Source organism: Triticum aestivum, chromosome 6D, assembly GCF_018294505.1.
Source record: "Triticum aestivum cultivar Chinese Spring chromosome 6D, IWGSC CS RefSeq v2.1, whole genome shotgun sequence".
Lineage (NCBI taxonomy): Eukaryota > Viridiplantae > Streptophyta > Magnoliopsida > Poales > Poaceae > Triticum > Triticum aestivum.
In genome coordinates this window covers 142,870,024-142,942,112 of record NC_057811.1, presented here as the reverse complement: position 1 = coordinate 142,942,112, position 72,089 = coordinate 142,870,024, and the positions used below count along the sequence as shown (strand labels likewise).

General features: G+C 45.2%; 1 protein-coding gene and 1 pseudogene across 1 annotated transcript; both read left to right on the top strand.

The window, feature by feature from the left end:
* The first annotated feature begins 30,640 nt into the window (after nt 1–30,640).
* Nucleotides 30,641–35,776, top strand: LOC123141360 (putative UPF0481 protein At3g02645). The gene is made up of 2 exons (XM_044560532.1): nt 30,641–31,282; nt 34,363–35,776. Exons 1-2 carry the CDS (start codon nt 30,894–30,896, stop codon nt 35,669–35,671), a joined length of 1,698 nt encoding a protein of 565 aa, XP_044416467.1. The 5' UTR covers nt 30,641–30,893; the 3' UTR covers nt 35,672–35,776.
* A 16,944-nt stretch (nt 35,777–52,720) lies between these two features.
* On the top strand, nt 52,721–55,023 carry LOC123141359 (protein trichome birefringence-like 19; annotated as a pseudogene).
* The last annotated feature ends 17,066 nt before the right edge of the window (nt 55,024–72,089 follow it).

The window sequence follows — 72,089 nt, the reverse complement described above, 5'->3', positions numbered from 1 at the left end:
CGTGTGCCACGCATGTTGTAGAGCTATCATATGTCTCCCGTCATTTATTTCTCACCGACCTGCTATCTGCTACCTTTACACTATACTACTTGTGCACACACTTCACCCATACTCACACTATTGTTTTTTATGCATGGGTATTCAGACTCTGACGCAGTGTTGATGAATACAAAAAAGAAAAGACAGAAGTCGCTCCAGTGTAATTCGAAGATAAGCACTAAGCTTCTCAGCGTTCTAAAGGGTGCAGTGCCAGCAGATGGAGACAGTAAACGTAGCTATGTTGTTGATGATCTCAATTTCCACACACAACCATCCCATGTGCTTGCTTTAACTTTGCGTTGTCAAATGTGGTTGCATGTTGCATATGGTGTCTAGCTTGTATTGCTTCCAATTTGGTTAAATTGCATCAACTTACTTTACACATTATACCTTTGATAATGACATGCCTTCCTGTTTTTGATACATACTACATATGTCTATTAACCATGTTCGTACATCAAACTAATGCTCTTTTGTATCCCTCATCAATCACTTATGATGAGACAGTCACCCGAGTGGGTTACAGTGAGACGCGCTACTCGTTTAAAGAGTGCAGTGTCATCCTCCCCACATGATTCTTAAGAAACAGCAAGGCTAAATGAAGATAGTCAACGTAGCTCTCTAGTTGATGACCGCAATTCCCCCACACCACCATCGCAGGTGCTTGCTCTTACTTGGCAGTGTGATATGTGGTTGCATGTTGCATATGGTGTCTACCTTGTAATGCTTCTAATTAGGATAATTGCATCTGCTTAGTTAACACATTATACCTGTGAATATGACATGTGTTCCTGTTTTTGGTACATATTACGTCTTTGTATTAACCATGTTCTTAATCAAACTACTTTTCTTGTGTATCCCTCATCAATCACTTCTGACGAGACACCTTCAAGTTGACAATGTAATATTGGTTGCATCTTGCATATCATTTCAAACATGTATTGCCTCTAATTTGTTGAAGTGCCACTTATAATGAGACACATCTAACTTGGTAGAGTGATTTTGGTTGGATCTTTCATATGGTGTCTAGATTGCATTGCTTCCAATTTGTTGAAATGCCTTCTGCTTAGCGTTTTTCGTACATATTCCATCCTCCTACAATGTGGTTGCCATACATAAAAGTTGTGTTCGTCAGTATCATGCATCAACGAATTTGGAAGTGCGAATTTCATTCCTTTTCTTGTGTGTTTACTTGACAAGGCAAAATCTAATAGGACGAAGGCACGGAATGATGGTGGTCCTCTGAAGCAACCGAAACAGATGATCTCTGCAGATTCTCCTGCTACTCCTACTGCAGTGCAAGTTCCAAATCTCATCTCCCCTACTCCACAACCCTAGGTGCTTGCTCTAACATGGCAGTGTGATATCTGGTTGCATGTTGCATATGGTGCCTAGCTTGTATTGCTCCTAATTTGTTAAATTGCATCTCCTTAGCTTACACATTATACATGTGAATATGACACGCCTTCCTGTTTTTGGTACATACTACATCTGCCTATCACACCATGTTCTTACATCAAACTAGTGTTCTTGTGTATCCTGCATCTATCGCTTATGATGAGACAGTCACGCCCATGGGTTAGTATGAGACGCGCTTCTCTTATAAAGAGTGCAGTTTCATCCTCTCCACATGATTCTCAAGAAACAGCAAGCCTAGTTGAAGATATTGAACGTAGCTCTGTACTTGAGGACCGCACTTCCCCTACACCACCATCGCAGGTGCTTGCTCTAACTTCGCTGTGTGATATGTGGTTGCATGTTGCATACGGTGTCTAGCTTGTAATGCTTCTAATTAGGGTAAATGCATCTGCTTAGTTTACACATTATACCTGTGAATATGACATGCCTTCCTATTTTTGGTACACACTACATCTATATGTTAACCATGTTCTTACATGAAACTACCTCTCTTCTGTATCCTCCATCAATCACTTACGATGAGACACCTTTATTCGTTGCATATTGCATATTATTTCTAGCCTGTTGTGATGTATTGCTTCTAATTTGGTCAAATACATTTGTTAGGCCACCCTTTTAATTTGGCAGAGTGATATTGGTTTCATCTTTCATATGGTTTCTAGCTTGCATTGCTTCTAACTAGTTCAAACACCTTGTGCTTAGTTTACACTTTATACATCATACATGTCAATATGTCATGCCGTCCTGTTTTTCATACATATTCCATCCTCCCATCATGCGGCTGTCTTACATGAAAGTAGTGCTCGTCAGTATCATGCATCAATGAGTTCTGAAGAGCAAATTTTATTCCTTTTTCTTGTGGGTTTGACTTGACAAGGCAAAATCAAAAAAAGAGGAAGGAAAAGAGTAAGAAAGGCGATGATGGTGGTCCTCTGCAACAACGTAAACGGAGCATATGTACGGATTCTCCTTGTACTGCTAGTGCATTACAAGTTCCAAGTCTCCGCTCCCCTACTCCACCATACAAGGTGTTTGCTCTAACTTGGCAGTGTGATATATGGTTGCATGTTGCATATGGTGTCTAGCTTGTATTGCTCCTAATTAGTGTAAACTGCATCTGCTTAGCTTACACATGATACGTGTGAATATGACACACTTTCCTGTTTTTGGTACATACTATATCTGTCTATCACACTATGTTCTTACATTAAACTACTCTTCTTGTGTATCCTGCGTCAGTCACATATGATGGGACACCTTTAAGTTGGCAGTGTGATATTGGTTTGCGTCTTGAATATTGGTTTGCGTAGTGTGATATTGGTTTGCGTCTTGAATATGATTTCTAGCATGTAGTGCTTCTAGTTTGATGAACGCCACCTATGACGAGATAGTTTTAACTTGGTAGAGTGATATTGATTGCACCTTCCATATGGTGTCTAGCTTGCAGTGCTTCTAATTTGTTGAAGTGCCTTCTGCTTAGTTACCACATCATAGGTGTGAATATGTCAAGCCGTCCAGTTTTTCGTACATATTCCATCCTCATATCATGACTTTGCCTTTCATCAGAGTAGTGTTCGTCAGTATCATGCATGAATGAGTTCTGAAGAGCGAATTTTATTCCTTTTTCTTGTCGGTTTGACCTCACAATGCAAAATCAATAAAGCGGAAGGAAATTGGTAAGGCATTGGATGATGGTGGTCCTTCCGAGCAACTGAAACGGAGGGTCTCTACAGATTCTACTCCGCCATCCTCCCAACAAGATTCGCAAGACAGCGCAAGGCTAGACAGTCAACGTAGCTATGTAGATGATGAGCACATCTCCACTACTCCACCATCACAAGTGCTTGCTCTAACTTGGCACTATTATATGTGGTTGCATGTTGCGTATGATGTCTAGCTTGTATTGCTTCTAACTTTGTTGAATTGCATCTGCTTACTTTACACATAATGCCTGTGAATATGACACATGTTCCTGTTTCTAGAACATGCGTGTAGATGATGAGCACATCTCCCCTACTCCACCATCACAGGTGCTTGCTCTAACTTGGCACTATTATATGTGGTTGCATGTTGCGTATGATGTCTATCTTGTATTGCTTCTAACTTTGTTGAATTGCATCTGCTTACTTTACACATAATGCCTGTGAATATGACACATGTTCCTGTTTCTAGAACATACGTGTAGATGATGAGCACATCTCCCCTACTCCACCATCACAGGTGCTTGCTCTAACTTGGAACTGTTATATGTGGTTGCGTGTTCCATATGATGTCTAGTTTGTATTGCTTCTGATTTTGTTGAATTGCATCTACGTAGCTTACAACTTATACCTGCAACGATCACTTACCCATAAGACACATTTAACTTGGGAGTGTGATGTAGGTTGCATCTTGCATTATCTTCTAGCTTGTACTGCTTCTAATTTCTTGAAATGGCACTTACGACGAGACACTTTTTACCTTATAGAGTGATATTGGTTGCATGTTCATATGGTGCCTAGCTTTCATTTCTTCTAATTTTGTTGAAATGCCTTCTGCTTACTGTTTTTCATACATATTCCATCCTCCTATCGTACGTCTGAATATGCAATGCTGTCTTCTTTTTGTATATATTCCATCCTCCTATCCCGCCCTTGCCTTACATCAAAGTAGTGTTCGTTTGTATCATGCATCAACCAGTTATGCAGAGCTAATTTTATTCATCTTCTTTTGGTTTTGACTTCATAAGGCAATATCAGAAAATAGGAAGGAAAAGAGTAAGTTAGGGGATGTTGGTGGTCCTCCGAACCGACACAAACAGAGACTCTCTAGATTTGCCACTGCTACTGATAATGAAGTTGAAGTCCCAAGTCTACATGATGAGTTCATCTCCCATACTCCACCATCGCAGGTGCTTGCTCTAAGTTGACAGTGTGATAATTGGTTTCATGTTGCATATGTTGTCTAGCCTGTATTTATTCTATTTTGATTAAATTGCACCTTCTGAGTTTATACGTTATACATGTGCATATGACATGCCTTTCTGTGTCTAGAATACACTGCATCTATCAATCATACCATGTTCTTACATCAAAATACTGCTGTTGTGTATCCCGCATCAGTCACTCATGATTGGACGCTTTTAACATGGCAGTTTGATAGTGGTTGCATCTTGCATTGATTTCTATGTTGTACTACTTCTAATTTTTCGAAATGCCACTTATGACAACACACTTTTAACTAGGCAGAGTGATATTGGTTGCATCTTTCATATGGTGTCTAGCTTGCATTACTTCTATTTTTTTGAAAATCCTTCTGCTTAGTTTACACATCATAGCTGTGAATATGTCACGCCGTCCTGTTTTTCTTACATATTCCATCCGCATACGGTTGTCTTACATCAAAGTATTGCTTGTCTGTATCATGCATCAATGAGTTCTGAAGAGCGATTTTATTCTTTTGTGTTGTGGGTATGCCTTGACATGGCAAAGTCAAAAAAGAGCAAGGAAAAGAATATAGCAGGGAATGGTGTTACTCGTCGGGTGAAACGGAAAAGGATCCGCCCTCGAGATTCTGCTGGTACTTATAGTGCAGTAGAAGGTCTAAGTCCACCGGCTAAATCTACAACCACAGTATCACCTGCTCCACCAGCTGCAGCATCCGCTTCAACTGTACCAGCATGCAATGAGTTACTCGTTCGTTTGCTCCAGAACTGGCCAGTTCCCAAGCTGCATTCACACTAACACTACTTCCAAAGCACTGCTGACACAACAGGACTTGGCAAGATCAGATGAACCTCATGAGAATCAACACCAAGACGGTACCTGACCGAGTCAAGTTGCAGTTGCATGCTCCTTTATATGTACTCTCACAGTTTGATGTGCACTAACACTTTCCATATTTGTTGTTGAACTAGCACCACGGCGCAAGCGGAAACAGACATCAGGTATAATGCTTGACAGATTAACAAAATCTAAAGGAGGAAGAATGGAGATCCATTTTGAGGCAGGTTTAAAAAGGCCACGTGATGCCACAGAGTCAGCCAAGTTAGTATCGGAGGCAGCCATTGCCGTTAGGTGTCATGCACGTATCCTCCCAGCGTGAATCAAGTACAGGAATGAGAAAGACAATACCCAGTTAACACCTTCCTTGACCATTTATCCGTAAGTAATGTTATTCATCGCAATTTGTAATATTGTCTTGCTCTGTGCCATACTTTCTAGCTTCCTCCTAATAAGACTCACATTCTTTTTTCAACAGATGAGGTTCAAGTTGGATCCGAAAGATGATGCAACTAAACAAGCATGCAATCATGTTTTTCAGTCTGCTCTGCGACAGTATCGGTACCACCTTAGAAAATCTCACTTTGAAGGCAAGGCTAAAAATGAAATCGCCCAAACATCTCCAGTGGAATATATTACAGATGAAGACTGGACAGCCCTTGTTAAACACTGGTCTGATCCAAAGTATCAGGTAGGGTATATGTATTTGATCAGACCACATATTGAACTTGTATTTATGTATGTGCCTTACAAGTGTATCTTCTTCTAGGCTAACTGTTTGAAGAACAAGACCAACCGTTCTAAAGTAAAATTCCAACAAACAACAGGATCTCGTAGCTATATTGCACACTGCGAGGCTCTTGTAAATAGCTGCTACTTCCTTCTTTTTTTCTGTGCCATATTATCATATCTATATTGACTTGTTCCAAATACAGAGGAAAACCCGTGCGGACCAAAAAGAACCTGAACCGAATGCAGTGCAAATCTTCAAGGATTGCCACACCGGCAAGATGAAGGGCATGAGCACACCAGTTCAGACCGCTGTTGTAAGTCCTTACTCCTCCTGCCTTTGAACTGATTGGTACTGTGATGTGTTCATTTAACTGCTTGGTTTGCAGCCAATGTCAGTTAATCTGTTCACTTTTATACACAGTTGTCTTAACGTATCATTTCACCTTACATGGTTTAAAAGAGACGAAGGATATTCTTTTGGTCTTGATCTGTAATCTAGTTGTAATGTTCACGTGCACACACAATGATAGAATAGCCTGTTTGTTTTATATCTGTTTGCCCATGATATGAATGATGTCATACTATGTTCATCCTACTTTAAACCATGTCTCTTTATCCTTAGATGTCAACGAATGTGAGGAAATAGACAATACAGTAGGCATGCTACATGGATATATGTTCCGAAAGTGATTTTATTATATAGTTGGCACTACAATACATACTAATGTATTACAGTAGTTCACCAAAATAAGTTATGTATAAATGTGAAACCTACTTTGTTTGTTTTTGTCTCATTAGTAACTTATCTGGTACTAATCTACAAGTTCAGACTTTCAGCAAGCTATGGAACAAATGATTGAACAGCCACAACCACCTGAAGGTGACGAGGCTACCACAGGCACAATGTCACCTCTTGCTGCAGTGCGTCAGTATCTCTCCACTAACAGTGCAAAAAGCACCTTCCTGCTTAATTCTGGGTTGGTTGTCAAGGTAACCTCGTCCAAATCGCCTACTGAACAAAATCTTCCGGCTAAACAGAGTGATATATCTGTGCTCCTGACACAAGTCCAATCCCTAATGGACGTTGTGTCGGAAACAAAAATAGTGGTTGACAAATGTCGTGAAGATATGAATGGTTTTGAAACCAGACTATCGGACATTTGCTTCGTTGTTCAAGACCAATGGCGGAAAAAGGGGAAGATCGTGCTGCTCCATTAGATTCTACAGCCTGAAACATAAGCACGCAGGTCAAATGATCTGTGCTTATATACATCTGATGGTGCTTTTATCTGCAAGGACTATAAACTTTATGCCAACAGGCCTTTTGTTGTATGGTTGGAATTTATTTTGCTGTGATACAGCATTTATGATGCTGCCAAAGGCTGCAGTAATTACGACGCTATTTATGTATAGTGTAGGTTTATCTTGGTAATGTATTCGGCCGAAAGCTTCGTAGGAGCCCAACATGCCAACATTCGTCGGGCCCATTCCAATTGGGCTAAAAACGATTCTGGGCCGAAATTTGCATGTAGCCCACTAAAAATATCTGGGCCTAAATCAGCATAAGCTTTCATATTTTTCTGGTAGGCATGTACCCATAGTGGGCCTTTAACAGGCCTAAATATAATTTGGGCCCTCGGTAATAATAGGCCATTTACATGTGTAAATATCTCGAGCCCATAAAAAACATGGGCCTTTAATAAGCCAAAAGTAAGATTGGGCCCTGATTGGGCCAAATAACCCACTGGTCGGCCCATTTACAATGCGGATCGTCCACAGGCCGAAATTCAGACGGGTCGTAAATGCGCCGACCTACTACACCGGCCTTTAACAGGCCGAAAGTTCGGTCGGGCTTGATTAGTGTCATTTTTATATGGGCTGTTAGTGGGCCCGATGTGGCGTTGGGCCACATATGGCCCATGGATTTCGTCCAACGTTAACAGCCCGAAAATCACAACAGGCTGAAAGTGGCCCAAATCTGTAGTGGGCCTCTAACAGGCCGAATGTCAGACATGGCCGAATATGACCCATATCCTTCACGGTCGTTTATGGACCGAAAGTTTCAATGGCCTATAAATGGGCCCAAATGAAGCAGGACCTTTAACAGGCCGGAAACACACCGGGCCGTAATTCGGCCCAAATTCTTAGCGGACTGTTAACGGGCCAGAAGTGACAATGGGCCGCGATGATGACAAGTTTAGGACGGGCCATTGACGGGCTGATTTGACACTAGTCGTACGGGCCTTAACTGAGAATGTTGGGCCTTTAGCTGGGCCGGCCCATTATGGTCTGCAAAATCTTGTGGGCCTTTAGCTGGGTCGGCCCATTATGGCCCGCTAAATCTTGTGGGCCTTTAGTTGGGCCGACCCATTATGGCCCGCTAAATCTTGTGGCCTTTAGTTGGACCGGCTCATTTAATCTTTATGGGCCACTTTTGGGCCTGTCCACGTGTCAACGTATCATAGGCGCATCTCGCCCATTGGATGAGTGACACCTGTCCCAACGGTGAGCAAACACGTGTTTCCTCCGGCCAATGAGTATTTTACACGTGGAAATCCCCATTGGTCCGGGCTGTTAACGGGTTATTGGGTCCAAAACCGGACCCGGTAGCTTAACGACGTTCCGTTACGGTGGATGCCATGTGTCGGTCAACCTTGACGAAAGCACTTCTATGACGCGCGATTTATCGTCATGGAAGTGGACACTTCCGTGATGATAATTTTGTAATGTCATGGAACATTTCTACGACAGCACAGGTATGATTATCTTGATTCTGTCATAAATTTGTCATGGATGTACATGCATGACAGAAAACGTGACCTACTGTGACAAACACGTATCATCACGGAAGTATATTTTTTTGTAGTGCTAACAGAGCTCGAGATGATACCGGACAGAAAATCACGCCCCAAGGACCTGCATGTAATGTCCAGGGACCTGCATGTGAATCCCAGGGACCTGCATGTGACTAGAGGTAGCCGCGTGGTTTCGACACCGACCGAGTGGCTTCCGCCTGAGCATCACGATGTCAAGATGAATGTTGACGGAGGCTTTTCGAAGATCGGAGACCAGGCAGCTTCAGCAGTGATATGCAGGGATAAAAGAGGCAACTATTTGGGTGCCTCGGCTATCATTCATGAAGGTCGACTTGATCCAACAATACTTGAAGTGCAGGCATGCAGCGAGGCCCTCTCACTTGCCTCTGATCTGCAGGTTCAATCTATGTGTGTGGCCTCAGATTGTTTGGAAGTAGTGACAAACATACAAGACGAAGTTCCCTGCCGATATTATTCCATCCTGCAAGATATCAAGTACCAGAGGAGACGATTCCAGGATATCAAGTTTCTTCACGAAAATAGGAAGCATAATGGAGAGGCCCATGCCTTAGCAAATGCAGCTGCTTCTCTTAGCCCCGGGCGCCATGTGTGGCTTAGTGTTTTGCCCGACATCATCTGTATCCCCATATGTTTGAACGTTTAATAAAGGATGCAGTTGCTCAAAAAAATTACACGAACTTAAAGCAAAAATTAATGGCCCAAAAATTAACTAACCTAAAATTAATTTTGAGGCAAGTTACGTATAGCTAAAGTGTTCACTTAATGCGCTGCTTGTTGGCTTCTCACGGCTTCGGGTACATGCATGCACATCACCTCTCACCATCTTACGTACCTGAACAAAATGGGCATTGCTAGATGACAGTCGTCTGAAAAATTTCTGGGGTCAGTCGATTTGGATGAAAAATGGACGGCCAAATCACCTTCTCCAACCTCTCCAGCTCCTCCTCTTCTTTTTTCGAACCGACGCCGGCCTAGCCGCCTGCTTTCGTCGCCCGCGACCGGCAGCGCTCCCACACAACGTCGCCGCACCGCCCTCCTTCCAACCACAACCCATCGCCGTGTTGCCCCCTCCCTCCTCGGCCACCCCACTAGCCCCTAAGCCGAGCAGATTTTCTCCGCCGAAGTTGCACCACTGCCCCCACCACCACCGATCTTCCGCCCCCACCCCCACCCGATAGATGATGGGGTAGCCGTCCGGCGAACTCCTTCCTTCCCTCCGGCCTCCTTCCAGCGAAGTTCAAAATCGATTGACCCAAAACTCGAAGTCAGTTGACTGACATCTAGCTATTGTGGAACAAAATAGCTCATGCACTAGCATTCATATGCATGCAAAAACTAATTAACCAAGAGCTATGCTCATGCTACACAAGTATCTTGGCTTGCAACGGCACCAACTCAGCGTCCAACGGGTCCTTATTTTCAGTAAAATTCCACTATTTACCCCATGTCTCGTGTTTGTGACAATATTACACCATTTAGCAAAAAGTATCAATTTATATCCTATTTAAGCCAACCTGTGCCATATTTTAACACATTTAGTTTTGGCGCCATATAGACGTCAGCCAGCTAATCTTAGGAAAATATCAACGGCCTGGTCAGCTGTTGATTTGCACCGATACAATCTGCTTTGGCCACTAGATCCCTGGATGAACCATGCCATCGTTCTATCTCGACATGCACAAGTCTCCCTGGATGAACCATGCCACTGGGTGTACTGCAACGCTGCATCCCTGCTTCCCAGGCCGTGTACATGCTTGCACTAGCCAAAACCTTGAGGTCGCAGCAACGGTGTCGCCGGTCAGCTCACATACACCACACACTGGCCACGGCTGCAACCTGCAGCGTCGGCAAGCTCTGAGTTGCAGCAAACCCTTGAAGCATCGACGATGCTCCAATGTTGCACCATTGATGCTCCATTGCAGCTCGCCGACACTCTTGTAGCACCGCACGACGCTCGTGCAGCAACCCCGCATGCCCCTTGTAGCCTGCAGCACGACTGTGGTCGGAAAGCATGCCATGCTCCATCACAGCATCAACGGCCGCACGCGATGCTCCATCGCGACACGGGTGGCTGCGCAACTTCACCGGAGCTGTAGCGCCATCGTCCACCAAATCCCAGTCGCCGTTGTAACATGAGTCGTCGCACATGTAGTGATGCTCCATCGCAACACCGGTGGCTGTGCAACATCACTGTAGTTGCAGCGCCATCGGCCGTCCCATCATGGTCCTCGTAGCAGAGCCCCTTTCTTGCTCGCTTCAGCAGTTGCTTTACACCACACTCATGGCATCTGCCGTCGTGACAACGTCTGCAGCGTCGTAGCGACTTTCACAGCATGGCCTCGCGGTAGTAGCTATGCCCTCTCCCCTCATAGCATCACCTCAGCACATCGCTTGGCCGCGTCGGCGGTGGCTGTCGGAATCGTATGCGACATCCCTTCTTTTACATGTAATAAACGGAGAGAGAAATTCTCAGAAAATTATCAGACAACAAGAAAACGGGGGTGAAACAAAAAGGGAAACGTTTTCCGCCGGACGACCGGCTAACTCTTGCGCCGGTCGCACCGTGCGCTGGCATATCCCCACGCATCCACGTACACAGCTATAGCCCACCTCACCGCCCCGCTCTTATCCTGCAGGCGTTTTCCTTCACAACCTCATCTTCCACCTCCCGCAGGCCCAATTCACTCTTTTCTCTCCCTTCAGCCCTCATCCCTACACGAGAGGGCCCCATATTTTTGCTGCCGCGCGCATCTCGTCCCAGATTGGCGGCAAGGTCGTCGGCATCGCGCTCCTTTCCTGCAGCGCAGCTGGACGTCCGCGCGCGACGAGCTTTTCCATGGCGAACGAGAGCTTCGTCCAAAGATTTCTGCGATGACAGCGTCCGAAGGATGCTGGAACCGCCCAGTCCCGGGCCTGCGACCGGCGAGCACCGGTGCTGCAACCGGCGGCGTCAGGCGCTAGACCCGGCAAGGGGTTGTGCTGGGTCTGCCCCTTTTTTGAGCACATGCAGCACCAATGTTACCACCGGTGATTTGTTTTGCTGGCACCAGCGGCAATTTTTGCTGGAATCGGTGACTTTTTTTGGTGGGATCTGTAATTTTGTGTGGTTTTTGCTGCATCCGGCATTCGATTTTGCTACGATCGGCGTTGAATTTTGTTGGAATCAGCGAGTGTTTCTTTGCTCGGATGTGCAAATGTGATGTTTTTTTCTGGTCGAGTTTTTTGCTACAACCATGTTTTGATTTTGCTGGAACCGGAGACAAATTTTGCTACATCCATGTTTTAATTTTGCATATTTTGCTGGAACCGATGCATATTTGCTGGAAACCTCTGCATTTTTTTGCTGGAACTGAGATTAATTTTTGCTTCATCGACTTTTTGAGTTCTCAGATACTCAAGTCATTTTTGCTGGAACCGAATTTTGTTTTTGCTGGAACGGGCTTTTGTTTTTGCTTCAACGGACAAGCGGGAGTTCTTAGGTGCGGGATTTGTGTGTGTTTTCACCAGATCACAGTGTGCAGGTCAGCGATGGAGGCGAGCAGAGGCGGCGAGCAGTGCTACGATAGCCGGTGTAAGTTTGCTGCTGAGCTGGATTCGGCTATGAGTGGAGCAACATCCAACAGGTGGTGGTGCTGAAACGACAGCGACATGGGCAGGGCGTGTTACAACATCGACGACGAGCTGCAGATTTTTTTTTGAGGGGTACGAGCTGCAGATAGAGAGGTGGCGAGCTGCAATCCACGGTCATGGCGGCGGCCGTGGAGGACGCGGGGGCCCAGGGGACAGCGACCACGCGTGCGGGTGTGTGAGCGGTGTTTTGCACTTACATCACTAGTCATTTAGGGGGGAATTAAGTACTAATCCCACGGCTGTCAGCTCCCAGATCCGACGGACGCGCGGTGACCGGCCGAATTTGGGCCGGTCGACCGGCGCCTATCGCTGCCCAAACAAAAAAGAAGAAGAGAGTAATTTTCTGGAGATCTAAAAGGACTGGGAGTTTTACTGAATTATTTTCGGAAGAGAAGAAGGCATATGCCAGAAGTTGGGCCAGAGGGAGCCCACAAGGACCCCACGCGCCCCTGGCCGAGTGGCCATGTGTGCACTGCCCTCTCGACGCCCTTTTCTCATAATCCCTTCTGACCTTAACTTCACATGAACTAATCTGGGATTTTTCCGCCATTGAAGTGAGGCAGAACCGGGATGGAGCGCTTTTGCCGTCAACGGGCTGATTCTACCGGAAATCGACATGGCAAACCTGGCGAACTCGTGGCATCTGTTGGAGACGTTGTCACGACGGCAGATGCCACAAGTTCGACAGGCTGATTATACCGGAAATCGACATCGCCTGGCCACTCAGTGCTTGTTGTTGTATGTGTTCTTTTCTTATGGTGCTGAGTGCGGAGGGTTTCGTCATCTTCAAGTTGATCGAGTTAATGGCTTATAAGATAAACCAATTTGAATTCTCCTTTTTTTCACGGGAAAACATCCGATCTATTCATCTTCAATCATGGCAGTACAACAAACACTAGAAATAATAAAAAATTATATACAGATCCGTAGACCACCTAACGACGATTACAATCACTGAAATGAGCCGAAGGCGCGCCACCGTCATCGCCCCTCCCTCACTGGAGCCGGGCAAAACTTGTTGTAGTAGACAGTTAGGAAGTTGTCGTGCTAAGGCCCCATAGGATCAGCGCACCAGAACGGCAACCACCGCCGATGAAGAGTAGCGTAGATCGAAAGGATCCAACCTAAAGGCAAACTGTGACGCCCCCGATTTGACCGTACACTAATCATGCACGCAAAGGTGTACGATCAAGATCAGGGACTCACGGGAAGATATCACAACACAACTCTAAAACATAAATAAGTCATACAAGCATCATAATACAAGCCAGGGGCCTCGAGGGCTCGAATACAAGTGCTCGATCATAGACGAGTCAGCGGAAGCAACAATATCTGAGTACAGACATAAGTTAAACAAGTCTGCCTTAAGAAGGCTAGCACAAAAGTAGCAACGATCGAAAAGGCAAGGCCTCCTGCCTGGGACCTCCTAACTACTCCTCGAAGCCGAACTCCACGTAGAATCATCCTCCGGGATCTGTAGCTCCTGGACTCCAGCATCTGGTTGCGACAATCAGGTATAGAAAGGGGAAAAGAGGGAGAAAAGCAACCGTGAGTACTCATCCAAAGTACTCGCAAGCAAGAAGCTACACTACATATGCATGGGTATATGTGTAAAGGGTCATATCGGTGGACTGAACTGCAGAATGCCAGAATAAGAGGGGGATAGCTAGTCCTGTCGAAGACTACGCTTCTGGCCACCTCCATCTTGCAGCATGTAGAAGAGAGTAGATGGTAAGTTCACCAAGTAGCATCGCATAGCATAATCCTACCTGGCGATCCCCTCCTCGTTGCCCTGTTAGAGAGTGATCACCGGGTTGTATCTAGCACTTGGAAGGGTGTGTTTTATTAAGTATCCAGTTCTAGTTGTCATAAGGTCAAGGTATAACTCCGGGTCGTCCTTTTACCGAGGGACACGGCTATTCGAATAGATAAACTTCCCTGCAGGGGTGTACCACATAACCCAACACGCTCGATCCCATTTGGCCGGACACACTTTTCTGGGTCATGCCCGGCCTCGGAAGATCAACACGTCGCAGCCCCACCTAGGCTCAACAGAGAGGTCAGCACGGCGGTCTAAACCCTATGCGCGCAGGGGTCTGGGCCCATCGCCCTATGCACACCTGCACGTTGCGTACGCAGCCGGAAGCAGACCTAGCCCCCTTAATACAAGCGCGAGCTTACGGTCCAATGCGGCGCGCGCCACTCAGTCGCTGACGTCAAAAAGAGCTTCGGCTGATACCACGACGTCGGGATACCCATAACTACTCCCGCGTAGATGGTTAGTGCGTATAGACCAAATGGCCAGACTCAGATCAAATACCCAGAACTCGTTAAGCGTGTTATTTATCCGCGAACGCCGACCAGGGCCAGGCCCACCTCTCTCCTAGGTGGTCTCAACCTGCCCTGTCGCTCTGCCATAAAGTAATAGTCGGGGGTCGTCAGGAACCCAGGCCCACCTCTACCGGGATGGAGCCACCTGTCCTTTCAGCCCCCTCATCAGAATCACTTGCGGGTACTCGACGAGCCGACCCGACTTTAGTCACCACATGTGTCATGTATAGAGTATATAAGTGTATACCCGTGATCACATCCCGAAGTGATCACAGCCCAGTAGTATAGCATGGCAGACGGACAAGAGTGTAGGGCCTCTGATGGAACACTAGCATCCTATACTAAGCAGTAGGATAGCAGGTAAGCGTAACAAATGTAGCAACAATGACAGGCTATGCATTAGGATAGGATTAACGGAAAGCAGTAACATGCTACACTACTCTAATGCAAGCAGTATAGAGAAGAATAGGCGATATCTGGTGATCAAGGGGGGGCTTGCCTGGTTGTTCTAGCAAGAAGGAGGGGTCGTCAACTCCGTAGTCGAACTGGGGGTCGCCGGTAGTCTCGGGGTCTACTGGAAAGAAGTAACGGAGGGGGAACACAATAAATAACAGAGCAATCAAAGCAACACAAAGCGTAACATGACAATACGCGGTGCTAGGTGTGCCCTAACGCGGTAGTAGGTGATATCGGCAAAGGGGGGAAACATCCGGGAAAGTTTTCCTGAAGTTTGCATTTTTCGGACAAATGAAACGGAGGGGGAAAGTTGCAAGTCTGCTATGCTAGGGACGTCTGGCGGACGAACGGACTGTGTATTCGGATTCGGCTCGTCGTTTTGAGCAACTTTCATGTAGAAAGTATTTTCATCTGAGCTACGGTTTAAAAGATATGATTTTCTAAAGATTTACTAATTTCTGAAATTTAATTAATCATTTAATTTCATTCGAAATTGGATTTATGACATCAGCATGATGTCATGCTAACATCAGCAGTCAACAGGGGTTGACTAAGTCAAACTGACATGTGGGTCCAGTGGGACCCACCTGTCATTCTCTGTTTAGATTAATTAGGAATTAGCTAAACTAATCACTGTTTAATTAAACTAACTAGTTAATTAAATTAATTAAACATGATTAATTAACTTAATTAATTAATTTTATTAATACATTTTTATTTTTATTTATTAATTTTATTTATTCTTTTTTTTATTGACGTTCTTGGGCTGGGCCCCACATGTCTGTGGCCCAGAGGGGCCATAGCGGGTGCCAGCGTTAGCGGGCGTGGGCGAGCGTGGGCGTCCGACGGGGCGGACCCGAGCGGAGGCCGTTGGGGCACCGCGGGCGGCTCGTCGGCGGGCAGCGACGGGCGCGGGCCAACCGGGCGGTGGCCGCAGCGGACAGGGCGAGGAGGGGGAGGGGCGACAGCGCGGCGCACGGGGAAGGAGCAGCAGTGGCGGAGAGCGCCGTGGGACGACACGCAGTGGGCGCTGGTCGCAGGCGCGTGCGGGCGCGCACTTCACGCGGCGGGACAATTGCTGTGCGAGCCGCGACGCGGGCGCGTGCGATGCAGTGGGGGAAACAGGGCGGTGGCGCGGTGCGTCGGCGCGGAGTGACGGGCACGGCCGGACGGTGCAGCGCGTGGCCAGGGCGCGGCCCGACCGCGGTGAGCGCGGGGCCGGAGCGCGTGAGGCGCGGTTGCGGCCGGAGCAGAGCATCGGTGGGCGCGGCGGGAGCGCGACAGAGGAGAAGGAGGGGGAGGGCCTCACGAGGGGTTTTGCAGGGCACGGGGCAGTGGGGGTCGAGGAGGACGACGGAGACGAGGCGACGAGCTCGGGGGCGGTTTGGTGACGGAGAGGACGGCGGCGGTGGTGGTGCACGGCGACGACGAGCGGGTGTGGCCCGGTGACGAGGGGACGATGGAGAGGAGAAGAGGATGAGGCGGTCCGGCGGGTGGAGGAGGCAGTCCAGCGAGGGAGCTCCGGCGACGGGCGGCGGGGCGGCGGCGGGCGCGCGGGGGCGTGGTCGCCCCGATCCCGATCTGGATCGGGGGAGTGGGGGGAGAGAGCGAGTGGTGGGGAGAGAGCGAGTGGTGGAGGGGAGTGTGCGGTTACGGGTTAGGGTTTGACCGGGGGGCTAGTAGAGGCTCCGGTTGGGCTGGCCTGGCGGCCTGGCAGCCTGCTGGGCCGAGGCCCAGTTGGGGGGGCTCTCTCTCTCTTTCTCTTCTCACATCTTAATTTCTTCTTTTCAGTTTTGTTTTCTGTTTTCTTTTCTTTATATATTTTCTTTTCTATTTTATTTTTTAAATTCCTGTTTTATAAAATATAAATACAACTCCTAAATTAATGTTATAATTTATTCTACTGCCCCAAATAGTTTGACACCTAATTAAAATAGTTTTCATTATTATTATTTTTAAAAGGCATTTAATTAATTGTCATAGCTGCTGTTTTAATTACTTTAGAGCCTTTAAACATTTTATATGTCTGTGGTTTCTCCATAATAATTATCTATGTATTATTTGGCAACACCCCAATATTTTAGTTTTAATATTAGAAAATCTTTACCGTTTGACTTTATTTTAAGTTTGAATTTCGAATCGATTTTGAACTAACACGAGATTAACAACAGTAACCATGGTGACGTGGCATCGTTAACGTGGGATTACTGTAGCATAATTATCCGGGCGTCACAATTCTCCTCTACTACAAGAAATCTCGTCCCGAGATTTAAGAGGGGAAGTGGCGGGAAAGGGATTTGGTCACGAAATTCTAACGAGCGTTCTCGATCTTGGTTGCTCTTCTCGAAGCGGTTGATCCATTACGTTGATGTCTTTATTTCCTTGCTTCAGGTCATCATGATGAAGCTGGCATCCTTTCTTCGGGAACTCCATCGTACTTACGAAGGACAAGGGGTAACTTCGGAATAACAGACCTCTGAACGGTTGACTATCTGGTTGATAACATCGGGGAAGGTGGCGGAAAGTAACTCTCGAATGGAAATTTAAGACAATATCGAGAGCAAAGTAAGGGGGTATCGTGGGGAAGTTTCGAGCGGGCAAGCAATCGTTCGATGCCTGAAGGGTTCTGAGCAACGGGAATAAGTATTGTGTCTGATACCAAAATAGATCACTAGGAAGGTGGCCCGCGAATTAAATACGGAGCCAAGTGTGAGGAATAACCATTAGAAACAGGGTTGTATAGAAGAGTCAGGTTTCGATCCTGTGGAACTGTGGGTTATGGGCCCACCATGTGGTTTTTTTTATAGGAGCAGTGACATCTTGCACGGTCATGATAGCAAGGCATGTCAGAGAATACCCTGTCAGTTATGTCGGCAACACGTTGGTACCAAGGGCGAGGGACGAAGAGAACCATTTTCCTGCTCGTTGAAACGAGGCGGGTCATTAGGCAAAGTTCTCGTCCATCGGTGGCTACCGGGATGTCATCAACAATAGTAACAGGGTCTTGCTGACAGAATTGTACACCGAGGTGTTTACATAAGCAGGAGAATATTACTGCTTAGATCATATAGAACTCAAGAAGGGTTAAACAAAAGAATGGAAAGGAAAATATCATTATCAGATTAAACAGAACAATGGAAAGGAAAATGTGTTTAAACACATATTTCAAGGGTATATTCTTCCCAAGGGTAAGCAGAGCATGATATCCATGTCGGGATATAACGTAGAAAACCCTTTAGGAAAGAGGAGAGAAATTTCATGCCATTACCCATACAACGGTGTTTGGATAATTGATAAAGAAAGTTTAGCATTGTGCTTCAAATGTTCTTATTAAAATTCGGAGTACCACAGACATGCTTCGAGATAGCATTGACATGGTCTTCAAGCAAAAGACAGACTTGGAATACACAAGGATTCATCAGGAACAACATATAGAATAAGTCTTTCAATTTCCTCATGGAAGAATGGTTAACCTTGCTAAAAAGGAAATTATAACAAAAGGTCCTCTGGCTAGGGGTGCTAAGCAAAGACACCACCCTATCGAGTTATGTAGAGACCAATGTTATAACTCTTGGAAATATGTTCCAACCATCATATCTGACCGAGATTCAGATCTGATTGGTGTCACGATTCCTCAGACTTAGGATGCCTAAGAAGAAAAAGGTGCAACACCAATTGACGAGATGACATTGTAAGATTCTCGGGAAACGAACTATGGAAGCGAGTTCCGAAACAAGAGTCCATCAGTATACCAACGAGAGGATGAGGAGGTGGCTGATTGACCCAGCGACAATCCATTGAGATTTCCATAAGATGGATTTCCACAACTATGTGACCAAGGAGATAGCATTAGCTAGATCGAATGATATAATGAGGTATGCTCGAGGAAAACATACCCAATTAAACATTGGTTGAAAGGTGCACCCGAAATATGGGATGGGTTGCACGACCAACGTCGGAATGGTGATTCAATAATCAATAGTCTAAGAATGAACGGCCGACCATTGACTTCAAAGCAATAGGGTTGCTAGAAGTTTTAGAATCCGAACAACACAGTTCACCTGTTGGTATCCCGGTTAGAATCAACATGTGAACCTGGAAATGAATGAAGATGGCGAGAAGTATTACTATATCAGGAATTCTTAAGAGGTGGGGCAATCCTCACAACATCCTTGACATGAAAGACAGTAATACTTCAATGTAGAACATAACATAAGCTGGTTAGCAAGGAGCTCCATAACATGATCAAGTTTGTGATGAAAGGAATGTAAGGATGTTGTCGATGGTAACTCAAATTACCAAGGAACGAGGATGGCACTTATCATCAAGAATTCCATTGATATCCTGGAAGGAGTCCAAATGTTGATGATGATCACGACATTTTGTTGTCGAGGGGATCCACGAAGAAGCAATTGATCAGCGACTGCATCAAGCAAAAGGACTGATGCAACAAAAGATTAGTGGAGCCACAGATACTACACAAACTCGGGGTCAAGTTTGTTGTTCGAGGTGAAACGATATGACGAGGAAAATCGACGTAAGCTTAGCTCATCGTCGAAAGTGGTGCTCCGGGAATAAGGACCAGGTAGCACAGTTAAAATCATCAAGATAATGATATAGCCGAGCAGGCTAGGGATGACGTGATCGAGTACGAACTCGTAAGCAAAGGAGATTACTAAGAGTTGTTTAATCGTGATGCGGACTCGATTCAGTTATCGATGTCCTTGAGTGTTTAATAACTCAGAGCCCGTGAAAAATTGGAATCAATGAGAATGTAATACTTGATGGAGAACTCATAATAAGTTATGCAGTTTCGTGATAATCTCGAGATACCAGGGGGGTAATACTCGACGACAAACCAAAGTAGAGGTTGGACTGGGGTATTGCTCTTCAGAAGACAAGTGCTTAAACTTGCACGAGAAATGGTATTTAAAAGAGAACATGGTTGGAACCACGATTGCAAAATGTCAGATCCCAGATATAAGATGAACTTATACCAAGGGAATAATTAATTTAAGAAAAGCTTTAATGATAAGATCTACATCGTGTCCATGGGCATGAACGCAAAGTTCAAGGTCGACTCCCACTTCTTCAATGCATAACCTTTCATTCACTTCTCGCGTTTGATGAAGTTGCAGTGTTGAAAAATTTTATCTGGCAAAATACCAGAAGAGTATGACTCATGAAACTTTCGAGTTCACACATATTATGAAAGGCATAGGTTCAACCCATCGGGGCATCGTGGAAACATATACCACAAGCTTCAGGGGTAAATAACTCAAGCTCGATAGTAGAGCATGGGTGTCAAAACGAGAGGGTACAATTTACTAAAGGCATTATGTATCAGGGAAGGAACTCACAAGGTGATTAAATATGAGGGCACTGTCGGATAATAATCTAACAAAGGATTTGGTGGTCCACAAGGGATCAGATGTGAGCATCGGTACTCAACTAGAGGAAGAAAGAATGCAAGGGGATCAGATTATAGAAACAACTGGCTAACTCAAAGCTCCAATGCAAAGGAATTATGATTTCCAAATCAAGGGATCAGAAGCAAATGCTCTGATTAAGGATGGATAAGTTCAATAGCCTTAGGGGTAAAATCGATGGCAATTTGATTGGTCGATACCAGCTCATGTTTAAAATGACGTTTGAGCCAGAAGGAAGAATCCTAGGATCTAATTGAGGATTGTGAGCATTCGCAATATTTTGAATCAACGGACTCAAAATGATAATGACAAGAGATGCCAATAAGATTACGAGACTTGAGATTAATCATAATGCAAGTAAGCAAGAATTTCAAGAGCAAAAAGGCTCCTGGGGATTTTTGGAAGATCGAATGGTATTTTGAACACTTTTGTGAAATACTTGAATCAACTGGGGATGAGCGGATACTCGGTAAGTGCGAGAATTATCCGTAGGGGTATTCAGGTGACAAAGAACAGCAAGGCAGTAAGCTCAAGGATTCCCGGAACAACAGAGATAATTTCGGGGTATCTTGTAATAACAAGATCAACTGGGAAACATTGTATGAATGGCGAGTATACGCGGTTATCCATAGGAGTTTATCAATGAAAGGGAATTGCAAAAGCGATGAACACAAGTCCTCTGGTTATCAGCGGAGAGTATCTTCAGGGTCTTCACGTGCAGCAGACGATCATCAGTAATAAGGGGCTCTCTGGGTGAAAGTGATAACGAGATCCTAATGTTAGATTTAGCAAAATTCACTTAACCCGAATAGAAGAGAGATAGGAGTCCCAGAGTATAGACAAGGAGTAAAAGATCCTAATACCACCCAATGGCGACGTGGGCCCGTAAGACACACAGCCATGTTAGTAAAAGTTTTTGCAATGTCTAGACTCGACTTCGGCCAAGGAGTTGGAAAGGGGGATTCCTACAGGCAGTTGGCTCTGATACCAACTTGTGACGCCCCCGATTTGACCGTACCCTAATCATGCACGCAAAGGTGTACGATTAAGATCAGGGACTCACGGGAAGATATCACAACACAACTCTATAACATAAATAAGTCATACAAGCATCATAATACACGCCAGGGGCCTCGAGGGCTCGAATACAAAGTGCTCGATCATAGACGAGTCAGCGGAAGCAACAATATCTGAGTACAGACATAAGTTAAACAAGTTTGCCTTAAGAAGGCTAGCACAAAAGTAGCAACGATCGAAAAGGCAAGGCCTCCTGCCTGGGACCTCCTAACTACTCCTCGAAGCCGAACTCCATGTAGAATCATCCTCGGGATCTCTAGCTCCTGGACTCCAGCATCTGGTTGCGACAATCAGGTATAGAAAGGGGAAAAGAGGGAGAAAAGCAACCGTGAGTACTCATCCAAAGTACTCGCAAGCAAGGAGCTACACTACATATGCATGGGTATATGTGTAAAGGGCCATATCGGTGGACTGAACTGCAGAATGCCAGAATAAGAGGGGGATAGCTAATCCTGTCGAAGACTACGCTTCTGGCCACCTCCATCTTGCAGCATGTAGAAGAGAGTAGATTGAAGTCCTCCAAGTAGCATCGCATAGCATAATCCTACCCGGCGATCCCCTCCTCATCGCCCTGTTAGAGAGCGATCACCGGGTTGTATCTGGCACTTGGAAGGGTGTATTTTATTAAGTATCCAGTTCTAGTTGTCATAAGGTCAAGGTACAACTCCGGGTCGTCCTTTTACCGAGGGACACGGCTATTCGAATAGATAAACTTCCCTGCAGGGGTGCACCACATAACCCAACACGCTCGATCCCATTTGGCCGGACACACTTTTCTGGGTCATGCCCGGCCTCGGAAGATCAACACGTCGCAGCCCCACCTAGGCTCAACAGAGAGGTCAGCACGCCGGTCTAAACCCTATGCGCGCAGGGGTCTGGGCCCATCGCCCATTGCACACCTGCACGTTGCGTACGCGGCCGGAAGCAGACCTAGCCCCTTAATACAAGCGCGAGCTTACGGTCCAATGCGGCGCGCGCCACTCAGTCGCTGACGTCAAAAAGAGCTTCGGCTGATACCACGACGTCGGGATACCCATAACTACTCCCGCGTAGATGGTTAGTGCGTATAGACCAAATGGCCAGACTCAGATCAAATACCCAGAACTCGTTAAGCGTGTTATTTATCCGCGAACGCCGACCAGGGCCAGGCCCACCTCTCTCCTAGGTGGTCTCAACCTGCCCTGTCGCTCCGCCACAAAGTAACAGTCGGGGGCCGTCAGGAACCCAGGCCCACCTCTACCGGGATGGAGCCACCTGTCCTTTCAGCCCCCTCATCAGAATCACTTGCGGGTACTCAACGAGCCGACCCGACTTTAGTCACCACATGTGTCAAGTATATAGTATATAAGTATATACCCGTGATCACCTCCCAAGGTGATCACGGCCCAGTAGTATAGCATGGCAGACGGACAAGAGTGTAGGGCCACTGATGGAACACTAGCATCCTATACTAAGCAGTAGGATAGCAGGTAAGGGTAACAACTGTAGCAACAATGACAGGCTATGCATCAGGATAGGATTAACGGAAAGCAGTAACATGCTACACTACTCTAATGCAAGCAGTATAGAGAAGAATAGGCGATATCTGGTGATCAAGGGGGGGCTTGCCTGGTTGTTCTGGCAAGAAGGAGGGGTCGTCAACTCCGTAGTCGAACTGGGGGTCGCCGGTAGTCTCGGGGTCTACCGGAAAGAAGTAACGGAGGGGGAACACAATAAATAACAGAGCAATCAAAGCAACACAAAGCGTAACATGACAATACACGGTGCTAGGTGTGCCCTATCGCGGTAGTAGGTGATATCGGCAAAGGGGGGAAACATCCGGGAAAGTTTTCCCGAAGTTTGCATTTTTCGGACAGATGAAACGGAGGGGGAAAGTTGCAAGTCTGCTATGCTAGGGACGTCTGGCGGACGAACGGACTGCGTATTCGGGTTCGGGTCGTCGTTCTGAGCAACTTTCATGTAGAAAGTATTTTCATCTGAGCTACGGTTTAAAAGATATGATTTTCTAAAGATTTACTAATTTCTGGAATTTAATTAATCATTTAATTTAATTCAAAATTGGATTTATGACATCAGCATGATGTCATGCTGACATCAGCAGTCAACAGGGGTTGACTAAGTCAAACTGACATGTGGGTCAAGTGGGACCCACCTATCATTCTCTGTTTAGATTAATTAGGAATTAGCTAAACTAATCACTGTTTAATTAAACTAACTAGTTAATTAAATTAATTAAACATGATTAATTAACTTAATTAATTAATTAATAATTTATTTTATTAATACATTTTTATTTTTATTTATTAATTTTATTTATTCTTTTTTTATTCTCTTTTTTTTATTGACGTTCTTGGGCTGGGCCCCACATGTCTGTGGCCCAGAGGGGCCATAGCGGGTGCCAGCGTTAGCGGGCGTGGGCGAGCGTGGGCGTCCGACGGGGCGGACCCGAGCGGAGGCCGTTGGGGCACCGCGGGCGGCTCGCCGGCGGGCAGCGACGGGCGCGGGCCAACCGGGCGGTGGCCGCAGCGGACAGGGCGAGGAGGGGGAGGGGCGACAGCGCGGCGCACGGGGAAGGAGCAGCAGTGGCGGAGAGCGCCGTGGGACGACACGCAGTGGGCGCTGGTCGCAGGCGCGTGCGGGCGCGCACTTCACGCGGCGGGACAATTGTTGTGCGAGCCGCGACGCGGGAGCGTGCGATGCAGTGGGGGAAACAGGGCGGTGGCGCGGTGCGTCGGCGCGGAGTGACGGGCACGGCCGGACGGTGCAGCGCGTGGCCAGGGCGCGGCCCAACCGCGGTGAGCGCGGGGCCGGAGCGCGTGAGGCGCGGTTGCGGCCGGAGCAGAGCATCGGTGGGCGCGGCGGGAGCGCGACGGAGGAGAAGGAGGGGGAGGGCCTCACGAGGGGTTTTGCAGGGCACGGGGCAGTTGGGGGTCGAGGAGGACGACGGAGACGAGGCGACGAGCTCGGGGGCGGTTCGGTGATGGAGAGGACGGCGGCGGTGGTGGTGCACGGCGACGACGAGCGGGTGTGGCCCGGTGACGAGGGGACGATGGAGAGGAGAAGAGGATGAGGCGGTCCGACGGGTGGAAGAGGCAGTCCGGCGAGGGAGCTCCGGCGACGGGCGGCGGGGCGGCGTCGGGCACGTGGGGGCGTGGTCGCCCCGATCCCGATCTGGATCGGGGGAGTGGGGGGAGAGAGCGAGTGGTGGGGGGAGTGTGCGGTTACGGGTTAGGGTTTGACCGAGGGGCTAGTAGAGGCTGCGGTTGGGCTGGCCTGGCGGCCTGGCAGCCTGCTGGGCCGAGGCCCAATTGGGGGGGCTCTCTCTCTCTTTCTCTTCTCACATCTTAATTTCTTCTTTTCAGTTTTGTTTTTTGTTTTCTTTTCTTTATATATTTTCTTTTATATTTTATTTTTTTAATTCCTGTTTTATAAAATATAACAACTCCTAAATTAATGTTATAATTTATTCTACTGCCCCAAATAGTTTGACACCTAATTAAAATAGTTTGCATTATTATTATTTTTAAAAGGCATTTAATTAATTGTCATAGCTGCTGTTTTAATTACTTTAGAGCCTTTAAACATTTTATAAAGTGTTGGTTTCTCCACAATAATTACCTATGTATTATTTGGCAACACCCCAACATTTTAGTTTTAATATTAGAAAATCTTTACCGTTTGACTTTATTTTAAGTTTGAATTTCGAATCGATTTTGAACTAACACGAGATTAACAACAGTAACCATGGTGACGTGGCATCATTAACGTGGGATTACTGTAGCATAATTATCCGGGCGTCACACAAACAAATGTAGACGAACGACAGACATACCCGAGCAAATCCACCAAGGACAGATCCGCCAGAGACACACCACCACACGCCCACCGGCGATGCTAGACGCATCACCGGAACGGGGGTTAGGCGGGGGAAACCTTATTCATCTTTAAGGAGATGCTGATGTCTCGTCTTCCTGAGCAGGACAGAAACTCTAACAAATCTCGAAGACACCTCTAGAAATGGATTCCTACCATCACCAAGGGTCGGGATCACCACTCCCCAATGCACCTAATGCCGCTGGAGACAAGCCGGACCGGCAACACCGCTAGCGGGAAGCAGAGAAACCCTAGTTGAAGAGGAGACAGTTGGGTTGCGGTCGTATAACTTGCGTGACACTTCTTTTTAGTTTGATTCTCATATTTGATGAATCCGACACCAATTAGACCCCCCCCCCCTTCTAAAAATCAATTGTGAAAAAAACATTGATTTATTTGAAAGAAATCATAATTTACCTGAATTTATTAATAATTCCATAAAATAATAAGTGTTCTTAAATCAAAATCTAGTGTGCTGTATGAAGTTGCTCTAGAAGTATTAAGGAAATGTTCCAGTCCCATGAAAAGTTGTCTGCAAGGTCGTCTGGTTCAGGCTTAATAAAATGTTTTTGTCTACGCGCCGCAAAAGATAATGTTTCTATATTAAAGGGCGTTGCTAGGCGTCAACCGATTGATTTCTTACTGATTTCTCGAGGAAATCAGTCGAGAAATCAGTCGGTCGTCAGCCGTCCGATCCATTGTCTCTCTGCAAATTTTTTTTTAGGGGTTGTCTCTTTGCAATTTGATAGGCCCATGCATGTCGTTCTCCTGCATCGCACCAACCACCCCTGCTTTCGATCTTGTCTTAGCCTTAGCAAGGCGGGCAATAACACGCCGCGGCTGCAAAGCATCATGAGTCGCCGCCGGCAGAAGTTGCATCGCAGTGCTTGGACCTCTCGCCGGGAAAGCTACGTCGCAGCGCCGGGAGCCATCGTCGAGTGCTGCATGGCAACACTGGTAGCCGCCAGCGAGTGCTGCATCACAGCGCTCACCGGGAGTCATTGGTCACCGCTGCTGCAACCGCCCGCGCCGCCGGCCATTGCTGCCCACAATGGCGATGATGTTGCATTGCAGCAGATGGTCTGCTGCAGCCTAGCGGCACGGTGTCGCTGCCACGCCTCAACGCTAATGCCGCCGGACCGCCACAGCCCGGCGGTGTGGTGCTTCTGTCACACCCCGACGACAATGCTGCTAAGTCGGCTGTAGATGCGGATGCGCACGAACGGTGTGCTGTGTTGCAGCAGGAGGTCCGATGCACACCGGCGGTCGTTGCCGCTGCCATGCCTCGGCGGCGCTGATACTTTGCAGCGGGTGGTCCGCTGCAGTCCGGCGGTGCGGTGCCGTTGCCATGCCTCGGCACGATGCTTCTTTGCAGCGGGTGATCGGCTGTTGACGTTGCGGCCACAAACGGTGGTGCTGCACTGCAGACCGGCGGGTGGCGGGGGATGATGCGTTGCAGCAGGTCGTCCGATGCAGACGCTGCTGCCGTGACCAGTGTTGCGACGCAGAGATGGTGGCCGACAGCGGATGCCGGCAACCCGGGCTTGCTGCAATTGGCGAAGGGCTGTTGTGATCCTCCTGGTCCTCTCGCCGGATTTGGAAGAGAAAGGAATTGTCGGCGAGATTCGCAGAGAAGAGATAGAGGAGTCAACGCCTAGGGAATAAGTGGCTCGCTTCGCTCGTGCGGGGATAAGGAAGAAAGGAGAGCGGTGCGTGCATGGCCCACTATGACACGTGGCACGCGCTGGACACGGTTTTTTTCTTCCTGGGATCAGTCGGGCAATAGTAAGACTTTTCCTTTAAAAAAATGATATCACATTCTCAGAACAGAAAAAATGCTACCACGGTCCACGGACTTGTGTGATGTGCAGTTTGGGACGTGCGATCCGGCCCTAGTCGCCGCCAAAACAAAAAAAAACCAGCTTGCATGTGTTAATCCTGCACAGAGGCGGCCCTTAGTTAATCCGTTTGCCACATCACCACACGTATCCCTTCAAACTCTGGCTGCGTTAAAATACTTGCACTGTTGTACATGGAGGATGCTTGGATACGTTTTAGTCTCATGACTAAAAGTAGTGAGACTAAAATTTGCTAGCCTCACCCATGGTTGGATCCAAATATTAAAGAGATTAAAATCAAGTTAATAAGCATTTATTATCCTTCAAATCTTCCAATCCAGAACTCGCCTGTGTTAAACGAGAGGAGTTAAATGAGGAGAGAGAGGACTAATCCACATTTTAGTAGGGGTACCCCTGACTAAAAAAAATTAGTCTCAAGACTAGTTTTAGCCCCTCTTTAGTCAGGGATGCTTGAAACTTTAACCTTTTAAAAAGACTATTTTTAGTCAAACTAAAATAAGTCCCTTGGATTCAAGCACCCTCTTACTTTAACCATCTTTGAAGCTGTATGTACCAATAATTGGCGCCATGGCAAGTACACTAGTACTATAACGTGTGGGGCCATCACTCACATACAAACGCATGCATCACGATTGAGTTTATCATTGCCGCTGCGGGCCTAGGTGACGATGTAGGTTGGTTTACTTACTGTCGAAAAAAGTTGACACTGACCAAATTTTGCAATTTCGCACCGTGTGTGTTTCACGTTCTCTGCCAAATTAACTCTGCTGGTTCCATAAAAAAAGTAACTATGTTTGTTGCCGTAGTTACGGGTCAATGGATCCTAATTTTTATTTTTTACGAATAAATGCATCTTAATTTGAAAACTTTTGTTCTGCACACAGTTTACTGGGCACCTTTTTTGTGCACAGTTTTAATTCATGTGCACAAAAAAACCCTTTTGCAAATAATCATAGATTAGTCATAAAAATATAAAAAAACATAAATTAGCCATATATATATATATATATATATATATATATATATATATATGTATGTATATAAATTAAAAAGCTTATTAATGCAAAAAAAAAGGTGCCCGTGATGTTTGTACCTAAAATTACCATGATATGCTAAAAAATCGCCATCCTATGCAAAAAATAATATGTAAATGCACGTTTTTAGGAATAAAAAATGCCATGCACTTCCTCATAAACTTAACATGCTCTATAAAAGAATAAAACATGACATGTCCTTAATAAAAATGTCATGCTCTTACTAACAAAATTGCCATTATGTACAAAAACAAAATGTCATGCTTGGTAAAATAAAAGTATCATGCTCAGTAAAAAAAGTGCCATGATTGTACAATAAAAATACCATGTTCTAAAAAAATGCCATGCTATTATAAAATAAAAAATTCTTGCTATTTACAAATAAAACATGACATGCTTTATACAAAAAATGTCATGCTATTTAAAATAATAATGCCACGCTCTACAAAAAAGTCATGATCTTTGAAAAAGAAAATGGCATGCTATTTACAATTAAAATGGCATGCTCTTTGAAAAAAAATGGCATGCTCTTTTGACATGCTCTTAATAAAAATGCAATGGGTTCTACAAAAAAAATGCAATCGTTTATTAAAAAATGCCATGTTTTTTCCTATAATTGTTTTCCATGGGGACACATGTTAATTTCAACAAACATGTATATACCATGGTAAAATCAACATGGCATTTTTTGCTATGGTATAGGCAACATGGCATAGGCCACGAAAAAAAAGATATATACACTTTTCCACAAAAATTATGGAGCTGCCATGGCAACTAAAAAACACAAGGATTTAGACACACGGGTAGTGGAATAGTGCCATGCTACTAGCTAAAAATTTCATGTTTTTTGGACAAATCATGTAGAAACTGCAATGGCAAAAATGCCATGTTTTGAATTTTGCCATGTCGCCTAGTAAAATTTGCGATGCCACTAATTCACAAAGTGTTGCGATATAACAAGAATAAATTTGCCATAGGACATAAATTTGAAAATTCCATGCTCTAATTTAAATAAAATACCATTCTATAAATAATAAACTACCATGTTACCTAGAATAAAACTACCAGGCTTTAAAAGGTAAAAACTACCATGGTCTAAAATAAGTACCATGGTGCCTAAAAAAAAGTTGCACATGGCAAAAATAGCATGAGTCAAGACATTTTATGATGCCATGGTGATTATCTATAGAAATGCCATGACTACCATTTGGCCAAAGTGGACAACTCAAACATTCCTACTATCCACCCATAGGGACAAATAAGATGCCATGTGACCAAAACCAAAATACTAAAAAAATGCCATCATGCTATATGAAACAATTCTATCAATTTATGGGAATAAAATGTCATGGCAAAAAATGTAACTTCTTGCCATGGCAGATTACAAGTTCTTCATAGTTAGCTGAATTTTGCAAAATGTAAAAAAAAAAGTATTCGGACTCACAAGTATTAGGTTCTCGTGTCAGCTCTTTACAATCCGGCCCTAGTTGTCGGAAAGTGATCAAACGGGCCAAATCCCCCAATCAGTGCTTTCTGCAAAAAAATTACTAGAAACGTGGTGGATTTTGTCAATAATTAGCGAGTAGGTGGTTTTCTGCAAATTTAGTCATAAATGTGACAGATTTGTGCAATTAACTCCCATGGTTCTTTATTATCTCCGGTATTCTTTATACTGTCATGATCGGAGATTAATAGGTTGAAAATTTCTCACGCAAAAAAAAAACTCCCCGGCTCTGATGTACTGTGCTTTCCCACAGTGAATTCTTCCCGTATGATTGCTAGTTAATGGACAAATCCAACCTGGCCGGCCCGACTTGAGTCAATAATCATGGCTCCATTGAGCTGCACCAACTGGGCGCGTACGTCCGACCGATATGCTCATGGCACCATCATTCCCCGACACCCACCACGTTCAAAACGTTTGTTTAACACGACGATCATTCATGACGTGATGCCCACGCGCATGCAGCCAACACGCACGTACGCATAAGAACAAGCTCATCCATCGTCTGGCATTAAAATTCCCCGGTCTCTGGCGCGCGTTTCTTCTTCACTCGGTGAGACGATGACCCTACTAATCTACTCCCGTGCATGTTTCACGCTAGCTGTTGATTAGCTTCGTTTTAACTCATGATTACGCACACAACCACCCACCCACTTGCATGCATACTCTACATAACACCTAACTAACCCAGCAGCACAGTCCATGATGCCCTATTGACCTAGTTAACTCCACCAAGTTAGAAGCCATTGGAGGCAACCAGCTCACATACTATATACAGCTCGGATCGGATCAATTCGGATCGTGCAAGAAGCTAGCTAGCACCAAGTAGCTACTAACGACTAAGCTCAGCTCAGCTCAGCTAGGGGAGAAGAGGAGAGGAGAGATCTAGATCGGCGAGCGCTAGCTAGGACGATGGCGTTGGCGCAGCTGCAGGCGCAGGCGCGGTTCGTGGGGGTGGCTGCCACGAAAGCCGGCGTGGAGCTGGAGCTGGACGACCACCAGTCGCGGTGGGTGAGCCAGGTGCGGCGGCGGATGGAGGCCGGGGTAGAGGAGCTGGGCGCCGTGGCCAAGGTCTTCGACGTGCCGCGGTTGCTGCGGGCCACCAGGCCCGAGGCGTACGCGCCGCAGCACTTCGCCCTGGGGCCCTACCACTACCAGCGGCCTGAGCTCAGGGACATGGAGCGCTACAAGCTCGCCGCAGCCAAGCGCGCCGAGAAGCTCTTCACCGGCGACCGCAGGTTCGACGACCTCGTGCAAAAGTTTGTGAAGATGCAGGAGATGATCCGGACCCCCTACAACAGGTACCGTACGTATACCCTTTTTTTTTCCTTTTTCTTTTATTATGCTGTATTAATGAGCTATTGGGCTCATTAAGGATCGGCTCATTAAGCTTGTGCTCGTTAAGACTCTGCTCGTTAAGCTCGAGCAAAAAACTCTGATTGGCTATGTTCGTTTAAACTTTATTAAGCTCGCAAGCACTCTTGACACTAACCCCTCTAGCTTCAGTTTATTTTTATGGAGGAAGAAAATGACCACATGAGAAGGTATGCTAGTTATTGTCTTCCATGGGTTAGGTTGGAATAGATGGAATAGATAGGTTGAGGTGCCAATAAATGTTGCCACCTATAACATAAAAATATGTGGTGTGTTGTATCAACGAGCATAACGAGCTGCTCATGAAACTCGTTAGCTCGCTCATTAAGCTCGTTAAGTTTAAAGAGCTAAAACATGTGCTTTGCTTTGTTCATTAAAAAGTGAGCAACGAGCTTAACAAGTCGAGCTACCGAGCATTCATTAAGCTCGTGAGCTATGCGCTTTTGGTCCAACCCTAATTATACACATCCATCTGCCTCCTCTCTTTTACGGGTTATCTTTTATAATCAAGTACTCATCAAATTAATTATCTGTGTTATTATTTAAGAACCATGAACAAGTTTACCATAAATTCCACACATGAGTGCTTTGTTCTCTTGTGCTGCCTGAAATTGAAATGCTAAGTGAGGGTCTACATTTGCTTTGGGAGTTTCTTAAAGGCATGGAGCTGAGAACTTGATAGCGCAACGATAAGCACAGTAATTTGACATTTCCGGGCGGCGATCACAAATTGGTGTCATGTAGCTTTCATGAAACACTCATCCTCATTAATATTCTGTAATCTAGCATTGTATTTGACAGGCAATATAAAAATAGGGATCTTTTTTATTATAGAGGATTGCAACTTGCACCCCCAAACAATAAAATATTAAGAAAAAAATTATCATTCCAACTGATGACATAGCCGTACACACACAAAACATAATGCCTTCATTAACTAGCATTATCCAGTTACTTCTGCAAGCTAGCCATAAAAAAAAGTGGCAGTGGCACTTAGGGGATCAGAGAAGAAAATCGAAGTCAAATTGAGAAATTACTGTAGTTGCATCGTTTATCAAATCTATGAATATCATCATCTCATTAGGATTCTTGATTGTTCTATTTGTTTCAGTTTCTTCAACCTAATGCACTATGTTTATTGTTTAGTCAATCAATAAAGTCAAACTGAGGCTGTCTTATTTAGTTGCAACATTTATCAAAATTTTGAATCATAATCTCATTAGTATTCTTGATTTTCGTGTTTATGCCACCTTCTTCAATTTGATGCACTATGCTTGCCAATCAATAAGTCAGATAGCCTATTAAAAAGCTTGACTTGCTCCGTGAACCTAATAATGTAAACCATGCGAGAATTTTCGAGCATGGTCGTAATTTTATCTCTGAGCTTTTTTCTGTTTTCATTGCAAAAAAATGTTTCATATTGATTCTCCGGGAGTCTTGCGAACCTATAAGAGAGATAAGATACCATTGCAAGCTTCATAAATAAGCAACTAATTATATGCAATGATAAACTCAAGAAATTATTCGAATTCGAATGCTAGCAAGGTTAATATATACTGTAGTACACACACTCGTGTGTATTCAAAAATAATAATTATATGCAAGATAAACTCAAGAAATTATTCATATGCTAGCAAGGTAAATACAACAAATAAAAGGGCTTGCAACTGGTTAGTTAAATTCATAACTAGAAATAGAACCTTTGTCGACTGGTTAGTTAAATTCATGAAGAAAACATTAATAATGTTTTGGTTAAAAAAATGACTTTCCAAAAAGACTAAGTTTGAAAGCAATTGGGAATGTTGATTTTGTTATTGTTACCTAGACCTCCATGAACATGATTTGAAATCACAAAATTTACACTGAGGAAGGAAACTAAGCAATGTTTGTTGTAAAAAGAAAATTGAAAATCTTTTAAATTCTTTTATTTGTTTTGATTTTACTATTTATACAGGAGCATTTGAGCTAGGGATTTTTTGCGAGAGTACTTCAAAGGCATATCATATTTTCATAAAAGGCAGCAAAAAATTTTACAAGAGTCTTGAACTCGGATTAGAAGAGCACTTTCGTCCCTTCCTGCCAGTCTCTTTCCAGCCAGTGCATGACCAAAGAAGCGTGCATTCATTGGCTGCATGCATGCGTGCGTTCATTTGAAAGAAAAATAATAATCAGATGACACTAAATAAGATGTGTATACATGAAAGTTAATACTATCACTGATCATGTATACGTACAATGAATGTAGGTTCTTTGAGTCTTGTCAACCTATAAGAGAGGTAAGGTACCATTGCAAGCTTTATACACAACCAACAAATTATATGCAAGATAAACACAAGAAATTATTTGTGTTCTAGCAAGGTAAATACAACAACTAAAAGGACGAGCAACTGATTTAGTTAAATTCATAACTAGAAATAGAACCAAGTAAAGTGGTTAGTTAAATTCATGAAGAAAACATTCCTAATGCTCTGGTTGAAAAAAAGTGACGTTCCAAAAGGACTAATTTTGAAAGCAATTCGGAATGTTGATTTTGTTATTTTTACCTAGACCTCCATGAATGTGATTTGGCATCACAAAAATTGCAATGAGGAAGGAAACTAAGCAATGTTTGTCTTCAAAAGAAAATTGAAAATCTTTTGAATTTTTTTTTGTTTTGATTTTACTATTTATAAAGGAGCATTTGAGCTGGGTTTTTTTTTTTTTTGCGAGAGTACTCCAAAGGTGTATCTTATTTTTATATAAGGCGGCAAAAGTCTTGAAGTCGGGATTAGAAGAGCACTTTCGCTCCTTGCCGCCAGTCTCTTTCCAGCCAGTGCATGACCAAAGAAGCGTGCATTCATTGGCTGCATATTGCAGCTGCATGCATGCGTGCGTTCGTTCGAAAGGAAAAAAAAAAAAGAAATCAGATGACACTAAATGTTTTAAGGCAAAAGCACGTTCAATATAAGATGTCATGAAAGTTAATACTATCACTGATCATGTATACGTACAAATACAATGAATGTAGGTTCCTTGAGTTGAATGGGCAGACGCTGGCATGGATGATGGCCATCGACACGTGCTTCCTCCTCGACTTCCTCGAGAGCTACCACGTCGACGGTGCCACCGACATGGTGTCCTCCGCGACGAACTGGATCAACGCCATGGTGCGCGACGCCATGATGCTCGAGAACCAAATCCCGCTCTTCCTCTTCGCGGGCGCGCTCCAGCTCCGCCACGCCTCCGAGGAGGCCGCCGCCGAGGCCATGCACGCCGTCTTGGACCGGTTCGTCAGGGAGGTGTGCCCCATCAAGACCACCGCGCTGGCCATCGCCGGCGACATCGCCAAGCACGCGCACCTGCTGGAGCTCCTCTACCACTTTCTCGTGCCCGCCTCGGCCGTCTTCGCGGAGGACGCGGCGGAGCTCCCGCCGCTGGTCCCAGAGGAGGTTCTCTCCATCGACGCGCTCGAGCAGCAGATTCCGGACTACGACAAGGTGAAGCAGGCGTGCATGCAGGTGTCCAGCTTCGACGTGGCGCCTGTGCGGTTCATCAAGAAGAACCTCATCTCCAAGGCGATGAGCGCGGCTTCGAGCCTCCCGGGGATGATCATGCGCAAGGTGCCGCTGCTGTCGGCAATGGCGCCGCTGCTCGGGAAGTTCATGGCTTCGACGGACGTCGAGGCGCGGCTCAAGGGCGTGAACCTGTCCACCATAATCAACTCGCCGCTGGCGCAGGAGATCATGATCCCGTCGGTCGCGCAGCTGGCCGCGTGCGGCGTGCGGTTCATGCCGGCTCCAGAGGGCATGGCAGGGATCGGCTTCGACGCGGCCACGGCGACGCTGACCCTGCCTGTCCTCCACCTCGACAGCAACACAGAGGTGATCCTCCGCAACCTGGTGGCATACGAGACGGCCGCCGTACGCGGGCCGCTCGTGCTGGCGCGGTACACGGAGCTGATGAACGGCATCATCGACACCCCCAAGGACGTGAAGATCTTGAGAGAGTGTGGGATCATCTTCAACACCATGAAGAGCGACAAGGAGGCCGCGGACATGTGGAACGGGATGTGCCGGGCGGTGCGGCCGAGCAAGGTGCCGCTGCTTGACGGCGTGATCAGGGACGTCAACGCGCACCGGAACCGGAGGGTGGCCGTGAAAGCGAGAAGGTTTCTCAAGCGCTACGTGTTCAGGTCGTGGAGGCTGCTCACGCTGCTGGCCGCCGTCGTGCTGCTGCTCATGACGGCGCTGCAGACCTTCTGCACCGTATACGACTGCAAGCGCTGGTTCGGCGGCATACTGGAACTGCCGCAGATAACGCCCGGAGGAGGGCAGTAGCATGTGTGTACAATACATTGCAGTAGGTTGCACATGTGGCTATATATATTCAGTAAATCAGTGGTCCTATATCATCAGTACTGAACTAGTGAAAACGAATACTTACTTTCTTCTACGTAGTTGATAAGATAATTTGAATGGCCGAAAATTGCTTTCCTGGTGAAAGCCGTGCTTGCGTTTATATCCACTCCCTCAGTCTCATAATGTAAGAGGTTTTTGACACTAGTGTAGTGTCAAAAAAGGTCTTATATTATGGGATGGAGTAGTTGTCTAGTGTCACCGATCGAGAAATATGGCAATTTCATCGCATCTCTTTTTGTGCCAACTAGAATGATTAATCTCGGCTTATTATTAGATTTGGTAAGAAAAATCTTTGTTAAACCAAACATAAAGCAACTTATTTCTAGTTTGCTTCCTGGCAGCTATTATAGTTGTTGTATGGCAACTTCCAGAGGAAAAAACTCTAGAATGAGTTTGCACACACTCATTTACCACAATATAGATGGCTTTAGGGGTGCCTCAACTTGTTCTGCATGGTCAGTTTGGTGTCTAAAGTTGTAAAATACACGAAATTAGTGCTTGAACTTGTCCGGTTGTGCAAATACGGTGCCTCCTTATCTGGGCGCATGCTCTGCCCACATGGCGCGACAACCCCACATGTAAGTGGCAGAGAGCGGGGAAGGTGCTAGGTGGCCTGCGCTTGAGATTGTTTTTGCAGGATGCCCCTCATATTTTATTTAAGCATGTAGGAAAAATCTATGTCAGTATAAGCGTATGACAGACAAAAACTAAAGAAAATGTGTAAGTCCACCACGCCAAACTTTGCTGAATAGACAAGCATGAAGTCGAATTGTACATATTGCGTTGTTATGCAAAAGGTAATTCTTCTATAAAAATATACCGGGGGCGCTTGCCTCTCTGGTCTCGCCTTTTTTGTAACTTTGCAGCACCGGCATATTGTGCCCCTTTTTTGAACTTCAAAGAAACAGCTTTTTACAGCGCAAATAAATCCGAATTTTTTTATATGTGCACATATAGAACTGTAATATATCGTGTGAATTTTCGTCAAAATCTGTGATTGTATGTGAGAGGTACGAAAAAGACAAATACATGCAAAAATCAGCTCTTTTTTTGGCCGGATTTTTGTCTTTATTGCAGGGTATAATATAACATCATTTCAGATGAAATTTGACAGTCACTTATAGCACATGCATATGTTTTTTGTCAATAAATAAATAAATGGTAACTTTTAAGTGATGGTTTTTAACCTTTAAAAAAAATGCTCAGTGGCCACCGTGCTCTAAAAATTCGTTGTGGTCGCTATGTACCTCTTCAGGTGATTTTGTTTCTATATGGCGCTCCTATGGGTCCGCACAAGTTTTATTTTTACTTTTTCAAGTTTGTGTTTATAATTTTTTTTACTATTTGAAAAATAAATGTTAGAAAAAAATTACAAATTGCCATAAACTTGGAAGAAAGTTTTAGTGCATTTGAAAAATGTTCAACATGTTTTGGGAAAATGGTTCACATGTATTAACAAATTATAAGTGTTTTTTAAAAATCTTTGTCATGCATTAAAAATGACAATGTGTATTTTACAAAAGGCTCACCATGTTTTTAGAAAATATTCAATGCTTATTAAAATTGATTTGAATATCCTTATATTTCTACAAACATGGTTGATATGTTTGGATACATTTGTAGAATTTAATATTATTACAAAATAATTTTTAATACATGTTGAAAGATTACAAAATACAAAGTTTTCAAAATTTTAATAATTGGGTATTCTAGAAATAAAGTGAAGATACACAATAACTGTGTGTGCTTCTGGTGCAGAATGAAGATATATGAATTTACACAATAGTATTTAATATGGGTTGAACTATTTAAATCGACATAAAATTTTGAAAAAGTTCATTTTACCTCTTCGAAGTACACGATTACAAAAGAAGAAAAAAGATTTGAAAATAGAAAGTAATTTAATATTGGTAATTATTGTATTTTTATATGGGAAAATTTGTGTGTCATAAAACTAAACATGAACTTGGAAAAAAGAAAAAAAGAAACAGTGGTAATAAAAAAATGATGGGTAAACGCGTCAATTAGTCTACAATAGCTTTCTTGCTAACATTCTTATGGAAAGCAAAGTTCAGCTGCATGGCTGGATCGTGCCGGTAGTTCACCAAGAGGTGCCTCGTTCGAAACTTCTATGTGGTTTTTTCTTTTCCATTTTATTTCTATCTAGCATACCCTATAAGCTGCATGATTAAATAAAACTCGAGGTTGGTTTCTGTAAAATAATTCCTCACGAGCGGGCACATGGGCCACTGCCGCGCTAGCACGCCACGCGAACAGCGCGTACGTTGGAATACAGATGAAGGCACCGTATTTGCACGACCGGACAAGTTTGAGCGTCAGTTTCGTGTATTTTACAAATTTAGGCACCAAACTGACCGCATAGGACAAGTTTAGGCACCTCCGATGTATTTAACTCTTTTTTTTTAATTTCTCCATGTCTACATGACACACACGTTTTTTAGAAATTGCCATCATGATGAAAACAAACAAATATCTTAAATTGTCATGTGAAACATCATAAACAAGTTCTGTTTTACGGATTTTCCCATTTTTAAAGGTGACCCAGGAAAATGGAGAGGGTGAGGGCATCCCGCGCTCCGCCGCCCGCTACCCCTGACGGCAAACCCATTCGCCGGCGGGTCGGTGGGAAGTTTTGGACGCTCGCGGGAGATTCGGACTGTGAAGATGAAGATGAAGACGCCGACCCTCGAGGTTCATCGAAGGCTCTGTCGCCGACACCGTCAGACACCTTGTGCGAGGCGCTCAGGGTGGAGTACTCTAAGGAGGTCCTTGCGGGCCTTGTCGACACGACCGTACCAGACGGAGATCCGGCATGGAAAGGGTTATGTGCGGCGGAGATTGTAGAGGTGCTTCGCCGGCAAACGATCGCCGACGGGGGTTTGGCCATGGAAAGGGCCCATCCCTAAGGTACGTCTTCCTACGCTAACTATGCAAGATTTCTTTTGGCTGAAAACATGGACGGTGGTTTCAAGACGTCATAAGAAGAAAAGGCCGGTGGTGGAGATGCCGCCGACGGTGGTAACCGATTCGATCGCAGTGATCCGGGGGAGCTCCTGTGTGATGCTCTTTGCGTCAAAAAGTCGATGGTTCGCACAGGGTGTAGCTCACCTGGGCCGGCCCATTTTGGGTTCGAGCGTTCGCGAGGCAGGAAAAAATGTGTGTCATAAAACTAAACATGAACTTGGAAAAAAGAAAAAAGAAACAGTGGTAATTAAAAAAATGATGCGTAAATGCGTCAATTAGTCTACAATAGCTTTCTTGCTAACATTCTTATGGAAAGCAAAGTTCAGCTGCATGGCTGGATCGTGCCGGTAGTTCACCAAGAGGTGTCTCGTTCGAAACTCCTATGTGGTTTTTTCTTTTCCATTTTATTTCTATCTAGCATACCCTATAAGCTGCATGATTAAATAAAACTCGAGGTTGGTTTCTGTAAAATAATTCCTCACGAGCGGGCACATGGGCCACTGCCGCGCTAGCATGCCACGCGAACAGCGCGTACGTTGGAATACGGATGAAGGCACCGTATTTGCACGACCGGACAAGTTTGAGCATCAGTTTCGTGTATTTTACAACTTTAGGCACCAAACTGACCGCACAGGACAAGTTTAGGCACCTCCGATGTATTTAACTCTCTTTTTTTAATTTCTCCATGTCTACATGACACACACTTTTTTTAGAAATTGCCATCACGATGAAAACAAACAAATATCTTAAATTGTCATGTGAAACATCATAAACAATTTCTGTTGTACGGATTTTCCCATTTTTAAAGGTGACCCAGGAAAATGGAGAGGGTAAGGGCGTCCCGCGCTCCGCCGCCCGCTACCCCTGACGGCAAACCCATTCTCTGGCGGGTCGGTGGGAAGTTGGCGCTCGCGGGAGATTCGGACTGTGAAGATGAAGATGAAGACGCCGACCCTCGAGGTTCATCGAAGGCGCCGTCGTCGACACCGTCAGACACCTTGTGCGAGGCGCTCGGGGTGGGGTACTCTGAGGAGGTCCTTGCGGGCCTTGTCGACACGGCCGTACCAGACGGAGATCCGGCATGGAAAGGGTTATGTGCGGCGGAGATCGTAGAGGTGCTTCGCCGGCGAACGTCGCCGACGGGGGTTTGGCCATGGAAAGGGCCCATCCCTAAGGTATGTCTTCCTACGCTAACCATGCAAGATTTCTTTCAGCTGAAAACATGGACGGTGGTTTCAAGACGTCATAAGAAGAAAAGGCCGGTGGTGGAGATGCCGCCGACGGTGATAACCGATTCGATCGCAGTGATCCGGGGGAGCTACATTAGCTTCTTTGTTAAACTAGCAGCCCAACCGTAAAAGAATTAAACGACACCGGTAAAAAGCTAAACATTCACAAAAAAAATTCCTAAAAACTAAAGCACAAGTGACGGATCGAACAGAGGACCTCCTACTAATGAACAAGGTCACTAGCGACCCTAATTCCTAAGAATATGTGTCTATAGCCTCAAACATTGCAAGAAAATGTGACATTTTTGGGTATTTGCAAGCTTTTTTTTAAGGAACAAAATTGAACAAATATCATTTTTTGAAATAGCAAATGACAATTTTTTTAAATTACAAACTATATTTCAAAGCACGAACAATTTCAAACTATTTGTAAAAATGGGATTGATTTTTGAAGATGTGTACAAATTTTGAAAAACAGGAACCTTTTTTACAAAATGTGAAAAAATAATGAATTTGTGAACAAAATTTAAAGCATGAACATTTTTTGAATTTCTGAACAAATCTTGAAAAACAAGAACCTTTTTTAATACCGATTAATTTATGAAAATCACAAACAGTGAACATTTTTCGACTTTGTGAACATATTTTTCAAAAAAGGAACATTTTATGAATTTGTGAACAAATCTTGAACAACAGGGACATTTTCTAAAAACTCCGAACAAATTCCGAATTTGTGAACAAATTTTCAAAATGGGAAACTTTTGAATTTGTGTACAAATTTGGAGAACAAATTTTGAAGCACAAACATTTTTTGAATTCTGTGAACAAATATTGAAAAATCCCGAACAAATTTGGAAGCGTGAATTTGTTTTGAATAGGTGAACAAAAAATTGAAATCCGGTAAATTTCTGAATATTTGAAAGTTTTGAACTTTTTTGTGTGATGAGAACAATTTTTGAATTTTGAGAACATTTTTCTAAAAAAATTAAACATTTCTTGAAAACAATAATGTCAATTTTTACCTTATTTGTTCAACATGGCAATTTAACTTTTACATTTTCCATGGCAAATTTTCCTTTTTTACATGGCAATTTTAATTTAATATACATGGAAAATTTACTTTATTCCCTCATGTAAAATATACTTCTATGGAGCATTGTAAGTTTACTTTTTATTTGCCACGGCAAAAGTACATTTCATCCCTTGCAATTTTTCTGCTTTGGAGAAGCCGTTGAGGAGGCGGCCGATTATGCTGACCTGTTTGGTTGCGCACTTGGCCAATTCCTGATTAAATATCTGGGAATACCGGTTCATTATCGGCGTCTCACCATTGCGGAGTGGAAGCATGTGGAGGAGCATCTAGAGAAACGGTTGAGCAGTTGGAAAGGAAAACTGCTCTCAGTTGGTGGTCGACTGGTTTTGATTAACTCTGTCCTCACAAACATGGTTCTCTATATGCTTTCTTTCTTCCAACTCCCAAAAGGGGTCCTGCAAAGACTGGACTACTTTAGATCCAGATTTTTTTGGCAAGGAGATGGTGAAAAGAAAAAATACACGCTGGCCAAATAGAGCGTGGTTTGTAGGCCTAAAGACCAAGGTGGCCTTGGAATTCATGACCTGCAGGTCAAGAATGAGGCCCTTCTCGGTAAATGGTTATTTAAACTTCTTACCGAGGATGGTGTTTGGCAAACCATGTTGCGCAACAAGTATCTAGGCCAAAAGGCGGTATCCCAGGCATATTGGAAACCTGGCGACTCGCACTTTTGGGCTGGCCTAATGGCGGCAAAGAAACATATATTTCGCTTTGGGTCTTTCGCGATAAAGGACGGGGTCGGAGATTCGTTTCTGGGAAGACATCTGGCTAGGCAATGCCAGTCTCAGAGAACAATATCCAGCCTTATATAACATCGCTCGCGATTGCGCACGTGCTCGGTTCTTCCCCGCCGAATATTTCGTTCAGGCGGGATTTGATTGACCCCCGACTTGTGTCATGGCATAATCTTTTATCTCGGCTGGATTCGATTAACCTGGCACAAGGTCGGGATGTGTTTCGCTGGAACCTTACTACATCAGGGTCTTTCGCAGTAGACTCTATGTACCGTGCACTCACGCATTCTGAGGTACCAACGAGTAATAATAAGAAAATTTGGAAGTCTAAGGTTCCACTAAAAGTGAAAATCTTCATGTGGTATCTTCGTAGGGGAGTTGTGTTAACCAAAGACAGCCTCGCACAGCGCAACTGGCGAGGGAGTAAGTGAAGGAAGTATGCCCTAGAGGCAGTAATAAAGTTATTATTTATTTCCTTATTTCATGATAAATGTTTATTATCCATGCTAGAATTGTATTAAACGGAAACTTAGTACATGTGTGAATACATAGACAAAACAAAGTGTCCCTAGTATGCCTCTACTAGACTTGCTCGTTAATCAAAGATGGTTAAGTTTCCTGACCATAGACATGTGTTGTCATTTGATGAACAGGGTCACATCATTAGGAGAATGATGTGATGGACAAGACCCATTCGTTAGCTTAGCATTATGATCGTTACAGTTTCATTGCTACTGCTTTCTTCATGACTTATACATGTTCCTCAGACTATGAGATTATGCAAATCCCGAATACCGGAGGAACACCTTGTGTGCTATCAAACGTCACAACGTAACTGGGTGATTATAAAGATGCTCTACAGGTGTCTCCGAAGGTGTTTGTTGGGTTGGCATAGATCAAGATTAGGATTTGTCACTCCGTGTATCGGAGAGGTATCTCTGGGCCCTCTCGGTAATGCACATAACTATAAGCCTTGCAAGCAATGTGACTAATGAGTTAGTTGCAGTATGATGCATTACGGAACGAGTAAAGAGACTTGCCGGTAACGAGATTGAACTAGGTATGGTGATACCGACGATCGAATCTCGGGCAAGTAACATACCGATGACAAAGGGAACAACGTATGATGTTGTGCGGTTTGACCGATAAAGATCTTCGTAGAAAATATAGGAACTGATATGAGCGTCCAGGTTCCTCTATTGGTTATTGACTGGAGATGAGTCTCGGTCATGTCTACATAGTTCTCGAACCCGTAGGGTCCGCACGCTTAACGTTCGATGACTATATGTATTATGGGTTTTGTGATTTGATGTACCGAAGGTTGTTCGAGTCCCGGATGTGATCACGGACATGATGAGGAGTCTCAAAATGGTCGAGAGATGAAGATTGATATATTGGAAGGTTATGTTTGGACACCGGAAAGGTTTCGGATGAGTTCGGGCATTTTCCGGAGTACCGAGGGGTTACCGGAACCCCCTCGGAGTTAATGGGCCTTAATGGGCCATAGTGGAAGAGTGGAGGAGGCGGCCAGGTGTGGCGCACGCGCCCTAGGCCCAATCCGAATTGGGGTAGGGTTTGGGGGGGCCCTTTCCTTCTCCCCCTCTTCCCTTCCTTTCCCTCCTAGTTGGACTAGGAAAGGGGGGAAACCTACTCCTAGTAGGAGTAGGAATCCCCCCTTGGGGCGCACCCTAGGAGGCCGGCCCTCCCCCTCCTCCACTCCTTTATATACGGGGGAGGGGCACCCCATAGACACACAAGAGTATTTTAGCTGTGTGCGGTGCCCCCCTCCACAGATTTCCACCTCGATCATATTGTCGTAGTGCTTAGGCGAAGCCCTGCGTCGATAACTTCATCATCACCGTCACCACGCCGTCGTGCTGACGAAACTCTCCCTCAGCCTCAGCTGGATCTAGAGTTCGAGGGACGTCACCGAGCTGAACGTGTGCAGATCGCGGAGGTGTCGTGCATTCGGTACTTGATCGGTTGGATCGCGAAGACGTTCGACTACATCAACCGCGTTACTTAACGCTTCCGCTTTCGGTCTACGAGGTTACGTGGACACACTCTCCCCGCTCGTTGCTATGCATCTCCTAGATAGATCTTGCGTGATCGTAGGAAATGTTTTGAAATTCTGCGTTCCCCAACAGTGGCATCCGAGCCAGGTCTATGCGCAGATGTTATATGCACGAATAGAACACAATGAGTTGTGGGCGATAATAGTCATACTTCTTACCAGCATGTCATACTTTGATTCGGTGGTATTGTTGGATGAAGCGGCCCAGACCGACATTACAAGACCGCGTTCATGAGACTGGTTCTACCGCCGTGCTTTGCACACAGGTGGCTAGTGGGTGTCTGTTTCTCCAACTTTAGTTGAATCGAGTGTGACTGCGCCCGGTCCTTGTTGAAGGTTAAAACAGCACACTTGACGAAAAATCGTTGTGGTTTTGATGCGTAGGTAAGAACGGTTCTTGCTAAGCCCGTAGCAGCCACGTAAAACTTGCAACAACAAAGTAGAGGACGTCTAACTTGTTTTTGCAGGGCTTGCTGTGATGTGATATGGTCAAGACATGATGATATATAAATTGTTGTATGAGATGACCATGTTTTGTAAAAGTTATCGTCAATTGGCAGGAGCCTTATGGTTGTCGCTTTATTGTATGAAATGCAAACGCCATGTAATTGCTTTACTTTATCACTAAGCGGTAGCGATAGTCGTAGAAGCAATAGTTGGCGAGATGACAATGATGCTTCGATGGAGATCAAGGTGTCAAGCCGGTGACGATGGTGATCATGACGGTGCTTTGGAGATGGAGATCAAAGGCACAAGATGATGATGGCCATATCATATCACTTATATTGATTGCATGTGATGTTTATCCTTTATGCATCTTATTTTGCTTAGTACGGCGGTAGCATTATAAGATGATCTCTCACTAAAATTACAAGGTATAAGTGTTCTCCCTGAGTATGCACCGTTGCGACAGTTCTTCGTGCTGAGACACCACGTGATGATCGGGGGTGATAAGCTCTACGTTCACATACAACAGGTGCAAGCCAGTTTTACACACGCAGAATACTCGGGTTAAACTTGACGAGCCTAGCATATGCAGATATGGCCTCGAAACACTGAGACCGAAAGGTCGAGCGTGAATCATATAGTAGATATGATCAACATAGTGATGTTCACCATTGAAAACTTCTCCATCTCACGTGATGATCGGACATGGTTTAGTTGATATGGATCACGTGATCATTTAGATGACCAGAGGGATGTCTATCTAAGTGGGAGTTCTTAAGTAATATGATTAATTGAACTTTAATTTATCATGAACTTAGTCCTGATAGTATTTGCATAACTATGTTGTAGATCAATAGCTCGCGATGTAGCTCCTCGTTTATTTTTTGATATGTTCCTAGAGAAAAATAAAGTTGAAAGATGTTAGTAGCAATGATGCGGATTGGATCCGTGATCTGAGGATTATCCGCATTGCTGCACAGAAGAATTATGTCCTTGATGCACCGCTAGGTGACAGACTGATTGCAGGAGCAGATGCAGACATTATGAAACGTTTGGCAAGCTTAATATGATGACTACTTGATAGTTTAGTGCACCATGCTTTACGGCTTATAATTGGGGCTTCAAAGACGTTTTGAACGCCACGGAGCATATGAGATGTTCCAAGAGTTGAAATTAGTATTTCAGACTCATGCCCATGTCGAGAGGTGTGAGACCTTTGACAAGTACTTTACCTACAAGATGGAGGAGAATAGCTCAGCTAGTGAGCATGTGCTCAGAATGTCTGAGCACTACAATCACTTGAATCAAGTGGGAGTTAATCTTCCAGATAAGATAGTGATTGACAGAGTTCTCTAGTCACTATCACCAAGTTACTAGAACTTCGTGATGAACTATAATATGCAAGGGATAACGGAAACGATTCCCAAGATCTTCGCGATGCTGAAATCGGCAAAGGTAGAAATCAAGAAAAAGCATCAAGTGTTGATGGTTGATAAGACCACCAGTTTCAAGTAAAAGGACAAGGGAAAGAAAGGGGACTTCAAGAAGAATTGCAAGCAAGTTGCCACTCCCATGAAGAAGCCCAAGGCTAGACCCAAGCCTGAAACTGAGTGCTTCTACTGCAAAGGAAATGGTCACTGGAAGCGGAACTTCCCCTAGATACTTGGCGGATAAGAAGGATGGCAAAGTGAACAAAGGTATATTTGATATACATGTTATTGATGTGTACTTTACTAGTGTTTATAGCAACCCCTCGGTATTTGATACTAGTTCAGTTGCTAAGATTAGTAACTCGAAACGGGAGTTGCAGAATGAACAGAGACTAGTTAAGGGTGAAGTGAAGATGTGTGTTGGAAGTGGTTCCAAGATTGATATGATCATCATTGCAAACTCCCTATACTTTCGGGATTAGTGTTGAACCTAAATAATGTTATTTGGTGTTTGCGTTGAGCATGAATATGATTTGATCATGTTTATTGCAATACGATTATTCATTTTAAGTCAGAAAATAATTGTTGTTCTGTTTACATGAATAAAACTTTCGATGGTCATACACCCAATGAAAGTTAATAATGATAGTGCAACTTATTTGTGGCACTGCAATTTAGGTCATATTGGGGTAAAGCGCATGAAGAAACTCCATGCTGATGAGATTTTGGAATCACTTGATCATGAATCATTTGATGCTTGCGAACCATGCCTCATGGGCAAGATGACTAAAACTCCGTTCTCCGGAACAATGGAACGAGCTACTGACTTATTGGAAATAATACATAACGATGTATGCGGTCCGATGAGTGTTAAGGCTCGCGGCGGGTATCGTTATTTTTTGACCTTCACAGATGATTTGAGCAGATATGGGTATATCTACTTAATGAAACACAAGTCTGAAACAGTTGAAAAGTTCAAAGTTTTTCAGAGTGAAGTAGAGAATCATCATAACAAGAAAATAAAGTTTCTACGATCTGATCGTGGAGGTGAATATTTGAGTTACAAGTTTGGCCTTCATTTAAAACAATGTGGAATAGTTTCACAACTCACGCCACCTCGAACACCACAGCGTAATGGTGTGTCCAAACGTCTTAACTGTACTTTATTACATAATGGCACGATCTATGGTGTCTCTTACTGATTTACCACTATCTTTTTTGGGTTATGCATTAGAGATAGCTGCATTCACGTTAAATAGGGCACCATCTAAATCCGTTGAGACGACACCGTATGAACTATGGTTTGGCAAGAAACCAAAGCTGTCGTTTCTCAAAGTTTGGGGTTGCGATACTTATGTGAAAAGTTTCAAACTGATAAACTCGAACCCAAATCAGAGAAGTGCGTCTTCATAGGATACCCAAAAGAAACTGTTGGGTACACCTTCTATCACAGATCTGAAGGCAAGATATTTGTTGTTAAGAATGGATCCTTTCTAGAGAAGGAGTTTCTCTTGAAAGAAGTGAGTGGGAGGAAAGTAGAACTTGATGAGGTAATTGTACCTCTCCCGAATTGGAAAGTAGTTCATCACAGAAATCAGTTCCAGTGATTTCTACACCAATAGTGAGGAAGCTAATGATGATGATCATGACACTTCAGATCAAGTTACTACCGAACCTCGTAGGTCAACCTGAGCACGTTCCGCACCAGAGTGGTACGGTAATCCTGTTCTGGAAGTCATGTTACTAGATCATGACAAACCTACGAACTATGAGGAAGCAATGATGAGCCCAGATTCCGTGAAATGGCTTGAGGCCATGAAATCTGAGATAGGATCCATGTATGAGAACAAAGTGTGGACTTTGGTTGACTTGCCCAATGATCGGCAAGCCATAGAGAATAAATGGATCTTCAAGAGGAAGATGGACGCTGATAGTAGTGTTACTATCTACAAAGCTCGAATTGTCGAAAAGGTTCTCGACAAGTTCAAGGTGTTGAATTCGATGAGATCTTCTCACTCGTATCGATGCTTAAGTCTGTTCGAATCATGTTAGCGATTGCCATATTTTATCTGGCAAATGGATGTCAAAATAATATTCCTTAATGGTTTTCTTAAAGAAAAGTTGTATATGATTCAACCAGAAGGTTTTGTCGATCCTAAAGGTGCTAACAAAATGCGCAAGCTCCAGCGATACATCTATGGACTGGTGCAAGCATCTCGGAGTTGGAATATACGCTTTGATGAGTTGATTAAAGCATATAGTTTTAGACAGACTTGCGGTGAAGCCTGTATTTACAAGAAAGTGAGTGGGAGCACTATAACATTTCTGATAAGTATATGTGAATGACATATTGTTGATCGGAAATGATGTAGAATTTTCTGGAAAGCATAAAAGAGTGTTTGAAAGGATTTTTCAAAGAAAGACCTCAGTGAAGCTACTTACATATTGGGCATCAAGATCTATAAAGATAGATCAAGACGCTTGATAAGACTTTTGGTGAGTACATACCTTGATAAGATTTTGAAGGAGTTCAAAATGGATCAGTCAAAGAAGGAGTTCTTGCCTGAGTTGCAAGGTATGAAGTTGAGTAAGACTCAAAACCCGACCACGGCAGAAAATAAAAAGAGAATGAAATTCATTCCCTATGCCTCAGTCATAGGTTCTATAAAGTATGCTATGTTGTGTACCAGACCTATTGTGTACCTCACCATGACGTTGGCAAGAGGGTAGTGATCTAGGAGTGGATCACTGGACAGTGGTCAAATTTATCCTTAGTGGAATAAGGATATGTTTCTCGGTTATGGAGGTGACAAAAAGTTCGTCGTAAAGGGTTATGTCGATGCAAGCTTTGACACTGATCCAGATGACTCTAAGTCTCAATCTGGATACATATTGAAAGTGGGAGCAATTAGCTAGAGTAGCTCCGTGCAGAGCATTGTAGACATAGAAATTTGCAAAATACATATGGATCTGAATGTGGCAGACCCGTTGAGTAAACTTCTCTCACAAGCAAAACATGATCACACCTCAGTACTCTTTGGGTGTTAATCACATTGCGATGTGAACTAGATTATTGACTCTAGTAAACCTTTGGGTCTTAGTCACATGGCGATGTGAACTAATCACATAAATATGTGAACTATTGGTGTTAAATCACATGACGATGTGAACTAGATTATTGACTCTAGTGCAAGTGGGAGACTGAAGGAAATATGCCCTAGAGACAATAATAAAGTTATTATTTATTTCCTTATTTCATGATAAATGTTTATTATCCATGCTAGAATGTATTAAACGGAAACTTAGTACATGTGTGAATACATAGACAAAACAAAGTGTCCCTAGTATGCCTCTACTAGACTAGCTTATTAATCAAAGATTGTTAAGTTTCCTGACCATAGACATGTGTTGTCATTTGATGAACGGGGTCACTTCATTAGGAGAATGATGTGATGGACAAGACACATTCGTTAGCTTAGCATTATGATCGTTACAGTTTCATTGCTACTGCTTTCTTCATGACTTATACATGTTCCTCAAACTATGAGATTATGCAACTCCCGAATACCGGAGGAACACCTTGTGTGCTATCAAACGTCACAACGTAACTAGGTGATTATAAAGATGCTCTACAGGTGTCTCCGAAGGTGTTTGTTGGGTTGGCATAGATCAAGATTAGGATTTGCCACTCCGTGTGCCGGAGAGGTATCTCTGGGACCTCTCGGTAATGCACATCACTATAAGCCTTGCAAGTAATGTGACTAATGAGTTAGTTGCGGGATGATGCATTACGGAACGAGTAAAGAGACTTGCCGGTAACGAGATTGAACTAGGTATGATGATACCGATGATCAAATCTCGGGCAAGTAACATACCGATGACAAAGGGAACAACGTATGTTGTTGTGCGGTTTGACCGATAAAGATCTTCGTAGAATATGTAGGAACCAATATGAGCATCCAGGTTCCGCTATTGGTTATTGACCGGAGATGAGTCTCGGTCATGTCTACATAGTTCTCGAACCCGTAGGGTCCGCACGCTTAACGTTCGATGACTATATGTATTATGAGTTTTGTGATTTGATGTACCGAAGGTTGTTAGGTGTCCCAGATGTGATCACGGACATGACGAGGAGTCTCGAAATGGTTGAGACATGAAGATTGATATATTGGAAGGTTATGTTTGGACACCGGAAAGGTTTTGGATGAGTTCGGGCATTTTCCGGAGTACCGGGGGTTACCGGAACCCTCGGGGAGTTAATGGGCCTTAATGGGCCGTAGTGGAAGAAAGGAGGAGGCGGCCAGGTGTGGCGCGCGCGCCCCCGTAGGCCCAATCCGAATTGGGGTAGGGTTTGGGGGGGCTTTCCTTCTCCCCCTCTTCCCTTCCTTTCCCTCCTAGGTGGACTAGGAAAGGGGGGAAACCTACTCCTATAGGAGTAGGTTTCCCCCCTTGGGGCGCACCCTAGGAGGCCGACCCCCCTCCTCCACTCCTTTATATAAGGGGGAGGGGGCACCCCATAGACACGCAAGTTGATTTTAGCCATGTGCGGTGCCCCCCTCCACAGATTTCCACCTCAGTCATATTGTCGTAGTGCTTAGGCGAAGCCCTGCGTGGTAAGTTCATCATCACCGTCACCACGCCCTCGTGCTGACGAAACTCTCCCTCGGCCTCAGCTGGATCTAGAGTTCGAGGGACGTCACCGAGCTGAACATGTGCAGATCGTGGAGGTGCCGTGCGTTCGGTACTTGATCGGTTGGATCGCGAAGACGTTTGACTACATCAACCGCGTTACTTAACGCTTCCGCTTTCGGTCTACAAGGGTACGTGGACACACTCTTCCCGCTCATTGATACGCATCTCCTAGATAGATCTTGTGTGATCGTAGGATTTTTTTTGAAATTCTGTGTTCCCCAACAGTAAGAAGTGTTCTTTTTGCACTCATGACGAGACAATCAGACACCTCTTTTTCCAATGCAAGTTTGCACGTTCTACATGATCAGTCATCCAAATAGCGTCAAATTTGTATCCGCCCACAAGTGTTGCTAATATTTTTGGTCATTGGTTGGACGGTATTACAAATAGGTTCAAAACGCTAATAAGGGTGGGAGCGTATGCCTTAATTTGGTCGCTTTGGCTATGTAGAAATGATTTGTTTTTTAATGACAAAAATGCTTCTCCTCTACAGGTTATTTTCCGGTGTACGCACTCGCTACGTACGTGGTCTATGCTACAACGGCCGGAGTACCAACCGCTGTTCATGGCGGTGTGTATGCGATTGGAGCAGGTGGCTACGGAGGTTTTTTCCCAACATGGGTGGCAGCATAACCTACGGATCGATCCACCACCCTCTTCGACATAGGCATAGTGTCGGTCTAAAGGACTCTGCTATTGCCGATTTGTCGATTTTTATTTCATGAATTTTTGTCAGACTTCTGGATTTGGCTGTGTGCATCTTAGTTATGCAGAGGCCGGGTGTTACTCATAATGCTTTGTATCCACTTGATGCTACATTTTGAGATAATAAAGTCGCCCTTTATCGGAAAAAAATCCCTTGCAATTTTTGCCTTTTCCACCGTTCATGGATTTTTTTTTGCTTATTTAGACTATTTTACATTTACTTTACATAATTTTAATCCACTTTTTTTGTCTATTGACATATATAGCACAGAAAACTATACATTTTTAATCCATATTTTACTTGCCACCATGATACAGATGCAAATTGCATGAACTTTTCTGTTTAGTTCCTTCTTTCACACAAAAAATACCTTTTTGACCATGGCAATTTTTTCTTATAAGGATGATGGCATTTTTTGTTCTGAACCATTGGGAGGTTTTTTGTAGTAGCTTGTTTGTCACTCTATCTATCATGACAAATTCATCTTTTAATTTTTAAAGCATGGTAAATCTGGGCTTTATTAGTCACTTCCAAAACTTGGGGTTTTGTTTACTGTAAAAACTGGGCTAAACTGGGTTCTTTTATTTAATATATACAAACTGGGCCAAACCGGGCATGTATGGGAGCTGCAGGGGATGTTCGCGTTGGGAGGCTTCTCGCGCCGAACAAGCTCGTTCGGTAGATGTCCCCCTAGTAGCGAACGATTCGTTCTATCCGGGGCTCTCCCATACCGAACGTCAGGCAGATATCAGCGTCCTTTATTTATCTTCTCTCTAGTACCAACACGTAAAATATGACTACGCTTAATAGTTTCAACTCCTGCCATAATGCTCTGCCATGTATACGAGGATTTGTTCTTTAGGTTGGCCTTAAGTAAATCACGCTCCGAGAAGTATTTAGCTCTTAGAACAGTAGCACAAAGGGAATCGGGATTATCAATAAACCGTCATGTCTGCTTAGCAAGGAGGGCAAGATTAAAACAATAGATATCACTTGGTAGTTGAGAATGGATGCCCCCTTCCTCTTAATTTCTCAATCACGGTTGGGAATCGGAGAAATGCAGCTGGTAGTTGGGAACCTGGGATGCCCCCTTCCTCTTTCTCGGTCACAACTGTTTTTACTCCTTTCAATCCTTGAAAAGTCAAAGCACGGATCCTCGGAAGAATCAAGGCACTCTCGTGGTTGAAAAGTCAGAGCTCTTTTTCCCCTTTGCATGAACGCAAGATTCCTACGTACCCGTGGTCTGTGATCGAGTGCACCTTTACCATTAGGACAGTTTTTCTGGTTGACAAAAAGAGTTTAGCATGTGCCTGTATATATAGAAAGCTTATCCGTGGTAGATCGAACGTTGGATACAGACGAGACTGCTGTTTCCGGTCCAAACCATAACCAAGCAAAAAACCCACGGAAAGCTAGCGGTACACTGACTGCAGCAAATCATCAGCTGACGTCGATTTTTCCTTTCCGGATAGCGACCTGCTTACGATCTGTTTTGAAATGCTAGCAATACCAAGTTTGGGCTCTTTGATTCCGCGGCGATCCTACTCGGTTTCAGAACATGCAGATTTTTGTGGCCACCTGAATTTGACTTGCTTGTGACGTGCTCCGTCAGAATGCTATAACCACCAGAATTCAGAAAGAAGGCACGGGTGACGTGCCCAGGAGAATGCTTTGTCAGAGAGAGTCTTAAACTATGGAACGAGGCAAATGCATGCAGTCTACCCGTGGTCCGTGGCCAAAGGAGAAACGGCTTACTCGGGCTTTGACCCCCGCCGGCGGCCGCCAAGAGAACGAGTAATTACGCTATCTAGCTCAAGAACACGGCACGCGCTGCGTGCGCGGCGCGCATTCTTCTTCTTCTTCTTCTTCTTCTTCTTCTTCTTCTTCTTCTTCTTCTTCTTCTTCTTCTTCTTCTTCTTCTTCTTCTTCTTCTTCTTCTTCTTCTTCCTCAACTCCTGATCTCCATCGCGTCCGCCTACGCCTCTCGACCATGAAGCCCCACAAGAGCAACCCCTTCTCGCGCAAGATCTCCGTTGCTGTTGCCACGCCGATCCTCCTCCTGCTAGCCCTCGCCGTCGTCTCGCTCTACGATTTCAACTTCGCCGACAGTTACTACCAGTACATACGCCGCGCCTCCTCCGCTTCATCGTCGGCGCCGTCGTTTCCGGCGACCACCTCCGCGTCTCCCACGATCCCGGCGGCAACCTTACCATCGTCATCGTCGTCGGCGTCTCCGCCCAACTCCTCCTCGTCATCTTCGGCGTCCCCGACCAACTCCTCGCCCACTGGCGCCTGCGACCTGACGCGGGGCCAGTGGGTGCCGGACGACGAGCCGCCGTACTACACCAACCTGACGTGCCCGTTCATCGACGACCTCCAGAACTGCATGAAGTTCGGCAAGCCGGGCGGTCTCGACATCATGCGCTGGCGGTGGAAGCCTGACGGCTGCGACCTTCCCCGCTTCGACGCCGGGCGGTTCTTGGAGGCCATGAGGGGCAAGTCCATGGCCTTCGTCGGGGATTCGCTCGCCAGAACCACGTCAAGTCTCTGCTCTGCATCCTGTCCCAGGTACGTACACGCCACATCTCTCGGCAAGTCGATGGCACGGGAATAGCATGTCCGCGAATCATGCATGGCACGCCGATCGTCCACTTCTATAGCTGCTAGCTGCTGATGCAACTGGCGTTTGAACATGTTGCAGGTGCCAGAGCCGGTGGAGCTCGTCACCACGACGGAGACGGACGTGACGGGGAGGGCCGTCCGGCGAGACTTCCACTACGGCAGCCACGGGTTCAACGTCTCGCTCTTCTGGTCGCCCTTCCTGGTCAAGGCCAACCTCTCGAACGCGGCGTTCGGCCTGGGCCTGTGGGACGTGCACCTCGACACGCCGGACGCCCGGTGGGCGGCGCACATCGCCGACTTCGACTACATCGTCCTGTCCGGCACCAACTGGTTCTTCCGCCCCTCGGTGTACTACGAGGGTGGCCGGGCCGTCGGGCGCAACGGCGGCGCCAGCGGCGCCCACAACGCGACCGAGACGCCCGTCTCCGGCGCGGTGCGCGCCGCGTTCCGCACGGCGCTCGGCGCCATCGCGGCCCGCGAGGGGTTCCGCGGCAAGGCCGTGGTCCGGACGGTCACGCCCGCGCACTTCGAGAACGGGGAGTGGAACACCGGCGGCGACTGCGTGCGCACGCGGCCGCTCCGCCGCGGCGAGCGCGCCCGCGACGCCGTCGTGGCCGAGTTCCGCGCCGCGCAGGTGGGAAACGGAAACCATGCATGCAGCGCCATACGCATGCCCCTCTCTCTTTCTCGACGCGGCAACAAGAAAATTGGTTGCAAACGCGGAGACGTGACGCGAGTGGCTGGTGACGCGGTCCGCTGATGGTTCGTCTTTGGGCTGTGCGTGCGCAGGTTGACGCGCTGAGGGAGACCGAGGCGGCATGGCGGCGGAACCGGAGCGGCGCGGAGCTGCGGCTGCTGGACATCACGGGGGCGATGGAGCTGCGTCCGGACGGGCACCCGAGCCGGTACGGGCACCCGCCGGGCGGGAGCGTGGAGGGGAGCTTCGTGGTGGACTGCCTGCACTGGTGCTTGCCGGGGCCGATCGACCTGTGGAGCGAGCTGCTGTTCCACATGCTGGCGGCTCATCCACGGCGTGCTGACATTGAGTGAGTTCTGCAAATGCATCGAAGCCAGACTTGTGTAAATTGATCTTCTTCTTTTTTTTGCCGCATTAATGCGGAGCAAAGTGAATTCACTGTCTGTCTGTGTGTGTCTGTAGCAGCAGGGTTTCTGTAAGAGAAACTGAGAAAAATGGTGTGCAAGGCACGCTCTGAGCTCCAACGTTCAAAGGCAACACGCAAACTCTTCCATTCCACGTCTCCTAAGCAAAGACAACATGTCACGTGCTGACAATGCTGAATGCTGAACATGTCTGATTCAGATATACTTCCCCTGTGTCCAATTAGGAGAGATCCAACTCCCCCTTCATACAAGGGGAGGTGGACTGTTCCTTGATCATTAAAAAATAGGAAAAGCAAACGCCCACGCACATCGTCCACACGCCTCCATCACCACTCATTTTGCCATGTATGAATATGAACAGATGACATCAGCAGAAATCTTTTTGGTTTTCGGCTTAAAAATGTTTTATCTCATAATTAAAAAATTGAATTAAAAATCCGTTTTCATCATTAAATCCGTCTCGACGAGATCTTCAAAACTAGACCCCATGTTGATATGTTTGGACGAATTTTTTTTCCCCAAAAGTTGCCATGATGTTTACACTGTAATTGCCATAGTGCTTAAACTAAAGTTGCCATGTGGCAATTTTAGTTTGTAGAGCCTGGCAATTTTAGTTTTTTTTTATGATGGCAATTCCAGTACTTTGTGTGACGTCCCCGATTCAATCGTACACTAATCATGCACGCAAACGTGTACGATCAAGATCAGGGACTCACGGGAAGATATCACAACACAACTCTAAAACATAAATAAGTCATACAAGCATCATAATACAAGCCAGGGGACTCGAGGGCTCGAATACAAGTGCTCGATCATAGACGAGTCAGCGGAAGCAACAATATCTGAGTACAGACATAAGTTAAACAAGTTTGCCTTAAGAAGGCTAGCACAAACTGGGATACAGATCGAAAGAGGCGCATGCCTCCTGCCTGGGATCCTCCTAACTACTCCTGGTCGTCGTCAGCGGCCTGCACGTAGTAGTAGGCACCTCCGGTGTAGTAGGAGTCGTCGTCGACGGTGGCGTCTGGCTCCTGGGCTCCAGCATCTGGTTGCGACAACTAGGTAGAAGGGAAAGGGGGAAAAGAGGGAGAAAAGCAACCGTGAGTACTCATCCAAAGTACTCGCAAGCAAGGAGCTACACTACATATGCATGGGTATATGTGTAAAGGGCCATATCGGTGGACTGAACTGCAGAATGCCAGAATAAGAGGGGGGTAGCTAATCCTGTCGAAGACTACGCTTCTGGCCACCTCCATCTTGCAGCATGTAGAAAAGGGTAGATGGCAAGTTCACCAAGTAGCATCGCATAGCATAATCCTACCCGGCGATCCCCTCCTCGTCGCCCTGTTAGAGAGCGATCACCGGGTTATATCTGGCACTTGGAAGGGTGTGTTTTATTAAGTATCCGGTTCTAGTTGTCATAAGGTCAAGGTACAACTCCGGGTCGTCCTTTTACCGAGGGACAAGGCTATTCGAATAGATAAACTTTCCTGCAGGGTTGCACCACATAACCCAACACGCTTGATCCCATTTGGCCGGACACACTTTCCTGGGTCATGCCCGGCCTCGGAAGATCAACACGTCGCAGCCCCACCTAGGCTCAACAGAGAGGTCAGCACGCCGGTCTAAATCCTATGCGCGCAGGGGTCTGGGCCCATCGCCCATTGCACACCTGCACGTTGCGAGGGCGGCCGGAAGCAGACCTAGCCTAGCAGGCGTTCCAGTCCAATCCGACGCGCGCCGCTCCGTTGCTGACGTCAAAAAGAGCTTCGGCTGATACCACGACGCCGAGTGCCCATAACTGTTCCCTCGTAGTTGGTTAGTGCGTATAGACCAAATGGCCAGACTCAGATCAAATACCAAGATCTCGTTAAGCGTGTTAAGTATCTGCGAACGCCGACCAGGGCCAGGCCCACCTCTCTCCTAGGTGGTCTCAACCTGCCCTGTCGCTCCGCCACAAAGTAACAGTCGGGGGCCGTCAGGAACCCAGGCCCACCTTTACCGGGATGAAGCCACCTGTCCTTTCAGCCCCCTCATCAGAATCACTTGCGGGTACTCAACGAGCTGACCCGACTTTAGTCACCACATGTGTCATGTATATAAAGTATATAGTATATACCCGTGATCACCTCCCGAAGTGATCACGGCCCAGTAGTATAGCATGGCAGACGGACAAGAGTGTAGGGCCACTGATGGAACACTAGAATCCTATACTAAGCAGTAGGATAGCAGGTAAGGGTAACAACTGTAGCAACAATGATAGGCTATGCAGCAGAATAGGATTAACCGAAAGCAGTAACATGCTACACTACTCTAATGCAAGCAGTAGAGAGAAGGAATAGGCGATATCTGGTGATCAAAGGGGGGGCTTGCCTGGTTGCTCTGGCAAGAAGGGTTCGTCGTCGATGTAGTCGATCACAGGGGTACCGGCATCGGTCTCAGGGTCTACCGGAAAGAAGTAACGAAGGGGGAACACAATAAATAAGAGAGCAATCAAAGCATCACAAAACATAACATGACAAACGCGGTGCTAGATGTGCCCAATCGCGGTAGCAGGCGATACCGGCGAAGGGGGGAAACATCCGGAAAAGTATTCCCGGTGTTTCGCGTTTTTGGACAGATGAACCGGAGGGGGAAAGTTGCATGTTCGATATGTTAGGGATGTGTGGCAGACGAACGGGCTACGTATTCGGATTCGTCTCGTCATTCTGAGCAACTTTCATGTATAAAGTTTTTTCATCCGAGTTACGGATTATTTTATATGAATTTTATAAGTTTAAATGATTTTCTAAATTTCCAGGATTTATTTTAGTTCAAAAATAAAGGAGAAATTGCTAAATGTACCTAGCCCTGTGTACACAGCAGTTTACACAGGGGCTGACATGTGGGCCAGGGGGGCCCAGTTGACCAGTCAATGTTTGACTGGTCTACACAACAGTTTACACAGGGGCTGACATGTGGGCCAGGGGGGCCCAGTTGACCAGTCAATGTTTGACTGGTCAACAGGGGGTGGGGCCCCCGTGTCATTGACAGATTAGGCTAAACAGGGTTTAATTAAGTTAACTAGTGATTAGGTTATACTAATTATGATTAATTAAGTTAATTAATTAATTAATATTTCTATTATTGTTATTATATTTTTAATTCTTTTTTTTATTAAAAACGTTCTGGGCAGTGGGCCCCATTTGGCAGTGGCCCAGAGGCCTATGCGGGTTTGGTCCAGCGGGTGCGGGCGCACCGGAGCGAGCACTCGCCCGCAGGGCGGGACGAGGCCGCCAGGGCACCGACTGCGGGGCACGCCGGCGCGGCCAGCCGGGGACACGGCGGGCGAAGGCGAGGGGTGGCGCCGGTGCGGCCATTGGCGCGCGGGCGGCGCGGTGGCGCGGCCACGGGAGGAGGAGAGAGCGGAGACGAGGCGCGCCGAGGCACGGGGCCATGGGGCGCCGGCCGGAGCGGGACGCGGGTAGGAGGCCGGAGTGGTGGTGGCGGTAGCGCCGCAGCACAGCAGCAGCTGTTGCAGCCCGCGACGGGGCAAGGCCAGGAGCGGCAAGGGGGCGTCGGCGTGGCCGACGCGGTGGTGCACGTGCGACAGAGGAGGAGAGGAGGAGTCGGGGCACGGGGTCTCACCCCCGATGTAGGGGAGTGGCAGTGGGGCGCGGGGAGGAGGTCGTGGACGACGGCGACGACGGAGTGGAGAAGAGGACGACGGGGCGACGACGGTGGCGGGGTCCGGTGAGGAGGAGGCCGTGGCACGGGCGCGAGGGAGGGGGGTCGTCGCCGGCGGGTGGCTCGTCCACCGTAGCAGGGTCGGCCGGGCGGCGCGGGGCTCGAGCACGGAGCCAGGGCGTCGGCAGGCGCAGGGCGAGGCGCGGGCACCGGGCGGCGGCGACGGCGTCGGGTCGTCGAGGCGATGGGGGAGTCCGGCGACGGGGTTGGGGCGCTGGCGTCGCGAGAGGGGGGGAGGCAGTTCGTCCCCGATCCAGATCGAATCGGGAGGGGAGAGACGTGGGGAGTGGGGGGAGTGGTGCGTGGGTAGGGTTTCGGGTAGTGGGGGGTTATGGAGGGGAGTAGGTGGGCTGGCCGGTTGGGCCAGGTGGGTCGGCCAGCTGGGCCGTCTTGTCCAGTTGGCCAGGGGGCTTTCTCTCTTTTTTATCTTTTTCTTATTTTCTTTTCTCTTTTATTTATTTTAGTTAGCAAAACAGTTTTACAAAAATACAACCCCTACTCCTAAATTAGCATAATAACATAGGCCACCTACTCCAAAAAGTTTGGTGATTATATAAACTAGATTAACATTTGTTTAGTATTTAAAAGCATTTAAATAATTGTTTTGCTGATGTTTTTACTTACTAAAGTGCAGTTAAATACTTTACAAAAGTGTGGTTTCTTCACCAATTTAATATGGAATATTTGGCTCACTCCGAACATTTTAGTTGTAATATTTGTAAACTTTTATTATTTGCCTTTATTTAAATTTTGAATTTGTTTCGGTTCTGAACTATCGAGAGTTTATCAACAGTAAACAGGGTGACGTGGCATCGTTAACGTGGGATTACTGTAGCTTAATTATCCGGGCGTCATACTTTGACCATGAAAATATTATTTTGTATGAACCATGGCAATTTTAAGTACATGTATCATGTCAATTTTAGTTTATGGTGCATGGCAAGTCTAGTTTCTTAATTTTCTGTTTTATAATATATCAAAATTTACTTTTAAATGTAGAAGAAAATAGTTGAAATATATCATGGCAACTTTAGTGTAAACATCATGGCAATTCATGTGCAATAGACATGACAACTTTTAATAAAAAAAATTCGTTGAAATATATTGATATGAGATCCAGTTTCGAAGATCTCGTCGCGAGGGATTTAATGGTGAGAACGGATCTTCAATCAGATTTTTCATTTAAGAGATAAAACATTTTGTAAACTGAAAATCAAAAAGATTCCCACATGCATGCATGCGGTGACATGACGTAGTCTATATATTATAGGGCGTGTGGGCGGGTTTGGCTCCCACCACACGTGTGAGCGTTAGCGTTATCTAAAAAATATTGTGAAAACATGAGGTGTTTTTTTGCTCAGCTCACCCGAGACCACAAAATTACCGGGGAAAGAGAATTGGATATGCTCTTAAAGTGGTGCCATATATCACGTTGGTGCTTGAAAGTGTCATCTTGCACTTAGAATGCACCGGGGTGAACAGTAAATTATGAAACAACAACAACACAGCCTCTCAATCCCAAACAAGTTAGGGTGGACTAGAGTCAAAACCTATGAGATATCGAAACCAAGTCATGGTTCTCGCACATAGATAGCTAACTTCCACGCGCCCCTGTCCATGGCTATATCTTTGGTGATATTCTAGTCCTTCAGATCTTTCTTTACATACTCCTCCCATGTCAAGTTTGGTCCACTCAAACTTTTCTTGACATTATCAGCATGCCTTAACCGTTTGCTATACACTGACGCTTCTGGAAGCCTGCCTATATATGCCCAAACCATCTGAGGTAATGTTGGACAAGATTTTCTTCAATCGGTGCCACCCAACTCTATGATGTATATCATCATTTCAGAACCGATCCTTTTTTATGTGGCTACATATCCATCTCAACATGCGGATCTTTGCTACACCTAACGGTTGGATATGTTGCCTTTTAGTTGGCCAACATTTAGCTCCATACAACATCGCATGTCAAATTCTATAGAGCGTACCTTTTGGCTTTTGTGGCACTCTTTTTATCAGAACACTAGAAGCTTGGCGCAACTTCATCAATCCATTTTTGATTCGATGGCTCACATTTTCATCGATATCACCATTGACTCAAATATCAAACAATATCCTTCTGAGGCACAACCTACCCATCAAGACAAACTTTCTCATACTCTCGTGCCTAGTAGTAATGAAAGTGCACCTCAGGTATAACATAGGCTAACTCTACCTATGTTGCCTCAACATAGGCGACCCAAGCGCAGATAAAGAAAAGGGTTGTGATAAACTTGGTGAGCTAACGTCAAAACTCATCCACTCCTATGAAAATGAAACCCAAAAAGAACAGTAAATTTCAAAAATTGAAAGAAAAATAAAAAATGATTTTTTAAGAAAATATTCTTGACTTTTCCCCCTACATATAAATTTTCGTGAAGAGATTACACTCGTGATGCTTTGGTAAAAAAATGAGGCCCCAAATGCTTCAGATATGAGCCATTTTACAATATCAATTTGTTTTTTAATATATCATGACCACATTGAATGCTTTTTCTTCGCGAAATACTGCACGGGGATAAACATTCAAACATTTGTGTTGTATATATTTTTAGATTCTTTTACAATTACTTTGGATTTTTTCTGTTCGGGATGCGTGTGCACTAGGAGCAGAAAACTCCAAATACCTTGGTGCTTGGTGCTTGGAATCACTGACCTCTCATGTATTGTCAGTCTCTGAGGGGAACATCTATTTTGCAATTTGCACTGTAGATGTGACTTGTGAGTCGGAGCTGGGTTTGGTTCCATCGGCAGTGGACGACGCCACGACGGACTGTAATAGTGACAAAGAAGCTGATCAACCCACCTCCGCGACCGCACCAACGGCGATCACTCTTGTGTTGCTGGCTCGTCGGTCGGGCATACCAGTTCCTCTCCGACTTTGGGGTCCTTTCCAACTTCACTCAGCAAGTGCAACTATATTGGTAAATGGCGATCTTTCTTCAGTTGTCCCTTTTTGTGTGATAATTGGATACAATTCATTGTTATGCCAATTGTTGAATTGCCTTCAAATTTATAATTGAGGCAAGAACACTAGAGACCCAGAAACTTGCAATGAATGTTATGGTTTAGTTCACAAACTTATAAAAGGTAATCAAACTACCCCTAAACTTGCATTCCATGGGATGATTTAGTACAGAGCCAATCATGAGTGGACCAATGGCACCCCTAAACTACCCCTGGCCGCATCATGGCAAAGCAGCTCGCCCCAACATTTTTGCAAAAAAGCCCTTGACCTTTCTATAAATTACGCGTGCGGTTCAATCCAGCTTATGTTTTGGCGCGCGGCGGTACGTACAATCACGCGCGGGGTAAAAAACCCCTTTGTCCTCGTAATCTCCTCCTTTTGTTTTGTCTTTTTCCTAACACTTGTTGTTTGGGCTGCATTACGGTAGCTACATGAGGACGGCCACAAGCCTAAATGCCTAATCAATTGGCTCGATCAACAAACGTCAATACTAGTTCGCAAAGAAAAAAACATATGTGAATTGTTTTGCATGTGCATGTCTTTAAAAAAGACGCCTTTTTATTTCAGTTTATGATTTTTTTACTTTTTCGTATTTTTATTCATTTGCAACCAAAAAAATAGAAAATTATAAGTTCAATCCAGAACACGTGACAAAAAAGTAGAAAATACAAAAGAAACCCTCTAGTTACACACATATTGCCACGCTAGCAGTTGCACGTGGAGTGCTCGTGTGTAGTTAGTTGCATATGGCATGTAGGTGTGCCCGACGAAGGAGAGCTACAGAGCTCAAGTACGTGTGCGCATGGCATGCCGTTAGAGCGTACTCCAGGAAAAGCAAATTTCATACCGGCGGATGTCAAGTTAGACATGTCATGCCATGCCCATGCCGATTCATACTTCCCACGGCCGAGAGCCGCCTCTCGCGCCTTGTTGCGCTCCGGCCGCCGGCTGGCCGTCTTTGAGATCACCAACATGCGGATGTTGGACACCCTCGTGTTCCCGCTCTTTCACGCCCGGCTGCGTGATCGTGACTTCAAAGCGCAAGACGAGGTCATGGAGACCACCCGGCTATCCCCTCCATCACCCTCCGGCTCGTACACAAGCACGGCCTCCGTCAGATGCTCTTTGTCCTCGCCGTCGACTTTGCGAGCCGCCCAAGCGACCACCGCGCACGCCCATACGTCCGCTCCGGCCGCGCTCCCCGCCTCCCCGCACTAGTGCTGCTGCGCCGAAGAACATCAGTTACTTGCAGCAAGGGCCGGGCGATGACCGCCGCGAATTGGCCGTGGTCAATCCCATCCAGACGAGTGCTACATACGAATACAAGTGGGGGCGTACACTTGTTTTGGAGGCGCGGGAGACAAAAAATGGTGCAGCCGTAGGATGTTATGCCAACGGTCGCGGTGCACAGATGGGAGCAAGGGGCGGAGCAGGCAAGCCGCGTCCAGATGCAGCCCAAACAACAAGTGTTAGAAAAAAGACAAAGCAAGAGGAGGAGATTTGGAGGACAAAGGTGGTTTTACCGGGCGCGCCCAAACATAGGCTCGATTGTACCATGCACATGATTTCCAGAAAGATCAAGGGTGTTTTCGAAAAAATGCCAGGGCGAGTGGTTGTGCCACGTCGCGGCCAGCGTGGCACCATTTGTCTGTTTGTGATTGGTTGTGGACTAAATCTTCACATATATTGCAAGTTTCGGGGTGACTTGATTACCTTTTGCAAGTTTGTGGATTAAACCATCATATTCATTGCAAGTTTCTGGGTCTCTAGTGCCCTTGTCTCTTTGTAATTGGTGTAGAATTCAGTATGTTAGTGTCTGATGAGGTCTGTAGAGTTCAGTGACAAAATCCAGCATTCTAGCTTGTATGGGGTCATTTGTTGTCTGCAAAATGCGAAGCTCCAAACTGATCTGAAAGTGTATACAAATTGGGACGCAAAAGTGTCGAATCATGATTTCAATCTATTGACCGAGACTTGTCAAAGAAAAAGTACTACTACTTGACTCAAGGAATCCCTTAAAAATTGCACTTGGATTACGTTCTATTTACAACAATACACTCATAATGTGGATCATGATGCTTTTAGAGTCAACTAAAACTTTGGTTATCCTAATCCTTTTCACTGTGGTCATTGATATGCTTCAACAGATCAGGAAGCATTTTGACGCTAATGGTCACCTTAAGCATCTGATACTCCCTGATCAACCCTGTCTCGTGCTTCAGGTGCTCTTCCTCCGGTACGAGCAGATGCTCCGGGACCCCGTGAGCAACGTGAAGAAGCTGGTGGAGTTCATGGGGTGCCCGTTCTCCGGTGAGGAGGAGGCAGCCGGGGTGGTGCAGGCCATCGTGGAGTTGTGCAACTTCCAGAGCTTGAAGAACATGGAGGTGAACAAGAGAGAGGATAATGTTTGTTTTAGTAGTTTGGATTACTTACCACATTCACATGGTAATAAGAGGATAATGTTGCAAGAAAATGCAGATGGATTTATAGATCACTGGAGGGTAGTTTCCAAACAATTTTCTTACAGAAAACGTTAGTGATTCCTACTACATATTTTGCATATAATGTGTACAATAAAAAAACTTAAAACTTGCACAAAGTTTATTCCAGGAGAAGTTTTTCTAAGTTGAAAAATATTATTTTCATGTTTATATTTAGAGGGCTTAGTTTGTCGTTTCGCCTTGGGCCCCCAAAATCTCAGGACAAGCCCTGGATGTTGTGCTAGTTGATGATGTCAGATGAGGGTCAATAGGAAGTTAAAGATACGGAGACAAACCTTCGATTTGAAATGGTTTAGACTTAGTAGAACTAAAACTGAGTACATATCTATAGCTATACCAATAAAAGAAGACCCAAAGGGGCAGATCCAATTAATCGCGGTTATCAAATCATGTCAATCCAACGACCTAGACTGCTTCAATGTCGAGCGCTCAACACGTTTAACATGCAGTTATTTCCATGCTAAATATAGTGCTAATCACATAATAACACACAAATAATATGCTACTTAATATCCGCATGCACTTAATACACTTTCAAATTAACGTGCATTGCACGTGCATATTGACTAATGAGGTACAATTTCAGTACTACTAGGCACGAGCATGCATGATGTTGTGCCCTCGATATATGTCGAGCCCTTTGTGCGCTGTGCTTGATTTTTCATAAGTCGAACATAAAGCTTACAAACACAATGGTGTCCAGTCCTTCGATTTTGCATCGCATTGTTGGATGACAGATAAATAGGTTGCTAGTGAATTGGGAATCAGCTTCAGGAAGTCGACATGGAAATCAGTGTTGGCAGCCATGGCATCAATCGATGAATCAGCTTCACCAGGAAAACAATTGTCGACCATTCAAAGTCAACTACTCCGATCCAAATTACAAGAAATACTAGTTCAGTAATGATATCATGAATAGCCACAGGTGCAACCTACTGGCTACTACACTACATCACAGATGCTAATCTCGCTTGAAAGCTTCAGGGTGGACGCGGTCGGGATCAGATAGGATTGGCGGGGCGGGGCAGTGCATCTCCTCTTAGCTTCTCCCAGCTCCATGTAAGCGATCTTCTTGCCGGCAGCATTGGTCGTTGCGACGGATTGGTGCGGCAACGACGACGGCGGAGCAGAGCGTTTCTTTCCAACCGCTTCCTTGGTAGCGTTTGCCGGGGACTTGACGGCGGCAGGGCCGTTTGAGATGGAAGAGATCATCGCGGATCGGCATGCTGACGGAGAGGCAGATGACTTGTCAGGAATTCTCACGCTCGCTACGCCGGAAACCTTCATGGTGGACGAGGTCAGGGTCCTCATCGTCCTCTTCGGAGCTTCTCCCAGGTCGAAGTAAGCGATCTTCTTGCCGGCAGCATTGGTTGTGGCGATTCTGGCGAACGGGATGAGCGCGGGTCGGTGCGGCGTCGGCGGCGGAGCAGAGCGTTTGTTTGCTACCCCTTCCTTCCCTGCGTTGGCCCGATTCATGATGACAGCGCCGGTTGACGTGGAAGAGATCAGCGCCGATTGGCGTGGCGACGGCGAGGGCGACGCGAAGGACTTCCTTGCAACTCTCTCCTTGGCCGCGTTGACGACGTTCCTGCGGCGCTCGAGATCACGATAGATCTGGTCCTGCAACGCTGAGGAAGAGCACTGCGCCATGAGAGCGGGCGTGCTGAAGGTTGCGGAGGAATGAGACGAGGGCTCGGCGAGGGTGTTGCGAGTGCCCTGAAGGGGCCGCCCCTAGGCTTATATCCAGCGGAAGGTCGGTGAGGTGGAGTCGAACTCAAAGCGGGAGGCGTGCATGTCAAGCACTGCGTCACCTACATTGAGGAGGAGTCGAGTTGCAAAGCCTCATCTTGGAGCGATGCGTATGCTTTTTTTTCTCTTTTGAGATAAGAGCGATGCGTATGCCTTTTTTTTATTTTTTTAAGGGAGCCCCACACTTTAATTATTTCGAAGCAAAATTCAAAGGAATAAAAAGGGGTCATGAGGAGTTAACAGCCACAAGTGGCGACCTTGAGAAAGTGAAACAGAAAATTTTACAAGGTTATGTGCTTCACGATTCGAAGCTCCGCCCTGAAACATAAAATCGCCGCTCACAAAACTGGCTCTTCTTTTCTCTATCTCCTTGACAATTGTGATATGAGTGCCTCCCAACCCATTTTTGATGTCATCCACAACTGTCTTGCAGTCGCTAGCGATCGTCAAGCGCTCCAGAGACAAATCAGCAGCTAGAGCCAACGCCTCACAATTTTTTTTTTGCATACAGCGATGAATACCTCGACAACTTTTTTTTACATACAACAATGCGTATGCCGTTCATGGCGTTCGGCCGGCGTGCGCCGCAAGTCATGGGCTTAGATTAGGCCCAATACCATGGCTGCGTGACCCATATAAACAAGCGACTGACCTCTTACTAGTAGTACTAGAACAATGTCCATGCGTTGTAACAGGATATAAATATTATATTGCGTTAGCTTGTGATTTACCTGTCCATAATATTGTCCGGGGAAGGCCTCTCGAGATCGGCATATGGTTATTTGGTGGCAGAGAAAAAGTTCCTTATGCAAGGGAGACAGTTTATTCGCATGAAAATCAAGCGTGAGCGAAAAAGGCTGGCAGATCAGTTGGGGTCGTATAGTTGAGTAGAAAGTAGTACTACTTTATGGCTACATAGCGCACCATGTGTAGAGGATATCTTGCCTCACGATTGTAACTCTATTATGATGGAATAATACTCTTTTCATATTGCAAAATAATAATAATAATAATAATAACAATAACAATAACAATAATAAGAATGTGATTGTATAAATAAATGTTTATCAAATTCTGCATGTGAATTACCTTAATTATATTTTGATCAGAAGTTTGGTAAGTAAATTAAAGTAGAATTGGTTCAGAAGGTAAGTAAATTAAGTTGATTTATTATCATACATGGAAGGTTGGATGAAGTTCTGATGGGAAGAAAGGTGAAATAAGAACCATACGTTCTTTTTAAGTAGTATAAAGATTAGCGATTATTATTCCAGTGAACATAGCCATCCTGAGTCAGCCGTAGCAAGGAGTGTATATGCATACATATAGAACATTTTTTGCATGGAATAAAGGTAGGGCAGCCGCCCTGCCTTCCCCGAAGGGGTCCTCCGCCAGTGTTCTGCTGGTGAGGGTTGCAATGTCACATATGTAATCATGGAAGCAACACGGCTTAAATTGTAAACATTCTGGTACAACTGGCGTGGCTCATGGATCAGACATCTCTTGTCACGAAATCTAACAACTTGAAAGGCGGCCAATTTTCTTCTCGCATCAGTCGGCTATTCGCTAGTCAGTTGACTATTTTTTCTTCTGAAGGACACACACTGATGATGGACTAAAATTCGTCAGTTAGCTAAAAACAAATTTCATGACAGTCGACTTTTTTCTCTACCGTGTAGCAGCCCATATAAAAAGGCTAGGTTTCTCTTCTCTATAGTCTGGAGCAGCCCTCGTCAAAAGCCTATTAGCTGGCTGGAGCAGCTCGCAGGTCCCGTGAAAAGAAGGGAGTTGCTTTGTCTCGCCTTCAGCAGACACTGGAGCTATATCTTACTTATTACAATATATGTAGCTTTGCCTCGCCTCTGGCATTGGCCGCGTGGTGGCTTTCGTGGGCCAACCCATTAAGGCGGTTTTGAGAAGGTTCTTTACACCGGTTTGGACCGGTACTAGAATCTTCCATGTTTTTTTTTCCTATGTTTCTTTATCAAATTTGTTTGAATCTATTTGTTTTTTCTTTTTAAATACATGTCTATTTTTTAGTACAAGTTGTACATTTTTCACATACACGTGGAATAATGTTTGATACATGTTGAACATTTTTTCTATACATTACGAACATTGTTTACAAATATATGTTTGATTTTTTTGTGAAAACATGCAAAATATTTTTTATATATAACCATTTATCTTTTTAAGTTGTAGTAAACAGTTTTTTAAACTAGGTCACATTTTCTTACACTGGGTTTTTCTTAAATATCACAAATATATTTTTAAATCATGCGAACATATATGTCATGGACATTATTTTGAATGGCAGGAACCTTTTCAGAAAATTATAAGTATATTTATTTATGTTGTATAATTATTTTAAGTGTGACGAACATTATTTTTTTACATTTGCGCAAACACTTTTTTATAAATATCATTAACATTTTTGTCACGTTATAGTTTTTGAATGGCATCAACATTTTCTAAAAGTTACGCTGACATTATTTTAGCACTGCATGAACTGTTTTAAAATGTGCGATGAATGCTTTTAAAGTTTTTAGTAAATTAATTTCTGATGTATAATCATTTAGAGCATTTCCAATATATTTTGTAAGAAGAAGATATTTCCAATATATAAACAAAAGAAAAACAACAATGACCAAACTAGAGGTTACCCTAGGGCGAGTGGATGCTCTGTCTTTGCAGCAGGCCAGACAAAGGGGCGCGGCGCAGAGGGGTCGAAGCGACTGGGTCGGACGAGTAACGCTACATCGACGGAAGATTACAGGCATTTTACGGGATGATACTGATTTGTCAAGTTGTGATTGGATTAAGGGGGAAGGGACAGGCCCCACCCCGGTGAAAATCAGGGGGGCTGGAGAGATTATTAAGAAAGGGCCTGTAAAACTCCTGTAATAGGCCCGTACGTTTAGCATTTTTGGGGTCGGACCACCGGGCACAAAGTGAGTTGTTTCTTGTTTGCAGCACGCCACGTGGAAACCCCCAAAAAAAGGACGACCAAGTAAGGAATTGAACTCGCCACGTGCAAAATGGTACAGGGCGCACACACCCTGTCGCCATCTAAGTGCGCTGTGGCCCAATATCTCTCCTCCTGCCGGTTTTTTGGTCTGGGTTATCTGTGGGTTCATTTTTCACCGCTTTTGTTGTTCGGTTTCGATTGTTTTTCGTATTGTTTCTTTTTTCCAATTTTTTTTCGTTCTACTTTTTATTTTCTTTAATTTTTATTTTTCCTTCTTTTTATTTATATTTTCTTGTTAGGTTTTTATTTATCTTTTCTCTTCTTTTATTCATTTCCAAATAATGATTTTTTTCATTTTCGTGAACCTTTTCGAGATTAGTGAACTTGTCTTCAAGTTCGCTAACATATTTAAAATTTGTGAACATTTTATAAATCCGGGAAATCTTCCAAATCTGCAAACTTTTTTCAAATCTTCGACTTTTTAACAAATTCGTGAACATTTTGAAATTCTGAGAACTATTTTTCATATCTGTGAACTTTTTTTAAGAAAAACTATTTTTCAAAATTGTTCAAAAAATTTAAGTTTAAGTGCAACTTAACTAAACGCTTTCCTGTGTCCACCAATCCAAAAGAAGTACAATCTCATTCATTGAAATGAGAAAAGAAGGTTCGAGCTTAGATCAAGTACAATAGTCCTACTTAGCAGGCTACAAGCGATTCCACCTCAGCAACAATCTGAGCTGGAGGAGAGTAAATGCATCAAAGAGAAGAGAGCGAGCGCTTCGTCAATCGCCCAGCTGCAGCACAGGACGCGAGAAATAGCCGCTCGCTTGCAGCCCAAAGCCAGCGCTAGCCCTGCTGCTCACAGTCCCCTATGTCTCACCATCCAATCAATTGTATTTTACTTTCTCCCCATGCATGCAAACATTGGTTACTCTGGTCATGCAACAGCTCGTATAGACCCAGCCTATTACACGAGGTTACTTTTACAGAGGCTATTGCTGACATGGCACAGATATATAGCCCGCGTTTCTATTAACCATGCTCTTAGACTAAACTGACATTTTTTTGGTAAATTAGTTCGATGCTTCTGCTTGTGGAGCTATCATTATTGGAGTGCTGAAGAAAAATCTATTTCAGTTTTCATACAAACCAACTGATGCCAGCAAGTGTAAAATCTGTTCTTACTATATTCTGCACAATCTACCAGAAAAAGTCCATTTAGCCCCAACCCCCGGTCTGAGGTCTAGTGCACACAAAAATAAACAAAATAATAGTGTCAACCAATCGCAAGTAACTCGTTTTCATTTTGTTCAATCACACCTCTTGTGCATGTGTCAAAATGTCAGCGCGACTAAGGGAACAACAGAGGGATAAATCTAAGTAAGGAAAGGGCCTGAACTGTCGAAGGGGAAGAAGATAGCAGTTGGGAGTTGGCAAAGCTGAATGCACCATGTCTGATGAAAACACAACACAAACTACTCAGCCCAGAAACAAGGTTTAAACTGCAAAACTTAGCTTTTCACAACAGATAAATATGTTTGTGCTTAATTTTCTCTTCTAGGTTTAGACTGATGCTCATAGCTAGAAGACTACCATGATTAGAAGTGGCAACAAAAGATCAGCTACAGCCCCCCTATACGTAAGTAGCAAAAGGTGCCCCCAATTATTTGTAGATTGCATTCCAGAACCACTTTGATTTTTTTTTTCATTTTGACAATGGTACCAACTACCAATCAAAATGCATCCACTAGCGAGCAAGAAGCTAATAGCACTAAGAAGAAACAAGTCTGAAGCATTAAGAAGTAATGTATCTGATAATTTTGAGGCTTTAAGTTTTCAGCTACTATAGTTGTTGAGTTACTGGCTCCTTTTGTTGCTGAGCGAATCTGCAACAGCAAACACAGTAATTCAGTTAGCCAACATTTACCTGCTCATGACCCTGCATTGCGGCTTCCTAGATTGTCCGCTTTACTGGGAGTTACAATGCGGATTAATTACATGCTAGTAATTTGTACGTGCTTTGCACGTTAGATTAAAAGTAAATATCCTATCTCATAAAAATCAGAGTACTACAATGAATTCATATATGAAGAATGCATTAGAAAAAGCATATAGTTTTATTCCAAAAGAAATGATAAGGGCGTGTTTGTGAAATCTTTTAGTTTTTCAAATTCAAACTTATAATATAGGTAAACTTAATTTGATGTTATAATTTTCATCTTTCCACACCTTCAAGTCAGCGTTTTCTCATAAACTCTATCTCATCTGTGTGTTGTCGACCGCACAGCATTTTAAGTAACTTAGTGTCCCGTTAAGAAAAATAAAGTAAAGTCTAAATCTAAAATTTATAATGATATTTTGAATATTTCACTCAGCGAACAACAATATTGCCATGCGTACACTTTTTTTCTACTGTGTACTAATTCTTTTGAGAAAAAAATAATACTTCCCTACATGCATTCAACAGTATTCATGTGAGGAGCAAATTACTAATATAGACCGCTAGCCTCTACATGCACACTTGTTTAGATGCTTCTGGTCTGTACTGGAGTATTAACAGGAACAGTTCACAATATGAGGCTAGCTGCTCGCGCGAAGCTCTAGAAAGATCCTCCCAGCCTCGTTTTGGCGCCCAGCCGTGGGAGCGAATCCCACTGACCATAACCGTTGGATCATTAGGGTTCCACTTTGATAAACGGCGGCGATTCAACCCGTGGAGGAAATCAATTGCTAGCAAACGATTCTGCGTCACTGCGGGTGGCTATCCAAAGTTTGAAAATTGATGTACTATAATAGTAGAGATATGTCGTTCCGTCCTTGGCAGCCAGAGTGGTTTCATGAGTTTTATTATGGTCTACGATTTCTAATGATATGCTCACTGCCTGATGCACGACTGGCCTGGTAACTTGGGTACTGTTTGAGCTAGGATGTTGAGAGTTGAGACTCAGAAGGTGAAACCCCGCTCCAACTGGATGGCTCTCCCCTCCCCCTCCCTTCCCCTGCTCCCCTGGCGGCGGCGGGCTCGCTCCCCCCCTCTCCGTCTCCGGCGTCCCCGTGTCGCCCCTGTGCGGGTTCGCCCTCGGTTCCCTCTCCCTCTCCGTCATCCTCTCCTCGCTCAGTCCTGAGGGCTCCTGCCCCCGCTAACAGGTTCTAGGCTCTAGGTTCTGAGGCTTCGGACTCCGATTCTGATTCCCCCCTTCCCCTCCCCGTTCGGGGTCTCCGCGCGGCGTGCCTGTTGCCCCGGCT

Excerpts from the sequence above, each read along its gene's own strand:
- LOC123141360 (XM_044560532.1), top strand. The coding sequence starts at position 30,894 with ATGGCGTTGGCGCAGCTGCAGGCGCAGGCGCGGTTCGTGGGGGTGGCT. Across the intron at positions 31,283-34,362 it reads ATCCGGACCCCCTACAACAG|GTTCCTTGAGTTGAATGGGC; the intron begins GTACCGTACGTA and ends CAATGAATGTAG.